The sequence below is a fragment of the Carassius gibelio genome, chromosome B17, assembly GCF_023724105.1.
Source record: "Carassius gibelio isolate Cgi1373 ecotype wild population from Czech Republic chromosome B17, carGib1.2-hapl.c, whole genome shotgun sequence".
Lineage (NCBI taxonomy): Eukaryota > Metazoa > Chordata > Actinopteri > Cypriniformes > Cyprinidae > Carassius > Carassius gibelio.
In genome coordinates, this window is record NC_068412.1 from 309,556 (window position 1) to 381,644 (window position 72,089).

Below are 72,089 nucleotides of genomic sequence, written 5' to 3' on the forward strand. Positions count from 1 at the left end.
CTATTGTAATTGTTAGGATTATTATTATTATTATTATTAGGGGTTCAAGCACGCAGTGCTGAAACCCTCTTGTAATTGTTAGGATTTTTATTAGGGGTTCAAGCACGCAGTGCTGAAACCCTATTGTATCTGTTAGGATTTTTAGGGGTTCAAGCACGAAGTGCTGAAACCCTATTGTTTTTGTTAGGATTTTTATTATTATTATTATTATTATTTTTAGGGGTTCAAGCACGCAGTGCTGAAACCCTATTGTAATTGTTAGGATTTTTATTAGGGGTTCAAGCACGCAGTGCTGAAACCCTATTGTAATTGTTAGGATTTTTAGGGGTTCAAGCATGCAGTGCTGAAACCCTATTGTATCTGTTAGGATTTTTATTATTATTAGGGGTTCAAGCACGCAGTGCTGAAACCCTATTGTATTTGTTAGGATTTTTAGGGGTTCAAGCACGCAGTGCTGAAACCCTATTGTAATTGTTAGGATTTTTATTATTATTATTAGGGGTTCAAGCACGCAGTGCTGAAACCCTATTGTATCTGTTAGGATTTTTTTTATTATTATTATTATTTTTCTCCGCTAAAACTGATCGTGCAGACCAAACCGTAAGGCCTAGAGAGCTGAAACTTGGCCAGAAGGTAGAGCTCCCCGAGGGGACATTCTGACAAAGTGTCAGCTTAATTGGCCTATGGGGGGCGCTACAGTGATCAAAAGTGCGTTTTTGCTAATAGCTCCTAAACCGCTTGTCATAGACCCAAAAATTTTACATTTCTGGAATCTGTGGGTCAACCGAAATTAAAAACGGTCACTCTGATTTTGGGTCTAGGAGGCCTCGTTTTTTCGCAAATTTGACGTATGTCCAAAACCTACTTTTGCGAACTAGTCCTAGGTTTTTCGCCCAATCTGAACCAAACCACTGCAGAAATGTTCTCTGGCCAGGGAATATCAATAATTATCAAAAAAAAGTTGAAATTTCGACTCGCTGTCGTAATGGGATGCCAAAACGTTCGAAAGTCGAGGAGCAATTTTACGCAACAGGCTATAACTCGTGAAAGAAATAAGATATCTTAACCAAACTTGCTACACATTTGTAAGACCTAAAACTTTGGTCAAATAAAAAAAAATTGCACACCTCTGCCACTTGGGGGCGCTATAAAAAGAAAAAACACATAAATGGCTATAACTAGGCTACCGTTGGCTCGATCGACCTAAAAATTGGTATGCAGTGTCTTTGTTTGAAGCGGCACAAGTACCTATGAGGACATTTGCATATCTCAAAAAACATGGCCGCCATTGGCCAAACAATTTTAAGCACCTATTTGAAAGGGTTAACGGATGTTGATCGGAACGAAACTCGCTGGGTGCGTTCGACTCATGAACCTTAAGGTCTGTAAGAATTTTGAAAGAAATCGGCCACTAGTTGGCGCTAACGAGTTTATTGGCTCTGTAATCACGTGGTGTTTCACTTATCAACACAATATGCATATCATTTGATAGATCTCCTCATAATGCACAACTTTGCCACAAGAACCATTGCTGTCAATCAAATCGTTCAAATGTTATTCACAAATATGTTAAAAACCTACTTTTACGAACTAGTCCTAGGTTTTTTGTCCGATCGGAACCAAACCACTGCAGTAATATTCTGTGGCCTCTCTAGATCAATAATTATCAAAAAAAATTTGAATTTTGTCCTTTGGTTAGCTGTAAAGGGGTAATTTAGTAAAAGGGGTGTGGCCAAACATACCCCAAAGCCTATAAAACCTAAACGAAAACTCAAAACTTTATGAAACTTCGTGGAATCATGTATCAGGTGACTCTTAACAAGCATGCAAAGTTTCATGGAGATCGGATCATAGGTGGCGCTATAACAGTTGAAAAAGCCTCAAAAACACACATTTTCAATAGAAAATGATCACAATTTGTAGGACATGTTCATACATTCACACAAACACTAGATCTTCATATCATATGATAGATCTCCTCTTTGTGAACAACTTTGCCTCAAGGAGCGAAGATGTCAATCAAATCGTTCAATTGTTATTCACAAATATGTTAAAAACTTACTTTTGCGAACTAGTCCCAGATTTTTTACCCGATCGAAACCAAACCACTGCAGTAATTTTCTCTGGACTCTCTAGATCAATAATTATCAAAAAAATGTTGAATTTTGTCCTTTGGTTAGCTTTAACTGGCTAAATTAGAAAAGGGTTAGTAATTTAGTAAAAGGGGTGTGGCCAAACATACCCAAAAGCATATAAAACCTAAACGAAAACTCAAAACTTTATGAAACTTCGTGGAATCATGTATCAGGTGACTCTTAACAAGCATGCAAATTTTCATGGAGATCGGACCACAGGTGGCGCTATGACAGTAGAAAAGGTCTCAAAACATAAGATTGATATGGTAAATGGCCTCAAATTGTCTGAAAATGCTTATATATTCACATAAACACTAGATCTTCATATCATATGATAGATCTCCTCATTCTGAACAACTTTTGGGACCAATGTTGTCAATAAAGCTGTTAATTAAATATTGAAGATTATTTAAAAAAGTTACTTTGGCAAAGTAGTCCAAGGCTTTAAGCTGAAAATCAATAAAACCACTGAAGTACAATTCTCTAGACTCTGAAGGTCAATAATAATCAAAAACATGTTGAAAAATTGCATTTGGACAACTATAAACCAGTGATTGTATAATATGTTCTTTTCACAGTGTACACAAAGGCCTATTTATACAAACAGAAAGCCCACAAACTATCAAAACTGTGTAAAATAAAGCCTAATTTCATTCTAAACAAGCATGCAAAATTTAAGAGAGATTGGGCAAAAAACTTTACACTATAACAGTTATGTTTAAAAACAGTGTTGTTTGAGTAAATGCAACCACTAGATGGCAGCGGAAGACCACTAATGGGCTCATTCAGCAAATTGAAACAGTACTTTTGAGAAGATTTATGAATTCATGCCTAAACAATAAAAAAAAACACTGTTACAACATTTTAAATCTCACTGAGTTAAAGTTTTCCATTTTGTTCATACAGACTTACCAGTTTTTAAAATTTTGCCAAATTATGATTACAGTGAAACCTGAAAATGACATCCAAACTCTTAAAACTAGTTTAATCATTTAATTTCAGTGCGTGTGTCTGTCTGTCAGCCTATTCTCCGTTTTGGATGTGTTTAACTGTCATCCGTACATCCAGGTTGGCTCAGACCACCTCAGAGGCCTTAATGTGCTTGAACCCCGTAAATGCTGCTTGCAGCATTGCAGCTCGCAGTGCTGAAACCCTATTGTATTTGTTAGGATTTTTATTATTATTATTATTATTATTATTAGGGGTTCAAGCACGCAGTGCTGAAACCCTCTTGTAATTGTTAGGATTTTTAGGGGTTCAAGCACGCAGTGCTGAAACCCTATTGTATTTGTTAGGATTTTTATTATTATTATTATTATTATTATTATTATTATTATTATTATTATTATTCTTCTGCCCTAAAACTGAACGTGCAGCCCAAACCGTAAGGCCTAGAGAGCTGAAATTTGGACAGATCGTAGAGCTCAATTTGGGGAGAACTTATCAAAGTCTCAGCCCAATCGGCCTAATGGGGGCGCTACAGCGCAAAAAGCAAAAATTTTGGACATTTTTGGCCGTAAATCGTATACCGTTAGCCATAGACTCAAAAACATGGCATTGTTGCAATCCTTGGGTTAGCCCGAACAAAAGTGTACGGCGCCTTTTTGGGGTCTACGACGCACCGTTTTCTCGCAAAATCGAGCTATATCCGAAACCTACTTTTGCGAACTAGTCCTAGGATTTTCAACCAATCAGAACCAAACCACTTCATAAATATTCCCTGGACACTCAATATCAATAATTATCAAAAAAAAGTTGAAATTTCAATTCTTACGCGAAACAGTACGCCAAAAAGCGTCTATGCTAACGTTAGCCAAATACTATTTTGACTATAACTCTTGAACGGAATGAGATATCTTCACCAAACTCGGTACACATATGTATGAGCTCAATCTTTGGTCAAATCAAAAAAATTGCGCATCTCTGCCACTTGGGGGCGCTATAAGATAGAAAAAACACATAAATTGCTATAACTAGGCAACCGTTGGCTCGATCAACTTGAAAATCGGTATGCAGTGTCTTGGTCTGAAGGGGCACTAGTACTTATGAGGACATTTGCATATCTCAAAAAACATGGCCGTCATTGGCCAAACAAATTTAAGCACCTATTTGAAAGGGTTAACGGATGTTGATCGGAACGAAACTCGCTGGGTACGTTCGACTCATGAACCTTAAGGTCTGTAAGAATTTTGAAAGAAATCGGCCACTAGTTGGCGCTAACGAGTTTTATGGCTCTGTAATCACGTGGTGTTTCACATATCAACACAATATGCATATCATTTGATAGATCTCCTCGTAATGCACAACTTTGCCTCAAGAACCATTGCTGTCAATCAAATCGTTCAATTGTTATTCACAAATATGTTAAAAACCTACTTTTGCGAACTAGTCCTAGGTTTTTTGCCCGATCGGAACCAAACCACTGCAGTAATATTCTGTGGACTCTCTAGATCAATAATTATTAAAAAAATGTTGAATTTTGTCCTTTGGTTAGCTGTAACCGGGTAATTTAGAAAAAGGGGTGTGGCCAAACATACCCCAAAGCCTATAAAACCTAAAGGAAAACTCAAAACTGTATGAAACTCAGTGAAATCATGTATCAGGTGACTCTTAACAAGCATGCAAAGTTTCATGGAGATCAGACCATAGGTGGCGCTATAACTGTAGAAAAGGTCTCAAAACACAAGATTTATATGGTAAATGGCCCCAAATTGTTTGAAAATGCTCATATATTCACTCAAAAACACTAAATCTTCATATCATATGATAGATCTCCTCATTCTGAACAACTTTGCCTCTGGGACCAATGTTGTCAATAAAGCTGTTAATTAAATATTCAAGATTATTTTAAAAAGTTACTTTGGCATACTTGTGATACGGTTTAAGATGAAAATCAATAAAACCACTGAAGTACAATTCTGTAGACTCTGAAGGTCAATAATTATCAAAAACATGTTGAACAATTGCATTTGGACAACTATAAACCAGTAATTTTATAATATGTTCTTTTCATAGTGTACACAAAGGCCTATTAATACAAACAGAAAGCCCACACATTATCAAAACTGTGTAAAACAATGCATAATTTCATTCTAAACAAGCATGCAAAATTTAAGAGAGATTGGGCAAAAAAAAAAAAAAAAAAACACTATAACAGTTATGTTTAAAAACAGTGTTGCTTGAGTAAATGCAATTTATAACCTCTAGATGGCGGTGGAAGACCACTAATGGGCTCATTCAGTTAAGTTGAACAGTACTGTTGAAAGGATTCATGAATTCATCCCAAAACATTAAAAATGTAACTGTTATAACATTTTAAATCTCATTGAGTCAATGTTTTCCATTTTGTTCTTACAGATATATCAGTTTTTACTATTTTGCCACATTGTGATTACAGTTTAACCTGAAAATGACATCTAAACTCTTAAAAAGAGAAGACTTGCAATAAGTTTATTGTCACCTATCACTTATTTCAAATACCTATATCTGCAACAAAATGTTTGTGCATGTATATGTGTGTCTTTCTGTGTGTGTATGTGTGCATATGCTTATAGATTATACATATATTAGTCTAATCATTTACTTTCAGTGTGTGTGTCTGTCTGTTAACCTGTTCTCCATTTTGGATGTGTTTAAATGTCATCCATGCATCCAGGTTGGCTCAGACCACCTCAGAGGCCTTAATGTGCTTGAACCCCGGTAAATGCTGCTTGCAGCTTTAATTATTATTATTATTATTCTTCCGCCCTAGAACTGAACGTGCAGCCCAAACCGTAAGGCCTAGAGAGCTGAAATTTGGACAGATTGTAGAGCTCAATTTGGGGAGAACTTATCAAATTCTCAGCCCAATCGGCCTAACGGGGGCGCTACAGCGCAAAAAACAAAAATTTTGGACATTTTTGGCTGCAGATCGTAAACCGTTAGCCGTAGACTCAAAAACAAGGCATCGTTGCAATCCTTGGGTTAGTCCGAACAAAAGTGTACAACTGCATTTTTTGCTCTACGACGCACCGTTTTCTCGTAAAATCGAGCTATGTCCGAAACCTACTTTTGCGAACTAGTCCTAGGATTTTCAACCAATCGGAACCAAACCACTTCAGAAATATTCCCTGGACACTCAATATCAATAATTATCAAAAAAAAGTTGAAATTTCGATTCTTACGCGAAACAGTACGCCAAGAAGCGTCTATGCTAACGTTAGCCAAATGCTATTTTGACTATAACTCTTGAACGGAATGATATATCTTCACCAAACTCGGTATACATATGTATTAGCTCAATCTTTGGTCAAATCAAAAAAATTGCGCATCTCTGCCACTTGGGGGCGCTATAAGATAGAAAAAACACATAAATTGCTATAACTAGGCAACCGTTGGCTCGATCGACTTGAAAATCGGTATGCAGTGTCTTGGTCTGAAGGGGCACAAGTACCTATGAGGACATTTGCATATCTCAAAAAACATGGCCGCCATTGGCCAAACAAATTTAAGCACCTATTTGAAAGGGTTAACGGATGTTGATCGGAACGAAACTCGCTGAATACGTTCGACTCATGAATCTTAAGGTCTGTAAGAATTTTGAAAGAAATCGGCCACTAGTTGGCGCTAACGAGTTTATTGGCTCTGTAATCACGTGGTGTTTCACTTATCAACACAAAACGCATATCATTTGATAGATCTCCTCATAATGCACAACTTTGCCTCAAGAACCATTGCTGTCAATCAAATCGTTCAATTGCAATTCACAAATATGTCAAAAAGCTACTTTTGCGAACTAGTCCTAGGTTTTATTCCCGATCGGAACCAAACCACTGCAGTAATATTCTGTGGACTCTCTAGATCAATAATTATCAAAAAAATGTTGAATTTTGTACTTTGGTTAGCTTTAAATGGGTAATTTAGAAAAGGGGTGTGGCCAAACATACCCCAAAGCCTATAAAACCTAAACGAAAACTCAAAACTTTATGAAACTCGGTGAAAACATTTAACACGTGACTCTTAACAAGCATGCAAACTTTCATGGAGATCGGACCATAGGTGGCGCTATAACAGTTGAAAAAGCCTCAAAAACACACATTTTCAATGGAAAATGATCACAATTTGTAGGACATGTTCATACATTCACACAAACACTAGATCTTCATATCATATGATAGATCTCCTCTTTGTGAACAACTTTGCCTCAAGGAGCGAAGATGTCAATCAAATCGTTCAATTGCAATTCACAAATATGTCAAAAAGCTACTTTTGCGAACTAGTCCCAGGTTTTTTACCCGATCGAAACCAAACCACTGCAGTAATTTTCTCTGGACTCTCTAGATCAATAATTATCAAAAAAAATTTGAATTTTGTCCTTTGGTTAGCTATAACTGGCTAAATTAGAAAAGGGGCGTGACCAAAATACCCAAAAGCATATAAAACCTAAACGGAAACTCAAAACTTTATGAAACTTGGTGAAAACATGTAACAGCTGACCCTTAACAACCATGCAAATTTTCATGGAGATCGGACCATAGGTGGCGCTATAACAGTAGAAAAGATCTCAAAACATAAGATTTACATGGTAAATGGCCTCAAATTGTTTGAAAATGCTCATATATATTCACATAAACACTAGATCTTCATATCATTTGATAGATCTCCTCATTCTGAACAACTTCTGGGACCAATGTTGTCAATAAAGCTGTTAATTAAATATTCAAGATTATTTAAAAAAGTTACTTTGGCAAAGTAGTCCAAGGCTTTAAGCTGAAAATTAAATCAATAAAACCACTGAAGTACAATTCTCTAGACTCTGAAGGTCAATAATTATCAAAAACATGTTGAACAATTTTATTTGGACAACTATAAACCAGTAATTTTATAATATGTTCTTTTCATAGTGTACACAAAGGCCTATTAATACAAACAGAAAGCCCACAAATTATCAAAACTGTGTAAAATAATGCCTAATTTCATTCTAAACAAGCATGCAAAATTTAAGAGAGATTGGGCAAAAAACACAACACTATAACAGTTATGTTTAAAAAAAGTGTTGTTTGAGTAAATGCAATTTATAACCACTAGATGGCAGCGGAAGACCACTAATGGGCTCATTCAGCAAATTGAAACAGTACTTTTGAGAAGATTTATGAATTCATGCCCAAACAATAATAAAAAAACACTGTTGCAACGTTTTAAATCTCACTGTTAAAGTTTTCAATTTTCTTCATACAGACTTATCAGTTTTTAAAATTTTGCCACATTATGATTACAGTGAAACCTGAAAATGACATCCAAACTCTTAAAAACTAGTTTAATCATTTAATTTCAGTGCGTGTGTCTGTCTGTCAGCCTATTCTCCAGTTTGGATGTGTTTAACTGTCATCCGTACATCCAGGTTGGCTCAGACCACCTCAGAAGCCTTAATGTGCTTGAACCCCGGTAAAATGCTGCTTGCAGCTTTAATTAGGGGTTCAAGCACGCAGTGCTGAAACCCTATTGTATTTGTTAGGATTTTTATTATTATTATTATTATTATTATTATTATTATTATTAGGGGTTCAAGCACGCAGTGCTGAAACCCTATTGTATCTGTTAGGATTTTTTTTATTATTATTATTATTTTTCTCCGCTAAAACTGATCGTGCAGACCAAACCGTAAGGCCTAGAGAACTGAAACTTGGCCAGAAGGTAGAGCTCCCCGAGGGGACATTCTGACAAAGTCTCAGCTTAATTGGCCTATGGGGGGCGCTACAGTGATCAAAAATGCGTTAGTGCTAATAACTCCTAAACCGCTTATCATAGAGCCAAAAATTTTACATTTCCGGAATCCGTGGGTCATGCGAAATTAAAAACGGTCACTCTGATTTTGGGTCTAGGAGGCCTCGTTTTTTCGCAAATTTGACGTATGTCCAAAACCTACTTTTGCGAACTAGTCCTAGGTTTTTCGCCCAATCTGAACCAAACCACTGCAGAAATGTTCTCTGGCCAGAGAATATCAATAATTATCAAAAAAAAGTTGAAATTTCGACTCGCTGTCGTAATGGGATAACAAAACGTTCGAAAGTCGAGGAGCAATTTTACACAACAGGCTATAACTCGTGAAAGAAATAAGATATCTTAACCAAACTTGCTACACATTTGTAAGACCTAAAACTTTGGTCAAATAAAAAAAATTGCACACCTCTGCCACTTGGGGGCGCTATAAAAAGAAAAAACACATAAATGGCTATAACTAGGCTACCGTTGGCTCGATCGACCTAAAAATTGGTATGCAGTGTCTTTGTTTGAAGGGGCACAAGTACCTATGAGGATATTTGCATATCTCAAAAAACATGGCCGCCATTGGCCAAACAATTTTAAGCACCTATTTGAAAGGGTTAACGGATGTTGATCGGAACGAAACTCGCTGGGTGCGTTCGACTCATGAACCTTAAGGTCTGTAAGAATTTTGAAAGAAATCGGCCACTAGTTGGCGCTAACGAGTTTATTGGCTCTGTAATCACGTGGTGTTTCACTTATCAACACAATATGCATATCATTTGATAGATCTCCTCATAATGCACAACTTTGCCTCAAGAACCATTGCTGTCAATCAAATCGTTCAAATGTTATTCACAAATATGTTAAAAACCTACTTTTACGAACTAGTCCTAGGTTTTTTGTCCAATCGGAACCAAACCACTGCAGTAATATTCTGTGGACTCTCTAGATCAATAATTATTAAAAAAATGTTGAATTTTGTCCTTTGGTTAGCTGTAACGGGGTAATTTAGAAAAAGGGGTGTGGCCAAACATACCCCAAAGCCTATAAAACCTAAAGGAAAACTCAAAACTTTATGAAACTCAGTGAAATCATGTAACCGGTGACTCTTAACAAGCATGCAAAGTTTCATGGAGATCAGACCATAGGTGGCGCTATAACAGTAGAAAATGTCTCAAAACACTAGATTTATATGGTAAATGGCCTCAAATTGTTTGAAAATGTTCATATATTCACTCAAAAACACTAAATCTTCATATCATATGATAAATCTCCTCATTCTGAACAACTTTGCCTCTGGGACCAATGTTGTCAATAAAGCTATTAATTAAATATTCAAGATTATTTTAAAAAGTTACTTTGGCATACTTGTGATACGGTTTAAGATGAAAATCAATAAAACCACTGAAGTACAATTCTCTAGACTCTGAAGGTCAATAATTATGAAAAACATGTTGAACAATTGCATTTGGGCAACTATAAACCAATAATTTTATAATATGTTATTTGCATAGTGTACACAAAGGCCTATTTATTCAAACAGAAAGCCCACAAATTATCAAAACTGTGTAAAATAATGCATGATTTCATTCTAAACAAGCATGCAAAATTTAAGAGAGATTGGGCAAAAAAAATTACAACACTACAACAGTTATGTTTTAAAACACAGTGTTGTTTGAGTAAATGCAATTCATAACCACTAGATGGCAGCGGAAGACCACTAATGGGCTCATTCAGTTAAGGTTAAACTACTGTTTTCATGAATTCATGCCAAAACATTAATAAATTAACTGTTATAACATTTTAAATCTCATTGAATTGATGTTTTCCATTTTGTTTATACAGATGTATCAGTTTTTACAATTTTGCCACATTATGATTACAGTTTAATCTGAAAATGACATCTAAACTCTGAAAAAGAGAAGACTTGCAATAATTTTATGTCACCTATCACTTATTTCAAATACCTATATCTGCAACAAAATGTTTGTGCATGTATATGTGTGTCTTTGTGTGTGTGTGTGTGTGCATATGCTTATAGAGTATACATATATTAGTCTAATCATTTACTTTCAGTGTGTGTGTCTGTCTGTTAACCTGTTCTCCATTTTGGATGTGTTTAAATGTCATCCAAACATCCAGGTTGGCTCTGACCACCTCAGATGCCTTAAATGCTTGAACCCCGGTAAAATGCTGCTTGCAGCTTTAATTATTATTATTATTCTTCCGCCTTAAAACTGAATGTGCAGCCCAAACCGTAAGGCCTAGAGAGCTGAAACTTGGTCAGATGGTAGTAGTCCTGCTCGCTACTCAGATACAAAAAACCGGCCCAATCGGCCTAACGGGGGCGCTACAGCGCAAAAAACTAAAATTTTGGACATTTTTGGCCGCAGGACATAAACCGTTAGCCGTAGACTCAAAAACATGGTATCATTGCAATCCTTGGGTTAGCCCGAACAAAAATGCACAGCTGCATTTTTTGCTCTACGACGCACCGTTTTCGTGCAAAATCGAGCTATATCCAAAACCTACTTTTGCGAACTAGTCCTAGGATTTTCAACCAATCGAAACCAAACCACTGCAGAAATATTCCTTGGACACTGAATATCAATAATTATCAAAAAAAGTTGAAATTTCGGTTCTTACGCGAAACAGTACACCAAAAAGCATCTATGCTAACGTTAGCCAAATGCTGTTTTGAATATAACTCTTGAACGGAATGAGATATCTTCACCAAACTCGGTACACATATGTATGAGCTCAATCTTTGGTCAAACAAAAAAAATTGCGCATCTCAGCCACTTGGGGGCGCTATAAGATAGAAAAAACACATAAATGGCTACAACTAGGCAACCGTTGGATCGATTGACTCGAAAATTGGTATGCAGTGTCTTGGTCTGAAGGGGCACAAGTACTTATGAGGACATTTGCATATCTCAAAAAACATGGCCGCCATTGACCAAACAATTTTAAGCACCTATTTGAAAGGGTTAACGGATGTTGATCGGAATGAAACTCGCTGGGTACGTTCGACTCATGAACCTTAAGGTCTGTAAGAATTTTGAAAGAAATCGGCCACTAGTTGGCGCTAACGAGTTTTATGGCTCTGTAATCACGTGGTGTTTCACATATCAACACACTATGCATATCCTTGGATAGATCTCCTCATAATGCACAACTTTGCCTCAAGAACCATTGCTGTCAATTAAATCGTTCAATTGTTATTCACAAATATGTTAAAAAGCTACTTTTGCGAACTAGTCCTAGGTTTTTTGCCCGATCTGAACCAAACCACTGCAGTAATATTCTGTGGACTCTCTAGATCAATAATTATCAAAAAAATGTTGAATTTTGTCCTTTGGTTAGCTTTAAAGGGTCAATTTAGAAAAGGGGTGTGGCCAAACATACCCCAAAGCCTATAAAACCTAAACGAAAACTCAAAACTTTATGAAACTCGGTGAAAACATGTAACAGGTGACTCTTAACAAGTATGCACAGTTTCATGGAGATCGGACCATAGGTGGCGCTATAACAGTTGAAAAAGCCTCAAAAACACAAATTTTCAACAGAAAATTATCACAATTTGTAGAACATGTTCATACATTCAAACAAACACTAGATCTTAATATCATATGATAGATCTCCTCTTTTTGAACAACTTTGCCCCAAGGAGCGAAGATGTCAATCAAATCGTTCATTAATTATTCAAGAATATGATAAAAACCTACTTTTGCGAACTAGTCCTAGGTTTTTTACCCGATTGGAACCAAACCACTGCAGTAATATTTTGTGGACTCTCTAGTTCAATAATTATCAAAAAAAATGTTGAATTTTGTACTTTGGCTAGCGTTAAAGGGGTAATTTAGAAAAGGGGTGTGGCCAAACATACCCCAAAGCCTATAAAACCTAAACGAAAACTCAAAACTTTATGAAACTCAGTGAAATCATGTAACAGGTGACTCTTAACAAGCATGCAAAGTTTCATGGAGATCAGACCATAGGTGGCGCTATAACAGTAGAAAAGGTCTCAAAACACAAGATTTATATGGTAAATGGCCACAAATTGTTTGAAAATGCTCATATATTCACTCAAAAACACTACATCTTCATATCATTTGATGAATCTCCTCATTCTGAACAACTTTGCCTCGGGGACCAATGTTGTCAATAAAGCTGTTAATTAAATATTCAAGATTATTTTAAAAAGTTACTTTGGCATACTACTGATAGGATTTAAGATGAAAATCAATAAAACCACTGAAGTACAATTCTCTAGACTCTGAAGGTCAATAATTATCAAAAACATGTTGAACAATTGCATTTGGACAACTATAAACCAGTAATTTTATAATATGTTATTTGCATATTGTACACAAAGGCCTATTAATACAAACAGAAAGCCCACAAATTATCAAAACTGTGTAAAATAATGCATAATTTCATTCTAAACGAGCATGCCATATTTAAGAGATATTGGGCAAAAAACACTAAGAGTTAAAAGGATTAACACATTGATGTATGAGAAATTGCCATTTATAACCACTAGATGGCAGCGGAAGACCACTAATGGGCTCATTCAGCTAACTTAAACTGTACAGTTGAAAGGATGTAATGCCTAAACAATACAAAAAACACTCTTACAACATTTCAAATCTCATTGAGTTAAAGTTTTCCATTTTGTTCATTCAGACATATCAGTTTTTAAAATTTTACCACATTATGATTACAGTGAAACCTGAAAATGACATCTAAAATCTTAAAAACGAGTTTAATCATTTAATTTCAGTGTGTGTGTCTGTCTGTTAGCCTATTCTCCATTTTGGATGTGTTTAACGGCCATCCATATATGTCCAGGTTGGCTCTGACCACCTAAGATCCCTTAAGTGCTTGAACCCCGTAAATGCTGCTTGCAGCTTTAATTATTATTAGGGGTTCAAGCACGCAGTGCTGAAACCCTATTGTAATTGTTAGGATTTTTATTATTATTATTATTCTTCCGCCCTAGAACTGAACGTGCAGCCCAAACCGTAAGGCCTAGAGAGCTGAAATTTGGACAGATCGTAGAGCTCATTTTGGGGAGAACTTATCAAAGTCTCAGCCCAATCGGCCATACGGGGGCGCTACAGCGCAAAAAACTAAAATTTTGGACATTTTTGGCCGTGAATCGTAAACCGTTAGCCGTAGACTCAAAAACAAGGCATCGTTGCAATCCTTGGGTTAGCCCGAACAAAAGTGCACAACTACATTTTTTGCTCTACGACGCACCGTTTTCTCGCAAAATCGAGCTATATCCGAAACCTACTTTTGCGAACTAGTCTTAGGATTTTTAACCAATCGGAATCAAACCACTTCAGAAATATTCCCTGGACACTCAATATCAATAATTATCAAAAAAAAGTTGAAATTTCAATTCTTACGCGAAACAGTACACCAAAAAGCGTCTATGCTAACGTTAGCCAAATGCTATTTTATCTATAACTCTTGAACGGAATGAGATATCTTCACCAAACTTGGTACACATATGTATGAGCTCAATCTTTGGTCAAACAAAAAAAATTGCGCATCTCTGCCACTTGGGGGCGCAATAAGATAGAAAAAACACATAAATGGCTATAACTAGGCAACCGTTGGCTCGATCGACTTGAAAATTGGTATGCAGTGTCTTGGTCTGAAGGGGCACAAGTACCTATGAGGACATTTGCATATCTCAAAAAAACATGTCCGCCATTGGCCAAACAATTTTAAGCACCCATTTGAAAGGGTTAACGGAGGTTGTTCGGAACGAAACTCGCTGGGTACGTTCGACTCATGAACCTTAAGGTCTGTAAGAATTTTGAAAGAAATCGGCCACTAGTTGGCGCTAACGAGTTTTATGGCTCTGTAATCACGTGGTGTTTCACATATCAACGCAATATGCATATCATTTGATAGATATCCTCATAATGCACAACTTTGCCTCAAGAACCATTGCTGTCAATCAAATCGTTCAATTGTTATTCACAAATATGTTAAAAACCTACTTTTGCGAACTAGTCCTAGGTTTTTTGCCCGATCGGAACCAAACCACTGCAGTAATATTCTGTGGACTCTCTAGATCAATAATTATTAAAAAAATGTTGAATTTTGTCCTTTGGTTAGCTGTAAAGGGATAATTTAGAAAAAGGGGTGTGGCCAAACATACCCCAAAGCCTATAAAACCTAAACGAAAACTCAAAACTTTATGAAACTAGGTGAGAACATGTAACAGGTGACTCTTAACAAGCATGCAACGTTTCATGGAGATCGGACCATAGGTGGCGCTATAACAGTAGAAAAGGTCTCAAAACACAAGATTTATATGGTAAATGGCCTCAAATTGTTTGAAAATGCTCATATATTCACTCAAAAACACTAGATCTTCATATCATATGACAGATCTCCTCATTCTGAACAACTTTGCCTCTGGGACCAATGTTGTCAATAAAGTTGTTAATTAAATATTCAAGATTATTTTAAAAAGATACTTTGGCAAACTAGTGATAGGGTATAAGATAAAAATCAATAAAACCATTGAAGTACAATTCTCTAGACTCTGAAGGTCAATAATTATCAAAAACATGTTGAACAATTGCATTTAGACAACTGTAAACCAGTCATTTTATAATATGTTATTTGCATAGTGTACACAAAGGCCTATTAATACAAACAGAAATCCCAGAAATGATCAAAACTGTGTAAAATAATGCATGATTTCATTCTAAACAAGCATGCAAAATTTAAGAGAGATTGGGCAAAAAAAAAAAAAATAACAACACTATAACAGTTATGTTTAGAAACATAGTGTTGTTTTAGTAAATGCAATTTATAACCACTAGATGGCAGCGGAAGACCACTAATGGGCTCATTCAGTTAAAATGAACAGTACTGTAGAAAGGATTCATGAATTCATGCCAAAACATTAATAAATTAACTGTTATAACATGTTAAATCTTATTGAATCAATGTTTTCCATTTTGTTCATACAGACACATCATTTTTTACAATTTTGCCACATTGTAATTACAGTGAAACCTGAATGACATCTAAACTCTTAAAAACTAGTTTAATCATTTAAACTAGTTTCAGTGTGTGTGTGTCTGTCTTTTGGATGTGTTTAAATGTCATCCATACATCCTGGTTGGCAGAGACCATCCCAGAGGCACAAAGGCCTATTAATACAAACAGAAATCCCACAAATTATCAAAACTGTGTAAAGTAATGCATAATTTCATTCTAAACAAGCATGCAAAATTTAAGAGAGATAGGGCAAAAAAAACCAACAACAACACTTTAACAGTTATGTTTAAAAACACAGTGTTGTTTGAGTAAATGCAATTTATAACCACTAGATGGCACTGGAAGACCACTAATGGGCTCATTCAGCTAGTACTGTTTTTATTTATTCATGCCAAAACATTAATAAATTAACTGTTATAACATTTTAAATCTCATTGAATTGATGTTTTCCATTTTGTTCATACAGATGTATCAGTTTTAACAATTTTGCCACATTATGATTACAGTTTAATCTGAAAATGACATTTAAACTCTAAAAAAGAGAAGACTTGCAATAAGTTTATTGTCACCTATCACTAATTTCAAATACCTATATATGCAACAAAATGTTTGTGCATGTATATGTGTATCTTTGTGTGTCTTTGTGTGTGTGTGTGTGTGTGTGTGTGTGTGTGTGCATATGCTTATAGAGTATACATATATTAGTCTAATCATTTGCTTTCAGTGTGTGTGTCTGTTAGCCTGTTCTCCATTTTGGATGTGTTTAACTGTCATCCAAACATCCAGGTTGGCTCTGACCACCTCAGAGGCCTTAATGTGCTTGAACCCCGGTAAAATGCTGCTTGCAGCTTTAATTAGGGGTTCAAGCACGCAGTGCTGAAACCCTATTGTAATTGTTAAGATTTTTATTAGGGGTTCAAGCACGCAGTGCTGAAACCCTATTGTATTTGTTAGGATTTTTATTATTATTAGGGGTTCAAGCACGCAGTGCTGAAACCCTCTTGTAATTGTTAGGATTTTTATTATTATTATTATTCTTCCGCCCTAGAACTGAACGTGCAGCCCAAACCGTAAGGCCTAGAGAGCTGAAATTTGGACAGATCGTAGAGCTCATTTTGGGGAGAACTTATCAAAGTCTTAGCCCAATCGGCCTAACGGGGGCGCTACAGCCCAAAAAACTAAAATTTTGGACATTTTTGGCCGCAGATCGTAAACCGTTTGCCGTAGACTCAAAAACAAGGCATCGTTGCAATCCTTGGGTTAGCCCGAACAAAAGTGTACAGCTGCATTTTTTGCTCTACGACGCACCGTTTTCTCGCAAAATCGAGCTATATCCGAAACCTACTTTTGCGAACTAGTCTTAGGATTTTTAACCAATTGGAATCAAACCACTTCAGAAATATTCCCTGGACACTCAATATCAATAATTATCAAAAAAAAAATGAAATTTCAATTCTTACGCGAAACAGTACACCAAAAAGCGTCTATGCTAAAGTTAGCCAAATGCTATTTTAGCTATAACTCTTGAACGGAATGAGATATCTTCACCAAACTTGATACACATATGTATGAGCTCAATCTTTGGTCATACAAAAAAAATTGCGCATCTCTGCCACTTGGGGGCGCTATAAGATCGAAAAAACACTTAAATGGCTATAACTAGGCAACCGTTGGCTCGATCGACTTGAAAATTGGTATGCAGTGTCTTGGTCTGAAGGGGCACAAGTACCTATGAGGACATTTGCATATCTCAAAAAAACATGGCCGCCATTGGCCAAACAATTTTAAGCACCTATTTGAAAGGGTTAACGGATGTTGATCGGAACAAAACTCGCTGGGTATGTTCAACTCATGAACCTTAAGGTCTGTAAGAATTTTGAAAGAAATCGGCCACTAGTTGGCGCTAACGAGTTTTATGGCTCTGTAATCACGTGGTGTTTCACATATCAACGAAATATGCATATCATTTGATAGATCTCCTCATAATGCACAACTTTGCCTCAAGAACCATTGCTGTCAATCAAATTGTTCAAATGTTATTCACAAATATGTTAAAAACCTACTTTTACGAACTAGTCCTAGGTTTTTTGTCCGATCGGAACCAAACCACTGCAGTAATATTCTGTGGACTCTCTAGATCAATAATTATCAAAAAAATGTTGAATTTTGTCCTTTGGTTAGCTGTAAAGGGGTAATTTAGTAAAAGGGGTGTGGCCAAACATACCCCAAAGCCTATAAAACCTAAACGAAAACTCAAAACTTTATGAAACTTCGTGGAATCATGTATCAGGTGACTCTTAACAAGCATGCAAAGTTTCATGGAGATCGGATCATAGGTGGCGCTATAACAGTTGAAAAAGCCTCAAAAACAAACATTTTCAATAGAAAATGATCACAATTTGTAGGACATGTTCATACATTCACACAAACACTAGATCTTCATATCATATGATAGATCTCCTCTTTGTGAACAACTTTGCCTCAAGGAGCGAAGATGTCAATCAAATCGTTCAATTGTTATTCACAAATATGTTAAAAACTTACTTTTGCGAACTAGTCCCAGATTTTTTACCCGATCGAAACCAAACCACTGCAGTAATTTTCTCTGGACTCTCTAGATCAATAATTATCAAAAAAATGTTGAATTTTGTCCTTTGGTTAGCTTTAACTGGCTAAATTAGAAAAGGGGCGTGACCAAAATACCCAAAAGCATATAAAACCTAAACGAAAACTCAAAACTTTATGAAACTTGGTGAAAACATGTAACAGGTGACTCTTAACAAGCATGCAAATTTTCATGGAGATCGGACCACAGGTGGCGCTATGACAGTAGAAAAGGTCTCAAAACATAAGATTGATATGGTAAATGGCCTCAAATTGTCTGAAAATGCTCATATATATCACATAAACACTAGATCTTCATATCATATGATAGATCTCCTCATTCTGAACAACTTTTGGGACCAATGTTGTCAATAAAGCTGTTAATTAAATATTGAAGATTATTTAAAAAAGTTACTTTGGCAAAGTAGTCCAAGGCTTTAAGCTGAAAATCAATAAAACCACTGAAGTACAATTCTCTAGACTCTGAAGGTCAATAATAATGAAAAACATGTTGAAAAATTGCATTTGGACAACTATAAACCAGTGATTGTATAATATGTTCTTTTCACAGTGTACACAAAGGCCTATTTATACAAACAGAAAGCCCACAAACTATCAAAACTGTGTAAAATAAAGCCTAATTTCATTCTAAACAAGCATGCAAAATTTAAGAGAGATTGGGCAAAAAACTTTACACTATAACAGTTATGTTTAAAAACAGTGTTGTTTGAGTAAATGCAACCACTAGATGGCAGCGGAAGACCACTAATGGGCTCATTCAGCAAATTGAAACAGTACTTTTGAGAAGATTTATGAATTCATGCCTAAACAATAATAAAAAAAAAACACTGTTACAACATTTTAAATCTCACTGAGTTAAAGTTTTCCATTTTGTTCATACAGACTTACCAGTTTTAAAAATTTTGCCACATTATGATTACAGTGAAACCTAAAAATGACATCCAAACTCTTAAAACTAGTTTAATCATTTAATTTCAGTGCGTGTGTCTGTCTGTCAGCCTATTCTCTGTTTTGGATGTGTTTAACTGTCATCCATACATCCAGGTTGGCTCAGACCACCTCAGAGGCCTTAATGTGCTTGAACCCCGTAAATGCTGCTTGCAGCTTTAATTATTATTATTATTATTATTCTTCCGCCTTAAAACTGAACGTGCAGCCCAAACCGTAAGGCCTAGAGAGCTGAAAATTGGTCAGATGGTAGTAGTCTTGCTCGCTACTCAGATACAAAGAACCGGCCCAATCGGCCTAACGGGGGCGCTACAGCGCAAAAAACAAAAATTTTGGACAATTTTGGCCGTAAAGTGTAAACCGTTAGCCATAGACTCAAAAACATGGCATTGTTGCAATCCTTGGGTTAGCCCGAACAAAAGTGTACGGCGCCTTTTTGGGGTCTACGACGCACCGTTTTCTCGCAAAATCGAGCTAAATCCGAAACCTACTTTTGCGAACTAGTCCTAGGATTTTCAACCAATCAGAACCAAACCACTTCATAAATATTCCCTGGACACTCAATATCAATAATTATCAAAAAAAAGTTGAAATTTCAATTCTTACGCGAAACAGTACACCAAAAAGCGTCTATGCTAACGTTAGGCAAATGCTATTTTAACTATAACTCTTGAACGGAATGAGATATCTTCACCAAACTCGGTATACATATGTATAAGCTCAATCTTTGGTCAAATCAAAAAAATTGCGCATCTCTGCCACTTGGGGGCGCTATAAGATAGAAAAAACACATAAATTGCTATAACTAGGCAACCGTTGGCTCGATCGACTTGAAAATCGGTATGCAGTGTCTTGGTCTGAAGGGGCACAAGTACCTATGAGGACATTTGCATATCTCAAAAAACATGGCCGCCATTGGCCAAACAAATTTAAGCACCTATTTGAAAGGGTTAACGGATGTTGATCGGAACGAAACTCGCTGAATACGTTCGACTCATGAATCTTAAGGTCTGTAAGAATTTTGAAAGAAATCGGCCACTAGTTGGCGCTAACGAGTTTATTGGCTCTGTAATCACGTGGTGTTTCACTTATCAACACAAAACGCATATCATTTGATAGATCTCCTCATAATGCACAACTTTGCCTCAAGAACCATTGCTGTCAATCAAATCGTTCAATTGCAATTCACAAATATGTCAAAAAGCTACTTTTGCGAACTAGTCCTAGGTTTTATTCCCGATCGGAACCAAACCACTGCAGTAATATTCTGTGGACTCTCTAGATCAATAATTATCAAAAAAATGTTGAATTTTGTACTTTGGTTAGCTTTAAATGGGTAATTTAGAAAAGGGGTGTGGCCAAACATACCCCAAAGCCTATAAAACCTAAACGAAAACTCAAAACTTTATGAAACTCGGTGAAAACATTTAACACGTGACTCTTAACAAGCATGCAAACTTTCATGGAGATCGGACCATAGGTGGCGCTATAACAGTTGAAAAAGCCTCAAAAACACACATTTTCAATGGAAAATGATCACAATTTGTAGGACATGTTCATACATTCACACAAACACTAGATCTTCATATCATATGATAGATCTCCTCTTTGTGAACAACTTTGCCTCAAGGAGCGAAGATGTCAATCAAATCGTTCAATTGCAATTCACAAATATGTCAAAAAGCTACTTTTGCGAACTAGTCCCAGGTTTTTTACCCGATCGAAACCAAACCACTGCAGTAATTTTCTCTGGACTCTCTAGATCAATAATTATCAAAAAAAATTTGAATTTTGTCCTTTGGTTAGCTATAACTGGCTAAATTAGAAAAGGGGCGTGACCAAAATACCCAAAAGCATATAAAACCTAAACGGAAACTCAAAACTTTATGAAACTTGGTGAAAACATGTAACAGCTGACCCTTAACAACCATGCAAATTTTCATGGAGATCGGACCATAGGTGGCGCTATAACAGTAGAAAAGATCTCAAAACATAAGATTTACATGGTAAATGGCCTCAAATTGTTTGAAAATGCTCATATATATTCACATAAACACTAGATCTTCATATCATTTGATAGATCTCCTCATTCTGAACAACTTCTGGGACCAATGTTGTCAATAAAGCTGTTAATTAAATATTCAAGATTATTTAAAAAAGTTACTTTGGCAAAGTAGTCCAAGGCTTTAAGCTGAAAATTAAATCAATAAAACCACTGAAGTACAATTCTCTAGACTCTGAAGGTCAATAATTATCAAAAACATGTTGAACAATTTTATTTGGACAACTATAAACCAGTAATTTTATAATATGTTCTTTTCATAGTGTACACAAAGGCCTATTAATACAAACAGAAAGCCCACAAATTATCAAAACTGTGTAAAATAATGCCTAATTTCATTCTAAACAAGCATGCAAAATTTAAGAGAGATTGGGCAAAAAACACAACACTATAACAGTTATGTTTAAAAAAAGTGTTGTTTGAGTAAATGCAATTTATAACCACTAGATGGCAGCGGAAGACCACTAATGGGCTCATTCAGCAAATTGAAACAGTACTTTTGAGAAGATTTATGAATTCATGCCCAAACAATAATAAAAAAACACTGTTGCAACGTTTTAAATCTCACTGTTAAAGTTTTCAATTTTCTTCATACAGACTTATCAGTTTTTAAAATTTTGCCACATTATGATTACAGTGAAACCTGAAAATGACATCCAAACTCTTAAAAACTAGTTTAATCATTTAATTTCAGTGCGTGTGTCTGTCTGTCAGCCTATTCTCCAGTTTGGATGTGTTTAACTGTCATCCGTACATCCAGGTTGGCTCAGACCACCTCAGAAGCCTTAATGTGCTTGAACCCCGGTAAAATGCTGCTTGCAGCTTTAATTAGGGGTTCAAGCACGCAGTGCTGAAACCCTATTGTATTTGTTAGGATTTTTATTATTATTATTATTATTATTATTATTATTATTATTATTAGGGGTTCAAGCACGCAGTGCTGAAACCCTATTGTATCTGTTAGGATTTTTTTTATTATTATTATTATTTTTCTCCGCTAAAACTGATCGTGCAGACCAAACCGTAAGGCCTAGAGAACTGAAACTTGGCCAGAAGGTAGAGCTCCCCGAGGGGACATTCTGACAAAGTCTCAGCTTAATTGGCCTATGGGGGGCGCTACAGTGATCAAAAATGCGTTAGTGCTAATAACTCCTAAACCGCTTATCATAGAGCCAAAAATTTTACATTTCCGGAATCCGTGGGTCATGCGAAATTAAAAACGGTCACTCTGATTTTGGGTCTAGGAGGCCTCGTTTTTTCGCAAATTTGACGTATGTCCAAAACCTACTTTTGCGAACTAGTCCTAGGTTTTTCGCCCAATCTGAACCAAACCACTGCAGAAATGTTCTCTGGCCAGAGAATATCAATAATTATCAAAAAAAAGTTGAAATTTCGACTCGCTGTCGTAATGGGATAACAAAACGTTCGAAAGTCGAGGAGCAATTTTACGCAACAGGCTATAACTCGTGAAAGAAATAAGATATCTTAACCAAACTTGCTACACATTTGTAAGACCTAAAACTTTGGTCAAATAAAAAAAATTGCACACCTCTGCCACTTGGGGGCGCTATAAAAAGAAAAAACACATAAATGGCTATAACTAGGCTACCGTTGGCTCGATCGACCTAAAAATTGGTATGCAGTGTCTTTGTTTGAAGGGGCACAAGTACCTATGAGGATATTTGCATATCTCAAAAAACATGGCCGCCATTGGCCAAACAATTTTAAGCACCTATTTGAAAGGGTTAACGGATGTTGATCGGAACGAAACTCGCTGGGTGCGTTCGACTCATGAACCTTAAGGTCTGTAAGAATTTTGAAAGAAATCGGCCACTAGTTGGCGCTAACGAGTTTATTGGCTCTGTAATCACGTGGTGTTTCACTTATCAACACAATATGCATATCATTTGATAGATCTCCTCATAATGCACAACTTTGCCTCAAGAACCATTGCTGTCAATCAAATCGTTCAAATGTTATTCACAAATATGTTAAAAACCTACTTTTACGAACTAGTCCTAGGTTTTTTGTCCAATCGGAACCAAACCACTGCAGTAATATTCTGTGGACTCTCTAGATCAATAATTATCAAAATAATGTTGAATTTTGTCCTTTGGTTAGCTGTAAAGGGGTAATTTAGTAAAAGGGCTGTGGCCAAACATACCCCAAAGCCTATAAAACCTAAACGAAAACTCAAAACTTTATGAAACTTTGTGGAATCATGTATCAGGTGACTCTTAACAAACATGCAAAGTTTCATGGAGATCAGACCATAGGTGGCGCTATAACAGTTGAAAAAGCCTCAAAAACACACATTTTCAATAGAAAATGATCACAATTTGTAGGACATGTTCATACATTAACACAAACACTAGATCTTCATATCATATGATAGATCTCCTCTTTGTGAACAACTTTGCCTCAAGGAGCGAAGATGTCAATCAAATCGTTCAATTGTTATTCACAAATATGTTAAAAACTTACTTTTATGAACTAGTCCCAGATTTTTTACCCGATCTAAACCAAACCACTGCAGTAATTTTCTCTGGACTCTCTAGATCAATAATTATCAAAAAAATGTTGAATTTTGTCCTTTGGTTAACTTTAACTGGCTAAATTAGAAAAGGGGCGTGACCAAAATACCCAAAAGCATATAAAACCTAAACGAACAACGTTTCCTCATTCTGAACAACTTTTGGGACCAATGTTGTCAATAAAGCTGTTCATTAAATATTCAAGATTATTTTAAAAAGTTACTTTGGCAAAGTAGTCCAAGGCTTTAAGCTGAAAATCAATAAAACCACTGAAGTACAATTCTCTAGACTCTGAAGGTCAATAATTATCCAAAACATGTTGAACAATTGCATTTGGACAACTATAAACCAGTGATTGTATAATATGTTCTTTTCACAGTGTACACAAAGGCCTATTAATACAAACAGAAAGCCCACAGATTATCAAAACTGTGTAAAATAATGCCTAATTTCATTCTAAACAAGCATACAAAATTTAAGAGAGATTGTGCAAAAAACATAACACTATAACAGTTATATTTAAAAACAGTGTTGTTTGAGTAAATGCAATTTATAACCACTAGATGGCAGCGGAAAACCACTAATGGGCTCATTCAGAAAATGTAAACAGTACTTTTGAAAAGATTTATGAATTCATGCCTAAACAATAAAAAAAACACTGTCACAACATTTTAAATCTCACTGAGTTAAAGTTTTCCATTTTGTTCATACAGACTTATCAGCTTTTAAAATTTTGCCACATTATGATTACAGTGAAACCTGAAAATGACATCCAAACTCTTAAAAACTAGTTTAATCATTTAATTTCAGTACGTGTGTCTGTCTGTCAGCCTATTCTCCGATTTGGATGTGTTTAACTGTCATCCATACATCCAGGTTGGCTCAGACCACCTCAGAGGCCTTAATGTGCTTGAACCCCGTAAATGCTGCTTGCAGCTTTAATTATTATTATTATTCTCCACTCAAACTGTTCGTGCAGCCCAAACCGTAAGGCCTAGAAAGCTGAAATTTGGTCAGAATGTAGTAGTCCGGCCTTCTTGTCAGATACCGAGTCTCGACCCAATCGGCCTAACGGGGGCGCTACAGCGCAAAAAACTAAAATTTTTGACATTTTTGGCCGTAAATCGTAAACCGTTAGCCGTAGTCTCAAAAACATGGCATTGTTGCAATCCTTGGGTTAGCCCGAACAAAAGTGTATGGCGCCTTTTTGGGGTCTACGACGCACCGTTTTCTCGCAAAATCGAGCTATATCCGAAACCTACTTTTGCGAACTAGTCCTAGGATTTTCAACCAATCAGAACCAAACCACTTCATAAATATTCCCTGGACACTCAATATCAATAATTATCAAAAAAAAGTTGAAATTTCAATTCTTACGCGAAACAGTACGCCAAAAAGCGTCTAAGCTAACGTTAGCCAAATGCTATTTTGACTATAACTCTTGAACGGAATGAGATATCTTCACCAAACTCGGTACACATATGTACGAGCTCAATCTTTGGTCAAATCAAAAAAATTGCGCATCTCTGCCACTTGGGGGCGCTATAAGATAGAAAAAACTCATAAATGGCTATAACTAGGCAACCGTTGGCTCGATCGACTTGAAAATCGGTATGCAGTGTCTTGGTCTGAAGGGGCACAAGTACCTATGAGGACATTTGCATATCTCAAAAAACATGGCCGCCATTGGCCAAACAATTTTAAGTCCCTATTTGAAAGGGTTAACGGATGTTGATCGGAACGAAACTCGCTGGGTACGTTCGACTCATGAACCTTAAGGTCTGTAAGAATTTTGAAAGAAATCGGCCACTAGTTGGCGCTAACGAGTTTTATGGCTCTGTAATCACGTGGTGTTTCACATATCAACACAATATGCATATCATTTGATAGATCTCCTCGTAATGCACAACTTTGCCTCAAGAACCATTGCTGTCAATCAAATCGTTCAATTGTTATTCACAAATATGTTAAAAACCTACTTTTGCGAACTAGTCCTAGGTTTTTTGCCCGATCGGAACCAAACCACTGCAGTAATATTCTGTGGACTCTCTAGATCAATAATTATTAAAAAAATGTTGAATTTTGTCCTTTGGTTAGCTGTAACGGGTTAATTTAGAAAAAGGGGTGTGGCCAAACATACCCCAAAGCCTATAAAACCTAAAGGAAAACTCAAAACTTTATGAAACTCGGTGAAATCATGTAACTGGTGACTCTTAACAAGCATGCAAAGTTTCATGGAGATCAGACCATAAGTGGCGCTATAACAGTAGAAAAGGTCTCAAAACACAAGATTTATATGGTAAATGGCCTCAAATTGTTTGAAAATGTTCATATATTCACTCAAAAACACTAAATCTTCATATCATATGATACATCTCCTCATTCTGAACAACTTTGCCTCTGGGACCAATGTTGTCAATAAAGCTGTTAATTAAATATTCAAGATTATTTAAAAAAGTTACTTTGGCATACTTGTGATAGGGTTTAAGATGAAAATCAATAAAACCACTGAAGTACAATTCTCTAGACTCTGAAGGTCAATAATTATCAAAAACATGTTGAACAATTGCATTTGGACAACTATAAACCAGTAATTTTATAATATGTTATTTGCATAGTGTACACAAAGGCCTATTAATACAAACAGAAAGCCCACAAATTATCAAAAGTGTGTAAAATAATGCATAATTTCATTCTAAACAAGCATGCAAAATTTAAGAGAGATAGGGCAAAAAAAAAATAACAACACTATAACAGTTATGTTTAAAAACACAGTGTTGTTTGAGTAAATGCAATTTATAACCACTAGATGGCAGCAGAAGACCACTAATGGGCTCATTCAGCTAAGTTGAACAGCACTGTTTTCATGAATTCTTGCCAAAACATTAATAAATTAACTCTTATAACATTTTAAATCTTACTGAATCAATGTTTTTCATTTTGTTCATAGAGACACATCATTGTTTTACAATTTTGCCACATTGTGATTACAATGAAACCTGAATGACAACTAAACTCTTAAAAACTAGTTTAATCATTTAATTTCAGTGTGTGTGTGTGTGTCTGTCTTTTGGATGTGTTTAGATGTCATCCATACATCCTGGTTGGCCTAGACCACCCCAGAGAAACAAAGGCCTATTAATACAAACAGAAATCCCACAAATTATCAAAACTGTGTAAAGTAATGCATAATATCATTCTAAACAAGCATGCAAAATTTAAGAGAGATAGGGCAAAAAAAACAAAAACAACACTTTAACAGTTCTGTTTAAAAACACAGTGTTGTTTGAGTAAATGCAATTTATAACCACTAGATGGAAGCGGAAGACCACTAATGGGCTCATTCAGCTAGTACTGTTTTTATGAATTCATGCCAAAACATTAATAAATTAACTGTTATAACATTTTAAATCTCATTGAATTGATGTTTTCCATTTTGTTCATACAGATGTATCAGATTTAACAATTTTGCCACATTATGATTACAGTTTAACCTGAAAATGACATCTAAACTCTAAAAAAGAGAAGACTTGCAATAAGTTTATTGTCACCTATAACTTATTTCAAATACCTATATCTGCAACAAAATGTTTGTGCATGTATATGTGTATCTTTGTGTGTCTTTGTGTGTGTGTGTGTGTGTGTGTGTGCATATGCTTATAGAGTATACATATATTAGTCTAATCATTTACTTTCAGTGTGTGTGTCTGTCTGTTAGCCTGTTCTCCATTTTGGATGTGTTTAACTGTCATCCATGCATCCAGGTTGGCTCTGACCACCTCAGAGGCCTTAATGTGCTTGAACCCCGGTAAAATGCTGCTTGCAGCTTTAATTATTAGGGGTTCAAGCACGCAGTGCTAAAACCCTATTGTATTTGTTAGGATTTTTATTATTAGGGGTTCAAGCACGCAGTGCTGAAACCCTATTGTAATTGTTAAGATTTTTAGGGGTTCAAGCACGCAGTGCTGAAACCCTATTGTATTTGTTAGGATTTTTAGGGGTTCAAGCACGCAGTGCTGAAACCCTATTGTAATTGTTAGGATTTTTAGGGGTTCAAGCACGCAGTGCTGAAACCCTATTGTATTTGTTAGGATTTTTAGGGGTTCAAGCACGCAGTGCTGAAACCCTATTGTATTTGTTAGGATTTTTATTATTATTATTATTATTAGGGGTTCAAGCACGCAGTGCTGAAACCCTATTGTATTTGTTAGGATTTTTATTATTATTATTATTATTATTATTATTATTCTCCACTCAAACTGTTCGTGCAGCCCAAACCGTAAGGCCTAGAAAGCTGAAATTTGGTCAGATTGTAGTAGTCCGGCCTTCTTGTCAGATACCGAGTCTCGACCCAATCGGCCTAACGGGGGCGCTACAGCGCAAAAAACTAAATTTTTTGACTTTTTTGGCCGTAAATCGTAAACCCTTAGCCGTAGACTCAAAAACATGGCATTGTTGCAATCCTTGGGTTAGCCCGAACAAAAGTGCACGGCGCCTTTTTGGGGTCTACGACGCACCGTTTTCTCGCAAAATCGAGCTATATCCGAAACCTACTTTTGCGAACTAGTCCTAGGATTTTCAACCAATCAGAACCAAACCACTTCATAAATATTCCCTGGACACTCAATATCAATAATTATCAAAAAAAAGTTGAAATTTCAATTCATACGCGAAACAGTACACCAAAAAGCGTCTATGCTAACGTTAGCCAAATGCTATTTTGACTATAACTCTTGAACGGAATGAAATATCTTCACCAAACTCGGTATACATATGTATGAGCTCAATCTTTGGTCAAATGAAAAAAATTGCGCATCTCTGCCACTTGGGGGCGCAATAAGATTTAAAAAACACATAAATGGCTATAACTAGGCACCCGTTGGCTCGATCGACTTGAAAATTGGTATGCAGTGTCTTGGTCTGAAGGGGCACAAGTACCTATGAGGACATTTGCATATCTCAAAAAACATGGCCGCCATTGGCCAAACAAATTTAAGCACCTATTTGAAAGGGTTAACGGATGTTGATCGGAACGAAACTCGCTGGGTACGTTCGACTCATGAACCTCAAGGTCTGTAAGAATTTTGAAAGAAAACGGCCACTAGTTGGCGCTAACAAGTTTTATGGCTCTGTAATCACGTGGTGTTTCACATATCAACACAATATGCATATCATTTGATAGATCTCCTCATAATGCACAACTTTGCCTCAAGAACCATTGCTGTCAATCAAATCGTTCAATTGTTATTCACAAATATGTTAAAAACCTACTTTTGCGAACTAGTCCTAGGTTTTTTGTCCGATCGGAACCAAACCACTGCAGTAATATTCTGTGGACTCTGTAGATCAATAATTATTAAAAAAATGTTGAATTTTGTCCTTTGGTTAGCTGTAAGGGGGTAATATAGAAAAAGGGGTGTGGCCAAACATACCCCAAAGCCTATAAAACCTAAACGAAAACTCAAAACTTTATGAAACTCAGTGAAATCATGTAACAGGTGACTCTTAACAAGCATGCAAAGTTTCATGGAGATCAGACCATAGGTGGCGCTATAACAGTAGAAAAGGTCTCAAAACACAAGATTTATATGGTAAATGGCCTCAAATTGTTTGAAAATGCTCATATATTCACTCAAAAGCACTAGATCTTCATATCATATGATAGATCTCCTCATTCTGAAAAACTTTGCCTCTGGGACCAATGTTGTCAATAAAGCTGTTAATTAAATATTCAACATTATTTTAAAAAGTTACTTTGGCATACTTGTGATAGGATTTAAGATGAAAATCAATAAAACCACTGAAGTACAATTCTCTAGAATCTGAAGGTCAATAATTATCAAAAACATGTTGAACAATTGCATTTGGACAACTATAAACCAGTGATTGTATAATATGTTATTTGCATAGTGTACACAAAGGCCTATTTATACAAACAGAAAGCCCACAAATTATCAAAACTGTGTAAAATAATGCATGATTTCATTCTAAACAAGCATGCAAAATTTAAGAGAGATTGGGCAAAAAAAAATTACAACACTATAACAGTTATGTTTTAAAACACAGTGTTGTTTGAGTAAATGCAATTTATAACCACTAGATGGCAGCGGAAGACCACTAATGGGCTCATTCAGCTAGTTAAACAGTACTGTTTTCATGAATTCATGCCAAAACATTAATACATTAACTGTTATAACATTTTAAATCTCATTGAATTGATGTTTTCCATTTTGTTTATACAGATGTATCCGTTTTTACAATTTTGCCACATTATGATTACAGTTTAACCTGAAAATGACATCTAAACTCTGAAAAAGAGAAGACTTCCAATAATTTTATGTCACCTATCACTTATTTCAAATACCTATATCTGCAACAAAATGTTTGTGCATGTATATGTGTGTCTTTGTGTGTGTGTGTGTGTGTGCATATGCTTATAGAGTATACATATATTAGTCTAATCATTTACTTTCAGTGTGTGTGTCTGTCTGTTAACCTGTTCTCCATTTTGGATGTGTTTAAATGTCATCCAAACATCCAGGTTGGCTCTGACCACCTCAGATGCCTTAAATGCTTGAACCCCGGTAAAATGCTGCTTGCAGCTTTAATTATTATTATTATTATTATTCTTCTGCCCTAAAACTGAACGTGCAGCCCAAACCGTAAGGCCTAGAGAGCTGAAATTTGGACAGATCGTAGAGCTCAATTTGGGGAGAACTTATCAAAGTCTCAGCCCAATCGGCCTAACGGGGGCGCTACAGCGCAAAAAGCAAAAATTTTGGACATTTTTGGCCGTAAATCGTATACCGTTAGCCGTAGACTCAAAAACATGGCATTGTTGCAATCCTTGGGTTAGCCCGAACAAAAGTGCACGGCGCCTTTTTGGGGTCTACGACGCACCGTTTTCTCGCAAAATCGAGCTATATCCGAAACCTACTTTTGCGAACTAGTCCTAGGATTTTCAACCAATCAGAACCAAACCACTTCATAAATATTCCCTGGACACTCAATATCAATAATTATCAAAAAAAAGTTGAAATTTCAATTCTTACGCGAAACAGTATGCCAAAAAGCGTCTATGCTAACGTTAGCCAAATGCTATTTTGACTATAACTCATGAACGAAATGAGATATCTTCACCAAACTCGGTATACATATGTATAAGCTCAATCTTTGGTCAAATCAAAAAAATTGCGCATCTCTGCCACTTGGGGGCGCTATAAGATAGAAAAAACACATAAATTGCTATAACTAGGCAACCGTTGGCTCGATCGACTTGAAAACCGGTATGCAGTGTCTTGGTCTGAAGGGGCACAAGTACCTATGAGGACATTTGCATATCTCAAAAAACATGGCCGCCATTGGCCAAACAAATTTAAGCACCTATTTGAAAGGGTTAACGGATGTTGATCAGAACGAAACTCGCTGGGTACGTTCGACTCATGAACCTTAAGGTCTGTAAGAATTTTGAAAGAAATCGGCCACTAGTTGGCGCTAACGAGTTTTATGGCTCTGTAATCACGTGGTGTTTCACATATCAACACAATATGCATACCATTTGATAGATCTCCTCGTAATGCACAACTTTGCCTCAAGAACCATTGCTGTCAATCAAATCGTTCAATTGTTATTCACAAATATGTTAAAAACCTACTTTTGCGAACTAGTCCTAGGTTTTTTTGCCCGATCGGAACCAAACCACTGCAGTAATATTCTGTGGACTCTCTAGATCAATAATTATTAAAAAAAATGTTGAATTTTGTCCTTTGGTTAGCTGTAACGGGGTAATTTAGAAAAAGGGGTGTGGCCAAACATACCCCAAAGCCTATAAAACCTAAAGGAAAACTCAAAACTTTATGAAACTCAGTGAAATCATGTAACAGGTGACTCTTAACAAGCATGCAAAGTTTTATGGAGATCAGACCATAGGTGGCGCTATAACAGTAGAAAAGGTCTCAAAACAAAAGATTTATATGGTAAATGGCCTCAAATTGTTTGAAAATGTTCATATATTCACTCAAAAACACTAAATCTTCATATCATATGATAAATCTCCTCATTCTGAACAACTTTGCCTCTGGGACCAACGTTGTCTATAAAGCTGTTAATTAAATATTCAAGATTATTTTAAAAAGTTACTTTGGCATACTAGTGATAGGGTTTCAGATGAAAATCAATAAAACCACTGAAGTGCAATTCTCTAGACTCTGAAGGTCAATAATTATCAAAAACATGATGAACAATTGCATTTGGACAACTGTAAACCAGTGATTTTATAATATGTTATTTGCATAGTGTACACAAAGGCCTATTAATACAAACAGAAAGCCAACAAATTATCAAAACTGTGTAAAATAATGCATGATTTCTTTCTAAACAGGCATGCAAAATTTAAGAGAGATTGGGCAAAACAATAACACTATAACATTTATGTTTAAAAACACAGTGTTGTTGTACTAAATGCAATTTATAACCACTAGATGGCAGAGGAATTTTGCCACATTGTGATTACAGTGAAACCTGAATGACATCTAAACGCTTAAAAACTAGTTTAATCATTTAATTCATGTCAAAACATTAATAAATTAACTGTTATAACATTTTAAATCTCATTGATTTGATGTTTTCAATTTTGTTCATACAGATGTATCAGTTTTTCCAATTTTGCCACATTATGATTACAGTTTAACCTGAAAATGACATCTAAACTCCAAAAAAAGAGAAGACTTGCAATAACTTTATTGTCACCTATCACTTATGTCAAATACCTATATCTGCAACAAAATGTGTGTGCATGTAAATGTGTGTCTTTGTCTTTGTGTGTGTGTGTGTGTGTGTGTGTGCACGTTTATATAGAATTAATATATTAGTCTAATCATTTGCTTTCAGTGTGTGTGTCTGTCTGTTAGCCTTTTGTCCATTTTGGATGTGTTTAAATGTAATCCAAACATCCAGGTTGGCTCTGACCACCTCAGAGGCCTTAATGTGCTTGAACCCCGGTAAAATGCTGCTTGCAGCTTTAATTAGGGGTTCAAGCACGCAGTGCTGAAACCCTATTGTAATTGTTAGGATTTTTATTATTATTATTATTATTATTATTATTCTTCTGCCCTAGAACTGAACGTGCAGCCCAAACCGTAAGGCCTAGAGAGCTGAAATTTGGACAGATCGTAGAGCTCAATTTGGGGAGAACTTATCAAAGTCTCAGCCCAATCGGCCTAACGGGGGCGCTACAGCGCAAAAAGCAAAAATTTTGGACATTTTTGGCCGTAAATCGTATACCGTTAGCCGTAGACTCAAAAACATGGCATTTTTGCAATCCTTGGGTTAGCCCGAACAAAAGTGTACGGCGCCTTTTTGGGGTCTACGACGCACCGTTTTCTCGCAAAATCGAGCTATATCCGAAACCTACTTTTGCGAACTAGTCCTAGGATTTTCAACCAATCAGAACCAAACCACTTCATAAATATTCCCTGGACACTCAATATCAATAATTATCAAAAAAAAGTTGAAATTTCAATTCTTACGCGAAACAGTACGCCAAAAAACGTCTATGCTAACGTTAGCCAAATGCTCTTTTGACTATAACTCTTGTACGGAATGAGATATCTTCACCAAACTCGGTATACATATGTATGAGCTCAATCTTTGGTCAAATCAAAAAAATTGCGCATCTCTGCCACTTGGGGGCGCTGTAAGATAGAAAAAACACATAAATGGCTATAACTAGGCAACCGTTGGCTCGATCGACTTGAAAATTGGTATGCAGTGTCTTGGTCTGAAGGGGCACATGTACCTATGAGGACATTTGCATATCTCAAAAAACATGGCCGCCATTTGCCAAACAAATTTAATCACCTATTTGAAAGGGTTAACGGATGTTGATCGGAATGAAACTCACTGGGTACGTTCGACTCATGAACCTTAAGGTCTGTAAGAATTTTGAAAGAAATCGGCCACTAGTTGGCGCTAACGAGTTTTATGGCTCTGTAATCACGTGGTGTTTCACATATCAACACAATATGCATATCATTTGATAGATCTCCTCATAATGCACAACTTTGCCTCAAGAACCATTGCTGTCAATCAAATCGTTCAATTGTTATTCACAAATATGTTAAAAACCTACTTTTGCGAACTAGTCCTAGGTTTTTTGTCCAATCGGAACCAAACCACTGCAGAAATATTCTGAGGACTCTCTAGATCAATAATTATTAAAAAAATGTTGAATTTTGTCCTTTGGTTAGCTGTAACAGGGTAATTTAGAAAAAGGGGTGTGGCCAAACATACCCCAAAGCCTATAAAACCTAAAGGAAAACTCAAAACTTTATGAGCCTTGGTGAAATCATGTAACAGGTGACTCTTAACAAGCATGCAAAGTTTCATGGAGATCAGACCATAGGTGGCGCTATAACAGTAGAAAATGTCTCAAAACACAAGATTTATATGGTAAATGGCCTCAAATTGTTTGAAAATGTTCATATTTTCACTCAAAAACACTAAATCTTCATATCATATGATACATCTCCTCATTCTGAACAACTTTGCCTCTGGGACCAATGTTGTCAATAAAGCTGTTAATTAAATATTCAAGATTATTTTAAAAAGTTACTTTGGCATACTTGTGATACGGTTTAAGATGAAAATCAATAAAACCACTGAAGTATAATTCTCTAGACTCTGAAGGTCAATAATTATCAAAAACATGTTGAACAATTGCATTTGGGCAACTATAAACCAATAATTTTATAATATGTTATTTGCATAGTGTACACAAAGGCCTATTTATACAAACAGAAAGCCCACAAATTATCAAAACTGTGTAAAATAATGCATGATTTCATTCTAAACAAGCATGCAAAATTTAAGAGAGATTGGGCAAAAAAAAATTACAACACTATAACAGTTATGTTTTAAAACACAGTGTTCTTGGAGTAAATGCAATTTATAACCACTAGATGGCAGCGGAAGACCACTAATGGGCTCATTCAGTAAAGTTGAACAGTACTGTTGAAAGGATTTATGAATTCATGCCAAAACATTAAAAATGAACTGTTATAACATTTTAAATCTCATTGAGTCAATGTTTTCCATTTTGTTCATACAGATATATCAGTTTTTAAAATTTTGCCACATTATGATTACAGTTTAACCTCAAAATGACATCTAAACTCTTAAAAAGAGAAGACTTGCAATAAGTTTATTATCACCTATCACTTATTTCAAATACCTATATCTGCAACAAAATGTTTGTGTATGTATATGTGTGTTTTTGTGTGTGTGTGTGTGTGTGTGTGTGTGTGTGCATATGCTTATAGAGTATTAATATATTAGTCTAATTATTTACTTTCAGTGTGTGTGTCTGTCTGTTAGCCTGTTCTCCATTTTGGATGTGTTTAACTGTCATCCATGCATCCAGGTTGGCTCTGACCACCTCAGAGGCCTTAATGTGCTTGAACCCCGGTAAAATGCTGCTTGCAGCTTTAATTATTATTATTATTATTATTATTATTATTCTCCACTCAAACTGTTCGTGCAGCCCAAACCGTAAGGCCTAGAAAGCTGAAATTTGGTCAGAATGTAGTAGTCCGGCCTTCTTGTCAGATACCGAGTCTCGACCCAATCGGCCTAACGGGGGCGCTACAGCGCAAAAAACTAAAATTTTGGACATTTTTGGCCGTAAATCGTAAACCGTTAGCCGTAGACTCAAAAACATGGCATTGTTGCAATCCTTGGGTTAGCCCGAACAAAAGTGCACGGCGCCTTTTTGGGGTCTACGACGCACCGTTTTCTCGCAAAATCGAGCTATATCCGAAACCTACTTTTGCGAACTAGTCCTAGGATTTTCAACCAATCAGAACCAAACCAATTCATAAATATTCCCTGGACACTCAATATCAATAATTATCAAAAAAAAGTTGAAATTTCAATTCTTACGCGAAACAGTACACCAAAAAGCGTCTATGCTAACGTTAGCCAAATGCTATTTTGACTATAACTCTTGAACGGAATGAGATATCTTCACCAAACTCAGTACACATATGTAAGAGCTCAATCTTTGGTCAAATAAAAAAAATTGCACATCTCTGCCACTTGGGGGCGCTATAAGATAGAAAAAACACATAAATTGCTATAACTAGGCAACCGTTGGCTCGATCGACTTGAAAATCGGTATGCAGTGTCTTGGTCTGAAGGGGCACAAGTACCTATGAGGACATTTGCATATCTCAAAAAACATGGCCGCCATTGGCCAAACAAATTTAAGCACCTATTTGAAAGGGTTAACGGATGTTGATCGGAACAAAACTCGCTGGGTACGTTCGACTCATGAACCTTAAGGTCTGTAAGAATTTTGAAAGAAATCGGCCACTAGTTGGCGCTAACGAGTTTTATGGCTCTGTAATCACGTGGTGTTTCACATATCAACACAATATGCATATCATTTGATAGATCTCCTCGTAATGCACAACTTTGCCTCAAGAACCATTGCTGTCAATCAAATCGTTCAATTGTTATTCACAAATATGTTAAAAACCTACTTTTGCGAACTAGTCCTAGGTTTTTTGCCCGATCGGAACCAAACCACTGCAGTAATATTCTGTGGACTCTCTAGATCAATAATTATTAAAAAAATGTTGAATTTTGTCCTTTGGTTAGCTGTAACGGGTTAATTTAGAAAAAGGGGTGTGGCCAAACATACCCCAAAGCCTATAAAACCTAAAGGAAAACTCAAAACTTTATGAAACTCAGTGAAATCATGTAACAGGTGACTCTTAACAAGCATGCAAAGTTTCATGGAGATCAGACCATAGGTGGCGCTATAACAGTAGAAAATGTCTCAAAACACAAGATGTATATGGTAAATGGCCTCAAATTGTTTGAAAATGTTCATATATTCACTCAAAAACACTAAATCTTCATATCATATGATAAATCTCCTCATTCTGAACAACTTTGCCTCTGGGACCAATGTTGTCAATAAAGCTGTTAATTAAATATTCAAGATTATTTAAAAAAGTTACTTTGGCATACTTGTGATAGGGTTTAAGATGAAAATCAATAAAACCACTGAAGTACAATTCTCTAGACTCTGAAGGTCAATAATTATCAAAAACATGTTGAACAATTGCATTTGGGCAACTATAAACCAATAATTTTATAATATGTTATTTGCATAGTGTACACAAAGGCCTATTTATAAAAACAGAAAGCCCACAAATTATCAAAACTGTGTAAAATAATGCATGATTTCATTCTAAACAAGCATGCAAAATTTAAGAGAGATTGGGCAAAAAAAATTACAACACTATAACAGTTATGTTTTAAAACACAGTGTTGTTTGAGTAAATGCAATTTATAACCACTAGATGGCAGCGGAAGACCACTAATGGGCTCATTCAGCTACTTAAACAGTACTGTTTTCATGAATTCAAGCCAAAACATTAATAAATTAACTGTTATAACATTTTAAATCTCATTGAATTGATGTTTTCCATTTTGTTTATACAGATCTATCAGTTTTTACAATTTTGCCATATTATGATTACAGTTTAACCTGAAAATGACATCTAAACTCTGAAAAAGAGAAGACTTGCAATAATTTTATGTCACCTATCACTTATTTCAAATACCTATATCTGCAACAAAATGTGTGTCCATGTATATGTGTGTCTTTGTGTGTGTGTGTGTGTGTGCATATGCTTATAGAGTATACATATATTAGTCTAATCATTTACTTTCAGTGTGTGTGTCTGTCTGTTAGCCTGTTCTCCATTTTGGATGTGTTTAACTGTCATCCATGCATCCAGGTTGGCTCAGACCACCTCAGAGGCCTTAATGTGCTTGAACCCCGGTAAATGCTGCTTGCAGCTTTAATTATTATTATTATTATTATTATTATTATTCTTCCGCCTTAAAACTAAACGTGCAGCCCAAACCGTAAGGCCTAGAGAGCTGAAAATTGGTCAGATGGTAGTAGTCTTGCTCGCTACTCAGATACAAAGAACCGGCCCAATCGGCCTAACGGGGGCGCTACAGCGCAAAAAACAAAAATTTTGGACAATTTTGGCCGTAAAGTGTAAACCGTTAGCCATAGACTCAAAAACATGGCATTGTTGCAATCCTTGGGTTAGCCCGAACAAAAGTGCACGGCGCCTTTTTGGGGTCTACGACGCACCGTTTTCTCGCAAAATCGAGCTAAATCCGAAACCTACTTTTGCGAACTAGTCCTAGGATTTTCAACCAATCAGAACCAAACCACTTCATAAATATTCCCTGGACACTCAATATCAATAATTATCAAAAAAAAGTTGAAATTTCAATTCTTACGCGAAACAGTACACCAAAAAGCGTCTATGCTAACGTTAGCCAAATGCTATTTTAACTATAACTCTTGAACGGAATGAGATATCTTCACCAAACTCGGTATACATATGTATAAGCTCAATCTTTGGTCAAATCAAAAATATTGCGCATCTCTGCCACTTGGGGGCGCTATAAGATAGAAAAAACACATAAATGGCTATAACTAGGCAACTGTTGCCTCGATCGACTTGAAAATTGGTATGCAATGTCTCGGTCTGAAGGGGCACAAGTACATATGAGGACATTTGCATATCTAAAAAAAACATGGCCGCCATTGGCCAAACAATTTTAAGCACCTATTTGAAAGGGTTAACGGATGTTGATCGGAACGAAACTCGCTGGGTACGTTCGACTCATGAACCTTAAGGTCTGTAAGAATTTTGAAAGAAATCGGCCACTAGTTGGCGCTAACGAGTTTTATGGCTCTGTAATCACGTGGTGTTTCACATATCAACACAGTATGCATATCATTTGATAGATCTCCTCATAATGCACAACTTTGCCTCAAGAACCATTGCTGTCAATCAAATCGTTCAATTGTTATTCACAAATATGTTAAAAACCTACTTTTGCGAACTAGTCCTAGGTTTTTTGTCCGATCGGAACCAAACCACTGCAGTAATATTCTGTGGACTCTCTAGATCAATAATTATTAAAAAAATGTTGAATTTTGTCCTTTGGTCAGCTGTAAAGGGGTAATTTAGAAAAAGGGGTGTGGCCAAACATACCCCAAAGCCTATAAAACCTTAACGAAAACTCAAAACTTTATGAAACTCGGTGAAATCATCTAACTTGTGACTCTTAACAAGCATGCAAAGTTTCATGGAGATCAGACCATAGGTGGCGCTATAACAGTAGAAAAGGTCTCAAAACACAAGATTTATATGGTAAATGGCCTCAAATTGTTTGTAAATGCTCATATATTCACTCAAAAACACTAAATCTTTATATCATTTGATAAATATCCTCATTCTGAACAACTTTGCCTCTGGGACCAACGTTGTCAATAAAGCTGTTAATTAAACATTCAAGATTATTTTAAAAAGGTACTTTGGCAAACTAGTGATCGGGTATAAGATGAAAATCAATAAAACCACTGAAGTACAATTCTCTAGACTCTGAAGGTCAATAATTATCAAAAACATGTTGAACAATTGCATTTAGACAACTATAAACCAGTAATTTTATATTATGTTATTTGCATAGTGTACACAAAGGCCTATTAATACAAACAGAAATCCCACAAATGATCAAAACTGTGTAAAATAATGCATGATTTCATTCTAAACAAGCATGCAAAATTTAAGAGAGATTGGGCAAAAATAAAAAAAATAACAACACTATAACAGTTATGTTTAGAAACACAGTGTTGTTTCAGTAAATGCAATTTATAACCACTAGATGGCAGCGGAAGACCACTAATGGGCTCATTCAGTTAAAATGAACAGTACTGTAGAAAGGATTCATGAATTCATGCCAAAACATTAATAAATTAACTGTTATAACATGTTACATCTTATTGAATCAATGTTTTCCATTTTGTTCATACAGACACATCATTTTTTACAATTTTGCCACATTGTGATTACAGTGAAACCTGAATGACATCTAAACTCTTAAAAACTAGTTTAATCATTTAATTTCAGTGTGTGTGTGTCTGTCTTTTGGATGTATTTAAATGTCATCCATACATCCTGGTTGGCCGAGACCACCCCAGAGGCACAAAGACCTATTAATACAAACAGAAATCCCACAAATTATCAAAACTGTGTAAAGTAATGCATAATTTCATTCTAAACAAGCATGCAACATTTAAGAGAGATAGGGCAAAAAAACCCAACAACAACACTTTAACAGTTATGTTTAAAAACACAGTGTTGTTTGAGTAAATGCAATTTATAACCACTAGATGGCAGCGGAAGACCACTAATGGGCTCTTTCAGCTAGTACTGTTTTTATGAATTCATGCCAAAACATTAATAAATTAACTGTTATAACATTTTAAATCTCATTGAATTGATGTTTTCCATTTTGTTCATACAGATGTATCAGTTTTAACAATTTTGCCACATTATGATTACAGTTTAATCTGAAAATGACATCTAAACTCTAAAAAAAGAGAAGACTTGCAATAAGCTTATTGTCACCTATCACTTTTTATCAAATACCTATATCTGCCACAAAATGTTTGTGCATGTATATGTGTATCTTTGTGTGTCTTTGTGTGTGTGTGTGTGTGTGTGTGCATATGCTTATAGAGTATACATATATTAGTCTAATCATTTACTTTCAGTGTGCGTGTCTGTCTGTTAGCCTGTTCTCCATTTTGGATGTGTTTAACTGTCATCCATACATCCAGGTTGGCTCTGACCACCTCAGAGGCCTTAATGTGCTTGAACCCCGGTAAAATGCTGCTTGCAGCTTTAATTAGGGGTTCAAGCACGCAGTGCTGAAACCCTATTGTAATTGTTAGGATTTTTATTATTATTAGGGGTTCAAGCACGCAGTGCTGAAACCCTCTTGTAATTGTTAGGATTTTTATTATTATTATTATTCTTCTGCCCTAGAACTGAACGTGCAGCCCAAACCGTAAGGCCTAGAGAGCTGAAATTTGGACAGATCGTAGAGCTCATTTTGGGGAGAACTTATCAAAGTCTCAGCCCAATCGGCCTAACGGGGGCGCTACAGCGCAAAAAACAAAAATTTTGGACATTTTTGGCCGCACATCGTAAACCGTTAGCCGTAGACTCAAAAACAAGGCATCGTTGCAATCCTTGGGTTAGCCCGAACAAAAGTGTACACCTGCTTTTTTTGCTCTACGACGCACCGTTTTCTCGCAAAATCGAGCTATATCCGAAACCTACTTTTGCGAACTAGTCCTAGGATTTTCAACCAATCAGAACCAAACCACTTCATAAATATTCCCTGGACACTCAATATCAATAATTATCAAAAAAAAGTTGAAATTTCAATTCATGCGCGAAACAGTACACCAAAAAGCGTCTATGCTAACGTTAGCCAAATGCTATTTTGACTATAATTCTTGAACGGAATGAGATATCTTCACCAAACTCGGTATACATATGTATGAGCTCAATCTTTGGTCAAATGAAAAAAATTGCGCATCTCTGCCACTTGGGGGCGCAATAAGAATTAAAAAACACATAAATGGCTATAACTAGGCAACCGTTGGCTCGATCAACTTGAAAATCGGTATGCAGTGTCTTGGTCTGAAGGGGCACAAGTACCTATTAGGACATTTGCATATCTCAAAAAACATGGCCGCCATTGGCCAAACAATTTTAAGCACCTATTTGAAAGGGTTAACGGATGTTGATCGGAACGAAACTCACTGGGTACGTTCGACTCATGAACCTCAAGGTCTGTAAGAATTTTGAAAGAAATCGGCCACTAGTTGGCGCTAACGAGTTTTATGGCTCTGTAATGACGTGGTGTTTCACATATCAACACAATATGCATATCATTTGATAGATCTCCTCATAATGCACAACTTTGCCTCAAGAACCATTGCTGTCAATCAAATCGTTCAATTGTTATTCACAAATATGTTAAAAACCTACTTTTGCGAACTAGTCCTAGGTTTTTTGTCCGATCGGAACCAAACCACTGCAGTAATATTCTGTGGACTCTGTAGATCAATAATTATTAAAAAAATGTTGAATTTTGTCCTTTGGTTAGCTGTAAGGGGGTAATATAGAAAAAGGGGTGTGGCCAAACATACCCCAAAGCCTATAAAACCTAAACGAAAACTCAAAACTTTATGAAACTCACTGAAATCATGTAACAGGTGACTCTTAACAAGCATGCAAAGTTTCATGGAGATCAAACCATAGGTGGCGCTATAACAGTAGAAAAGGTCTCAAAACACAAGATTTATATGGTAAATGGCCTCAAATTGTTTGAAAATGTTCATATATTCACTCAAAAACACTAAATCTTCATATCATATGATAAATCTCCTCATTCTGAACAACTTTGCCTCTGGGACCAATGTTGTCAATAAAGCTGTTAATTAAATATTCAAGATTATTTAAAAAAGTTACTTTGGCATACTTGTGATACGGTTTAAGATGAAAATCAATAAAACCACTGAAGTACAATTCTCTAGACTCTGAAGGTCAATAATTATCAAAAACATGTTGAACAATTGCATTTGGGCAACTATAAACCAGTCATTTCATAATATGTTCTTTTCATAGTGCACACAAAGGCCTATTAATACAATCAGAAAGCCCACAAATAATCAAAACTGTGTAAAATAATGCATAATTTCATTCTAAACAAGCATGCAAAATTTAAGAGAGATTGGGCAAAAAAAAATAACACTATAACAGTTATGTTTAAAAACACAGTGTTCTTGGAGTAAATGCAATTTATAACCACTAGATGGCAGCGGAAGACCACTAATGGGCTCATTCAGTAAAGTTGAACAGTACTGTTGAAAGGATTCATGAATTCATGCCAAAACATTAAAAAATGAACTGTTATAACATTTTAAATCTCATTGAGTCAATGTTTTCCATTTTGTTCATACAGATCTATCAGTTTTTAAAATTTTGCCACATTATGATTACAGTTTAACCTCAAAATGACATCTAAACTCTTAAAAAGAGAAGACTTGCAATAACTTTATTATCACCTATCACTTATTTCAAATACCTATATCTGCAACAAAATGTTTGTGCATGTATATGTGTGTCTTTGTGTGTGTGTGTGTGTGTGTGCATATGCTTATAGAGTATACATATATTAGTCTAATCATTTACTTTCAGTGTGTGTGTCTGTCTGTTAGCCTGTTCTCCATTTTGGATGTGTTTAACTGTCATCCATGCATCCAGGTTGGCTCAGACCACCTCAGAGGCCTTAATGTGCTTGAACCCCGGTAAATGCTGCTTGCAGCTTTAATTATTATTATTATTCTTCTGCCCTAGAACTGAACGTGCAGCCCAAACCGTAAGGCCTAGAGAGCTGAAATTTGGACAGATCGTAGAGCTCAATTTGGGGAGAACTTATCAAAGTCTCAGCCCAATCGGCCTAACGGGGGCGCTACAGCGCAAAAAACTAAAATTTTGGACATTTTTGGCCGTAAATCGTATACCGTTAGCCGTAGACTCAAAAACATGGGATTGTTGCAATCCTTGGGTTAGCCCGAACAAAAGTGCACGGCGCCTTTTTGGGGTCTACGACGCACCGTTTTCTCGCAAAATCGAGCTATATCCGAAACCTACTTTTGCGAACTAGTCCTAGGATTTTCAACCAATCAGAACCAAACCACTTCAGAAATATTCCCTGGACACTCAATATCAATAATTATCAAAAAAAAGTTGAAATTTCAATTCATACGCGAAACAGTACACCAAAAAGCGTCTATGCTAACGTTAGCCAAATGCTATATTGACTATAACTCCTGAACGGAATGAGATATCTTCACCAAACTCGGTAAACATATGTATGAGCTCAATCTTTGGTCAAATAAAAAAAAATGCGCATCTCTGCCACTTGGGGGCGCTATAAGATATAAAAAACACATAAATTGCTATAACTAGGCAACCGTTGGCTCGATTGACTTGAAAATTGGTATGCAATGTCTTGGTCGGAAGGGGCACAAGTACCTATGAGGACATTTGCATATCTCAAAAAAACATGGCCGCCATTGGCCAAACAATTTTAAGCACCTATTTGAAAGGGTTAACGGATGTTGATCGGAACGAAACTCGCTGGGTACGTTCGACTCATGAACCTTAAGGTCTGTAAGAATTTTGCAAGAAATCGGCCACTAGTTGGCGCTAACGAGTTTTATGGCTCTGTAATCACGTGGTGTTTCACATATCAACACAATATGCATATCATTTGATAGATCTCCTCGTAATGCACAACTTTGCCTCAAGAACCATTGCTGTCAATCAAATCGTTCAAGTGTTATTCACAAATATGTTAAAAACCTACTTTTGCGAACTAGTCCTAGGTTTTTTGTCCGATCGGAACCAAACCACTGCAGTAATATTCTGTGGACTCTGTAGATCAATAATTATTAAAAAAATGTTGAATTTTGTCCTTTGGTTAGCTGTAAAGCGGTAATATAGAAAAAGGGGTGTGGCCAAACATACCCCAAAGCCTATAAAACCTAAACGAAAACTCAAAACTTTATGAAACTCATTGAAATCATGTAACACGTTACTCTTAACAAGCATGCAAAGTTTCATGGAGATCAGACCATAGGTGGCGCTATAACAGTAGAAAAGGTCTCAAAACACAAGATTTCTATGGTAAATGGCCTCAAATTGTTTGAAAATGCTCATATATTCACTCAAAAACACCAAATCTTCATATCATATGATATATCTCCTCATTCTGAACAACTTTGCCTCTGGGACCAATGTTGTCAATAAAGCTGTTAATTAAATATTCAAGATTATTTAAAAAAGTTACTTTGGCATACTTGTGATACAGTTTAAGATGAAAATCAATAAAACCACTGAAGTACAATTCTCTAGACTCTGAAGGTCAATAATTATCAAAAACATGTTGAACAATTGCATTTGGGCAACTATAAACCAGTCATTTCATAATATGTTCTTTTCATAGTGCACACAAAGGCCTATTAATACAATCAGAAAGCCCACAAATTATCAAAACTGTGTAAAATAATGCATGATTTCATTCTAAACAAGCATGCAAAATTTAAGAGAGATTGGGCAAAAAAAAATTACAACACTTATAACAGTTATGTTTAAAACCAGGGTTGTTTGAGTAAATGCAATTTATAACCTCTAGATGGCAGTGGAAGACCACTAATGGGCTCATTCAGTAAAGTTGAACAGTACTGTTGAAAGGATTCATGAATTCATGCCACAACATTAAAAAATGAACTGTTATAACATTTTAAATCTCATTGAGTCAATGTTTTCCATTTTGTTCATACAGATATATCAGTTTTTAAAATTTTGCCACATTATGATTACAGTTTAACCTGAAAATGACATCTAAACTCTTAAAAAGAAAAGACTTGCAATAAGTTTATTATCACCTATCACTTATTTCAAATACCTATATCTGCAACAAAATGTTTGTGCATGTATATGTGTGTCTTTGTTTGTGTGTGTGTGTGTGTGTGTGTGAGCATATGCTTATAGAGTATACATATATTAGTCTAATCATTTACTTTCAGTGTGTGTGTCTGTCTGTTAGCCTGTTCTCCATTTTGGATGTGTTTAACTGTCATCCATGCATCCAGGTTGGCTCAGACCACCTCAGAGGCCTTAATGTGCTTGAACCCCGGTAAATGCTGCTTGCAGCTTTAATTATTATTATTCTTCTGCCCTAGAACTGAACGTGCAGCCCAAACCGTAAGGCCTAGAGAGCTGAAATTTGGACAGATCGTAGAGCTCAATTTGGGGAGAACTTATCAAAGTCTCAGCCCAATCGGCCTAACGGGGGCGCTACAGCGCAAAAAGCAAAAATTTTGGACATTTTTGGCCGTAAATCGTATACCGTTAGCCATAAACTCAAAAACATGGCATCGTAGCAATCCTTGGGTTAGCCCGAACAAAAGTGTACAGCGCCTTTTTGGGGTCTACGACGCACCGTTTTCTCGCAAAATCGAGCTATATCCGAAACCTACTTTTGCGAACTAGTCCTAGGTTTTTCAACCAATCAGAACCAAACCACTTCATAAATATTCCCTGGACACTCAATATCAATAATTATCAAAAAAAAGTTGAAATTTCAATTCTTACACGAAACAGTACACCAAAAAGCGTCTATGCTAACGTTAGCCAAATGCTATTTTGACTATAACTCTTGAACAGAATGAGATATCTTCACCAAACTCAGTACACATATGTATGAGCTCAATCTTTGGTCAAATAAAAAAAAATTGCGCATGTCTGCCACTTGGGGGCGCTATAAGATAGAAAAAACACATAAATTGCTATAACTAGGCAACCGTTGGCTCGATCGACTTGAAAATCGGTATGCAGTGCCTTGGTCTGAATGGGCACAAGCACCTATGAGGACATTTGCATATCTCAAAAAACATGGCCGCCATTGGCCAAACAAATTTAAGCACCTATTTGAAAGGGTTAACGGATGTTGATCAGAACGAAACTCGCTGGGTACGTTCGACTCATGAACCTTAAGGTATGTAAGAATTTTGAAAGAAATCGGCCACTAGTTGGCGCTAACGAGTTTTATGGCTCTGTAATCACGTGGTGTTTCACATATCAACACAATATGCATATCATTTGATAGATCTCCTCGTAATGCACAACTTTGCCTCAAGAACCATTGCTGTCAATCAAATCGTTCAATTGTTATTTACAAATATGTTAAAAACCTACTTTTGCGAACTAGTCCTAGGTTTTTTGTCCGATCGGAACCAAACCACTGCAGTAATATTCTGTGGACTCTCTAGATCAATAATTATTTAAAAAATGTTGAATTTTGTCCTTTGGTTAGCTGTAACCGGGTAATTTAGAAAAAGACGTGTGGCCAAACATACTCCAAAGCCTATAAAACCTAAAGGAAAACTCAAAACTGTATGAAACTCAGTGAAATCATGTATCAGGTGACTCTTAACAAGCATGCAAAGTTTCATGGAGATCAGACCATAGGTGGCGCTATAACAGTAGAAAAGGTCTCAAAACACAAGATTTATATGGTAAATGGCTTCAAATTGTTTGAAAATGTTCATATATTCACTCAAAAACACTAGATCTTCATATCATATGATAGATCTCCTCATTCTGAACAACTTTGCCTCTGGGACCAATGTTGTCAATAAAGCTGTTAATTAAATATTCAAGATTATTTAAAAAAGTTACTTTGGCATACTTGTGATACGGTTTAAGATGAAAATCAATAAAACCACTGAAGTACAATTCTCTAGACTCTGAAGGTCAATAATTATCAAAAACATGTTGAACAATTGCATTTGGGCAACTATAAACCAATAATTTTATAATATGTTATTTGCATAGTGTACACAAAGGCCTATTAATACAAACAGAAAGCCCACAAATTATCAAAACTGTGTAAAATAATGTATAATTTCATTCTAAACAAGCATGCAAAATTTAAGAGGGATTGGGCAAAAAAAAAATAACAACACTATAACAGTTATGTTTAAAACCAGGGTTGTTTGAGTAAATGCAATTTATAACCACTAGATGGCAGCGGAAGACCACTAATGGGCTCATTCAACTAAGTTGAACAGCACTGTTTTCATGAATTCTTGCCAAAACATTAATAAATTAACTGTTATAACATTTTAAATCTTACTGAATCAATGTTTTCCATTTTGTTCATACAGATGTATCAGTTTTTACAATTTTGCCACATTATGATTACAGTTTAACCTGAAAATGACATCTAAACTCTAAAAAAGAGAAGACTTGCAATAAGTTTATTGTCACCTATCACTTATTTCAAATACCTATATCTGCAACAAAATGTGTGTCCATGTATATGTGTGTCTTTGTGTGTGTGTGTGTGTGTGTGTGTGCATATGCTTATAGAGTATACATATATTAGTCTAATCATTTGCTGTCAGTGTGTGTGTCTGTCTGTTACCCTGTTCTCCATTTTGAATGTGTTTAAATGTCATCCAAACATCCAGGTTGGCTCTGACCACCTCAGAGGCCTTAATGTGCTTGAACCCCGGTAAAATGCTGCTTGCAGCTTTAATTATTATTATTATTCTTCCGCCTTAAAACTGAACGGGCAGCCCAAACCGTAAGGCCTAGAGAGCTGAAACTTGGTCAAACGGTAGTAGTCTTGCTCGCTACTCAGATACAAAGATCCAGCCCATTCGGCCAGTGGGGGGCGCTACAGCGATCAAATATGCGTTTTTGCTAATAGCTCCTAAACCGCTTATCGTAGACTCAAAAATTTAACATTTCTGGAATCCTTGGGTCAAGCGAAATTAAAAACGGTCACTCTGATTTTGGGTCTAGGAGGCCTCGTTTTTTCGCAAACTTGACGTATGTCCAAAACCTACTTTTGCGAACTAGTCCTAGGTTTTTCACCCAATCAGAACCAAACTACTGCAGAAGTTTTCTCTGGACAGTGAATATCAATAATTATCAAAAAAAAAGTTGAAATTTCGACTCACTGTTGTAATGGGCTGCCAAAACGTTTGAAAGTCGAGGACCAATTTTAAGCAACAGGCTATAACTTGTGAATGAAATGAGATATCTTAACCAAACTTGCTGGACATTTGTAAGAGCAAAAACTTTGGTCAAATAAAAAAAATTGCACACCTCTGCCACTTGGGGGCGCTATAAGACAGAAAAAACACATAAATGGCTATAACTAAGCAACCGTTGGTCCGATCGACTTGAAAATTGGCATGTCATGTCTTTGTCAGAAGTGGCACAAGTATCTATGAGGACATTCGCGTATCTCAAAAAACATGGCCGCCATTGGCCAAAGAAGTTTGAGCATCTATTTAACAAGGTTAACGGATGTCAATCGGAACGAAACTCGGTGGGCATGTTTGACTCATAGCCCTAAAGGACTGCAAGAATTTTGAAAGAAATCGGCCACTAGTTGGCGCTAACGAGTTTTATGGCTCTGTAATCACGTGGTGTTTCACATATCAACACAATATGCATATCATTTGATAGATCTCCTCATAATGCACAACTTTGCCTCAAGAACCATTGCTGTCAATCAAATCGTTCAATTGTTATTCACAAATATGTTAAAAACCTACTTTTGCGAACAAGTCCTAGGTTTTTTGCCCGATCGGAACCAAACCACTGCAGTAATATTCTGTGGACTGTGTAGATCAATAATTATTAAAAAAATGTTGAATTTTGTCTTTTGGTTAGCTGTAACGGGGTAATTTAGAAAAAGGGGTGTGGCCAAACATACCCCAAAGCCTATAAAACCTAAAGGAAAACTCCAAACTTTATGAAACTCAGTGAAATCATGTAACAGGTGACTCTTAACAAGCATGCAAAGTTTCATGTAGATCAGACCATAGGTGGCGCTATAACAGTAGAAAAGGTCTCAAAACACAAGATTTATAGGGTAAATGGCCTCAAATTGTTTGAAAATGTCCATATATTCACTCAAAAACACTAAATCTTCATATCATATGATAAATCTCCTCATTCTGAACAACTTTGCCTCTGGGACCTATGTTGTCAATAAAGCTGTTAATTAAATATTCAAGATTATTTAAAAAAGTTACTTTGGCATACTTGTGATACGGTTTAAGATGAAAATCAATAAAACCACTGAAGTACAATTCTCTAGACTCTGAAGGTCAATAATTATCAAAAACATGTTGAACAATTGCATTTGGGCAACTATAAACCAATAATTTTATAATATGTTATTTGCATAGTGTACACAAAGGCCTATTTATACAAACAGAAAGCCCACAAATTATCAAAACTGTGTAAAATAATGCATGATTTCATTCTAAACAAGCATGCAAAATTTAAGAGAGATTGGGCAAAAAAAAATTACAACACTATAACAGTTATGTTTTAAAACACAGTGTTGTTTGAGTAAATGCAATTTATAACCACTAGATGGCAGCGGAAGACCACTAATGGGCTCATTCAGTAAAGTTGAACAGTACTGTTGAAAGGATTCATGAATTCATGCCAACACATTAAAAAATGAACTGTTATAACATTTTAAATCTCATTGAGTCAATGTTTTACATTTTGTTCATACAGATATATCAGTTTTTACAATTTTGCCACATTATGATTACAGTTTAACCTGAAAATGACATTAAAACTCTAAAAAAAGAGAAGACTTGCAATAAGTTTGTCACCTATCACTTATGTCAAATACATATATCTGCAACAAAATGTGTGTGCATGTAAATGTGTGTCTTTGTCTTTGTGTTTGTGTGTGTGCACATGTTTATATAGAATTAATATATAAGTCTAATCATTTAATTTCAGTGTTTGTGTCTGTCTGCCAGCCTGTACTACATTTTGGATGTGTTTAAATGTCATCCAAACATCCAGGTTGGCTTTGACCACCTCAGAGGCCTTAATGTGCTTGAACCCCGGTAAAATGCTGCTTGCAGCTTTAATTAGGGGTTCAAGCACGCAGTGCTGAAACCCTATTGTATTTGTTAGGATTTCTATTAGGGGTTCAAGCACGCAGTGCTGAAACCCTCTTGTAATTGTTAGGATTTTTATTATTAGGGGTTCAAGCACGCAGTGCTGAAACCCTATTGTAATTGTTAAGATTTTTATTATTATTATTATTTTTCCGCCTTAAAACTGAACGTGCAGCCCAAACCGTAAGGCCTAGAGAGCTGAAACTTGGTCAGATGGTAGTAGTCTTGCTCGCTACTCAGATACAAAGAACCGGCCCAATCGGCCTAACGGGGGCGCTACAGCGCAAAAAACTAAAATTTTTGACATTTTTGGCCGCAGGTCGTAAACCGTTAGCCGTAGACTCAAAAACAAGGCATCGTTGCAATCCTTGGGTTAGCCCGAACAAAAGTGTACAACTGCATTTTTTGCTCTACGACGCACCGTTTTCTCGCAAAATCGAGCTATATCCGAAACCTACTTTTGCGAACTAGTCCTAGGATTTTCAACCAATCGGAACGAAACCACTGCAGAAATATTCCCTGGACACTCAATATAAATAATTATCAAAAAAAAGTTGAAATTTCGATTCTTACGCGAAACAGTACGCCAAAAAGCGTCTATGCTAACGTTAGCCAAATGTTATTTTGACTATAACTCTTGAACGGAATGAGATATCTTGACCAAACTTGGTACACATATGTATGAGCTCAATCTTTGGTCAAATAAAAAAAATTGCGCATCTCTGCCACTTGGGGGCGCAATAAGATTTAAAAAACACATAAATGGCTATAACTAGGCAACCGTTGGCTCGATCGACTTGAAAATTGGTATGCAGTGTCTTGGTCTGAAGGGGCACAAGTACCTATGAGGACATTTGCATATCTCAAAAAACATGGCTGCCATTGGCCAAACAATTTTAAGCACCTATTTGAAAGGGTTAACGGATGTTGTTCGGAACGAAACTCGCTGGGTACGTTCGACTCATGAACCTTAAGGTCTGTAAGAATTTTGAAAGAAATCGGCCACTAGTTGGCGCTAACGAGTTTTATGGCTCTGTAATCACGTGGTGTTTCACATATCAACACAATATGCATATCATTTGATAGATCTCCTCATAATGCACAACTTTGCCTCAAGAACCATTGCTGTCAATCAAATCGTTCAATTGTTATTCACAAATATGTTAAAAAACTACTTTTGCGAACTAGTCCTAGGTTTTTTGTCCGATCGGAACCAAACCACGGCAGTAATATTCTGTGGACTGTCTAGATCAATAATTATCAAAAAAATGTTCAATTTTGTACTTTGGTTAGCGTTAAATGGGTAATTAAGAAAAGGGGTGTGGCCAAACATACCCCAAAGCCTATAAAACCTAAACGAAAACTCAAAACTTTATGAAACGTGGTGAGAACATGTAACAGGTAACTCTTAACAAGCATGCAAAGTTTCATGGAGATCGCACCATAGGTGGCGCTATAACAGTAGAAAAGGTCTCAAAACACAAGATTTATATGGTAATTGGCCTCAAATTGTTTGAAAATGCTCATATATTCACTCAAAAACACTAGATCTTCATATCATATGATAGATCTCCTCATTCTGAACAACTTTGCCTCTGGGACCAATGTTGTCAATAAAGCTGTTAATTAAATATTCAAGATTATTTCAAAAAGTTACTTTGGCAAACTAGTGATAGGGTATAAGCTGAAAATCAATAAAACCACTGAAGTACAATTCTCTAGACTCTGAAGGTCAATAATTATCAAAAACATGTTGAACAGTTGCATTTGGACAACTATAAACCAGTAATTTTATAATATGTTATTTGCATAGTGTACACTAAGGCCTATTAATACAAACAGAAAGCCCACAAATTATCAAAACTGTGTAAAATAATGCATAATTTCATTCTAAACAAGCATGCAAAATTTAAGAGAGATTGGTCAAAAAAAATAACAACACTATAACAGTTATATTTAAAAACACAGTGTTGCTTGAGTAAATGCAATTTAGAACCACTAGATGGCAGCGGGAGACCACTAATGGGCTCATTCAGCAAAGTTGAACAGTACTGTTGAAAGGATTCATTAATTCATGCCAAAACATAAAAAAATTAACTGTTATAACATTTTAAATCTCATTGAGTCAATGTTTTCCATTTTGTTCATACAGATATATCAGTTTTTACAATTTTGCCACATTGTGATTACAGTTTAACCTGAAAATGACATCTAAACTGTTAAAAACTAGTTTAATCATTTAATTTCAGTGTTTGTGTCTGTCTGCCAGCCTATTCTTCATTTTGGATGTCTTTAACTGTCATCCATGCATCCAGGTTAGCCAAGACCACCTCAGAGGCCTTAAATGCTTGAACCCCGTAAAATGCTGCTTGCAGCTTTAATTATTATTATTCTTCCGCCCTAGAACTGAACGTGCAGCCCAAACCGTAAGGCCTAGAGAGCTGAAATTTGGACAGATCGTAGAGCTCAATTTGGGGAGAACTTATCAAAGTCTCAGCCCAATCGGCCTAACGGGGGCGCTACAGCGCAAAAAGCAAAAATTTTGGACATTTTTGGCCGTAAATCGTATACCGTTAGCCGTAGACTCAAAAACATGGCATTGTTGCAATCCTTGGGTTAGCCCGAACAAAAGTGTACAGCGCCTTTTTGGGGTCTACGACGCACCGTTTTCTCCCAAAATCGAGCTATATCCGAAACCTACTTTTGCGAACTAGTCCTAGGATTTTCAACCAATCGGAACCAAACCACTTCATAAATATTCCCTGGACACTCAATATCAATAATTATCAAAAAAAAGTTGAAATTTCAATTCTTACGCGAAACAGTACGCCAAAAAGCGTCTATGCTAACGTTAGCCAAATGCTATTTTAACTATAACTCTTGAACGGAATGAGATATCTTCACCAAACCTGGTACACATATGTATGAGCTCAATCTTTGGTCAAATTAAAAAAATTGCGCATCTCTGCCACTTGGGGGCGCTATAAGATAGAAAAAACACATAAATGGCTATAACTAGGCAACCGTTGGCTCGATCGACTTGAAAATCGGTATGCAGTGTCTTGGTCTGAAGGGGCACAAGTACCTATGAGGACATTTGCATATCTCAAAAAACATGGCCGCCATTGGCCAAACAATTTTAAGCACCTATTTGAAAGGGTTAACGGATGTTGATCGGAACGAAACTCGCTGGGTACGTTCGACTCATGAACCTTAAGGTCTGTAAGAATTTTGAAAGAAATCGGCCACTAGTTGGCGCTAACGAGTTTTATGGCTCTGTAATCACGTGGTGTTTCACATATCAACACAATATGCATATCATTTGATAGATCTCCTCGTAATGCACAACTTTGCCTCAAGAACCATTGCTGTCAATCAAATCGTTCAATTGTTATTTACAAATATGTTAAAAACCTACTTTTGCGAACTAGTCCTAGGTTTTTTGCCCGATCGGAACCAAACCACTGCAGTAATATTCTGTGGACTCTCTAGATCAAAAATTATTAAATAAATGTTGAATTTTGTCCTTTGGTTAGCTGTAACAGGGTAATTTAGAAAAAGGGGTGTGGCCAAACATACCCCAATGCCTATAAAACCTAAAGGAAAACTCAAAACTTTATGAAACTCAGTGACATCATGTATCAGGTGACTCTTAACAAGCATGCAAAGTTTCATGGAGATCAGACCATAGGTGGCGCTATAACAGTAAAAAAGGTCTCAAAACACAAGATTTATATGGTAAATGGACTCAAATTGTTTGAAAATGTTCATATATTCACTCAAAAACACTAAATCTTCATATCATATGATAAATCTCCTCATTCTGAACAACTTTGCCTCTGGGACCAATGTTGTCAATAAAGCTGTTAATTAAATATTCAAGATTATCTTAAAAAGTTACTTTGGTAAACTAGTGATAGGGTTTAAGCTGAAAATCAATAAAACCACTGAAGTACAATTCTCTAGACTCCGAAGGTCAATAATTATCAAAAAACATGTTGAACAATTGCATTTGGACAACTATAAACCAGTAATTTTATATTGTTTTCTTTTCATAGTGTACACAAATGCCTATTAATACAAACAGAAAGCCCTTAGATTATCAAAACTGTGTAAAATAATGCATAATTTCATTCTAAACAAGCATGTAAAAATTTAAGACAGATTGGGCCAAAAAAATAATAACACTATAACAGTTATGTTCAAAAACAGAGTGTTGTTTGAGTAAATGCAATTTATAACCACTAGATGGCAGCGGAAGACCACTAATGGGCTCATTCAGCTAAATTAAACACTACTGTTCAAAGGTTATTTTGACAGATACTTACACAGTTTGACACTGCAAGCTCAGTGAAAGACCAAAGGGGGAGGTGTTTAAGATGTGATTGGACCAGCCCAGTGTCAATCAAGAGAATAAGCAATGGGCCGCTGATCTATGCGTTTCATGGGCAGGTCTGTCAGTGGGGAAAAAAACTAACGCTTATTTTCGTTTGACCAATGCATTACTGGCACTAACCCAGCGCTGTCAATTAAACAAAACAAAACAAAATGAATGGGCCGCATGGGCATTTGCCCGGTATGATAGATTACCAGTCCAGCCCTGCACACAGACATATATAGCCTTTAGTGCTTTGTAAAGTTTTTTCATGGACATAAAAAATTTAACACTATAATGCAAAATGGTAAATAAAATATTTGTCTTTTAGTCAAATTTGTGAGCTGATTTTATTCACTAAATGTAGTAAACAGTTGTGCAGACAACATGTAGGATTGATCTAAGATTAAATAATTAGGCCTACATTGAATATTGTTGTTGAAACCTGTGTTCTTCAGAAAAAGACCCTTTTTGAACCTTGAAGAACACATGTATGATTGTAAGGAGTTTTACACAGTTTTAGAAATTTAATTAAATATTGTTTTATTGCAGGGTAAAATTGGAAATGGAAAAAATCTTTAAATAAGTTACAACAATATACTATAAATCACTGAACAAGTTTGTATATGAACATGAAATGAAAGTGTAACAATTACATTGACTGAACAAAAGTTTGTATATGAACATGAAAGTGTAACAATTATAGTGACTGAACAAAAGTTTGTAAATGAACATGAAATGAAAGTGTAACAATTACATTGATTGAACAAAAGCTTGTATATGAATATGAAAAATATGATTTTTTTTACAGTAGCAATAAATGTGAAGTTTAACAATTCCAAAAAAAGCTTTTAGAGTTTTCAATAACATAAGAAACCTATTCTAATTGTACTTATGAAAGAAAAATAAAAAAATGATCATGAATTAGACTTTTTGTTTTTGTCTATGTTGTGTTTTATGTATGTCTTATGTCATGGTATGATATGTCATGGTTAGTCAAGGGGTCGTGTTTGTTTTGGATCTATGGTTTCAGGTGCAGCAGGCCTTTTTTCACCTGGGTTTATTTTTATGGATGTCGAAGGAAATGAGACTGCTTCTGTTATTGAGCAAAGTTCTTGTTCAAGCTCAGGTGTCTCTTCTGAGGTGAGTTCAGTTTCACAAATTGCTTTCTTGATTTCCACTATCTGGTTATCATTTATGTAATTAACACTCACAGGCCCACAAGTGAGAAGATACTCGTCTATGTCCTGTGCATCAAGAAAGGTAATGTCTTTTTCTTTGTGAATAAACTTTGTCAGGATAGAATTTGGGATGGCTAGTGACAGCTCATCCTCTCCCATTTTAAAGATCAGTGCTCCATTACACTTTGTAATGTAGCTGGACTGTTTGCGAAGAATTTTGCAGGTGGTGCAACTGTGGAAATTCTCTTTAATGTTGATTGACTGCTGTGTATTGTGACACTTGGGACACAGTTTTTTAATTGTGATTGTGCTGCCTTCAACTGTTTGTGTTAGTGTGTTTGTTAGAGTTTCAAAATCGTTTGTGTTTGATGTGTTGGGCAATGTGATCGTTGTGCTGCTGTGCATTATGGTGGTGTTCCGGGTGGTTGTCAATGTGGTTTTGCCATTAAATGATCTGGTTGACAAATTTGTGAACATGTACGTTTTACCCAATTGTACAAGGTCAATTTGACCATCCCACAAGGACAGTTGAATTGTCCCCGTTTGGTCTCCTACTTGGCAGGACTTGACTTCACTTTCGGAGTCCCGAAAGGTGACCATGGTGCTTGCCCCATCAATGTTGCAAACTGTTGCTAGGAGTTTCAAGATCTGTAAAGAAGATTAAATGGTTAATAAAATATATTTATTATTTTACATAAAATGATTTACATAACATGATTTAAGCAAAGCTAATGTTTTAACTTTTTATTTATTGTTTACATTTTTTATTTAAATGTTTTTAACTTTTGACTTGGGGAAAAAAGTTTTAAAATATTTGTAAAATATTTTAACATTTGGCAAAGCTAATAGCTTACTTTTACTTGTTTATGTGTTCTGTTGGTATTTCTTTTACTGTAGTTTTGTAAAGCACTTTGGTCAGTCTAGTCAATATACACAATGTCAATTTACTTACCGATTGGTGATTTGTCATGTTTATTATTTCAGCTACGTTTAGCTGTGTGTCCTGAGGTGGTCTGTATGTGAAGTCGACTCCAGTTGTGACATCTATAGATGTTTCTCTCGTGCACTGTATGTCATAATCGTCTTTGAAACCTGACATGCAGAATATGTAGATAGTTCAGTTCATATGGAAACAATAAGAAAACAGGTAGCCTAGTCCACTTTGTATATTAATCTGTGGTTTAATAGCAGTGTGAAATATAGGCTATATTTGAAGTATAGCCTAATCCTAAATAAATAATTGGCTATAGGCAATATTTGTTGAAAAAAAAAATTAAAAGAGGACTAAGTCTAGGCAAAATACTAAGTCTCGAAGTCAATACCAATCTTTAGGAATTCATTCTTTAGGATTTTATTTCTTTTTCACTTAAGACCGAATGATGCATCCGATTTCTTTTTCAACTCTCCACGTTAATTTAAAACATAACCGACTATCCCAAGACAAGTAGACGGATGCGCGAAAGATATCGGAGTTCGCGCTCTATCTGCCCACTCTGTGCCGACGCGCCTTTTTTATGTGCGGCTGTGAGCCTGCTATTAGGCCCATAGTGTACTCTTGTGCCTCTACATTTGTTTAAAATCTATTTAATGTTTAACCAGCAAGACAAAAAAGTGGGAATGATAACTTTTCATTATTTTGACGAGTGCTGAACAAGTTGTTTTAAGGAAATTTTTATAGCTTTAAAAATACATATTTCTTATAACTTGTGTATGACTATATTTAGTTAAATAATTACATTTGTACTGTTTTGTATAAATGTGTAATAGTTTATAGAATACAATATTACACTGATAAAAACAATATATAAATAAAGCAGCCCTATAGGCCTATAATATTTATTTTTCAATTAAGTTGTACTCACCAATTGTTTTTCTTGCATTGTTCAGTTTGACGGGAGTCTTGTTCTTTTGAGCTGTAACAATGCTGTTGTATTTTTCCGGAGTGAAAAATACGGCTTGGTGGTATTCCTGTCTTGCTGTTTGGACTTTAGCATTGAAATAACGCATATTTTTTTCTGGAGGTTTTTATCGGAGAGACTCCATGAAAGTACCCCACTATTGGGTCATTCTCGTTGACGTCTGTCTTCTTTTCCATTTCCAAGTATTTATTTTACTTCTGCTAACTTCTATCCGCGGGATGTCTTGAGCGCAACTGTAGCTATATTTGAAAATAGCGGGTTTTATATTCGTATTTTTTAAATTGAGATGGGCGTATTCAACTGCTTGTTTCTGATTGGTTGATTTTGTACACAAAATGTAGCCTATCACATTAAGACTACGTTAGTTTTAATTTGTTTTGCATCATTTTAGAATCGAAGTTTAAATAAACATTAAATTGTTTCACAGGTTATGTAGGCTATTTAAGAATAAATTATTTTCACTAATTTTTTTTTTTTTTTTTTTTTTTTCAATGTAAATTCAAAAAAGGTATCCTACTATACATTTGATTTAGGGCTATTTGTTTAGCCATCAAAGATATTAAGCATTCTGAAGTTTTAGGGTGATTGGTGATGTTTGTTGTAAGATTTGTGTCATAATATTTGTATCAACAGATTTGTATCATAATATAATCTGATTCCTTATTATTCGAATGTTTATAAATCGATGTGTATACAGGGCCGGATTGGCTAATCGGGAGCACCGGGAAAATTGCCGGTGGGCCGATATGTTTTTTTTTTTTTTGGCAGCTAGGGCCGTTGTTGTCATGGCACTGGGTTGAAATATTATTTTATTATTATTATTTTACCGCAGTCCCACTGTTTTTATTTATTATTTTACCGCAGTCCCACTGTTTTTATTTATTATTACTGCAGTCCAACTCTTTTTATTTAATATTTTGGCGCAGACTGCACCCTGCAAGATAATGATGACTTGATTATTTTTGACTCCCTGGCTCCGCCCCCGACACGGCACCTTACAAGTTGCTCAAAATAAAAAAAAGTCAGATAAAAATAGATTACAGAAAGCGCAAAGGCGGCGCTGAAAAGGCCAGAATAAAAAAGAAGAAAGCTTTGGAAACGGACGCGGCCAAATGTTCTAAGCTGAGCACATTTTTCCTCAAAAAAAAAAAAGAAAAAAAAAAAAGAAAAAAGATGAGGCCAGTAAGTAAGCTAACCTTAAGTTAGTTAGTAGCAGTGCAACTCCAGTCATGAGCCCAACACACCAGAATGGGCAGGTAGGTTTGTCATTCAGAAGAACTAATAGTTATAGATTTTTTTTATTTTTTTTTATATTGTGCTGAATAATTTTTGGTCCCAATTTTATTATTATTATCATTATCAATATTATAATAATACAATCTATTTTACAATCTAATTATTATAATAATTCAATCACTTTGTATGAAGAATTTTTGGGTATAATATGTCACAGTTCACTTTATTGTGTTATACTCACCTGCATAAATGTATTATAGTGTCCTGCACCTAGTAAAAAAAATATAAAAATATATATATCTGGTGTCTAAATAATTGCGGGTTTGACTGTGCATTAATTATTGTTAAAACTACAACGTAATTCAATCAAGAGCAGTGTGTGATTTTGTTTCTTTCCTTTTCATGTACACTCATTATGACGACATTTCATAGGTGTAATGGGTTTTAATCTAAGCTAATGGCATTTTCTTGCCCCTTAAAACTGTACATCCCAGAAAACTTGAGCATTTTGACTTTTTTGCCATCCACTAGAGGGCGCGTGCTGTATTGTTCCGTTTTTTTTTACCGGAAAGGAAGACATTTTCTCTACTTTCTGGTAAGGTAAGACCAAGGGGCAAGGAACTCGACCGGAAGTTGAAGTCGGGTGGGGGCTGCCATCTTTTAGCAGAACTTCACTTGCGTTAGCATTCCCATTGACTCCCATTCATTTTGGCGTCACTTTGACAGCGAATAACTTTACATCTGAGGCGTTTAAAGACTCTGTTTGTCCATTATTTATTTCTAAAGATACACGAAAATGTATAAAGGGCTCCATTACCTTCTATGTTACATTATGGCCCCATATAAACAGTTTTTGTAAAAAATAGGCTAACGATTGCGTCATAACCACTCGGCTCTCTGTCGCATTACCGTACAGACAGGTGGAGAAGCTCGCAGGCAATTACCTTAATATGGCGTACTGGCGTTACATTTTAAAATACTATACAAAATAATTAATCAGAATACTTACTCCTGCTCACTCACGACAAAGATGTCCCCGCTCAAGCTCGCCGTCTCTGCAAGATTAACGATGGCAGTTTGCACGCACAGCCACTTAGAAGATTTACATCTGTCAGACAGGTTGCTGACGTCGTCAAGCTTCGTTTGAGTCTGCGCGTCAGAAACGGAAGTGCTAAAAAACGCTAAAACTGGGCTTCATTTGTCTCAATTGAGTTCCAATGGGGTCGCTGTGTCCATTTCTTTTACTGTCTATGGGTAAGACATGCGGTGTGGTTGTTCTTTGTGCAATCTTCATAATCTGTATCATATTTAACACTTTTAGGCCAGTGTAAGTTGGTTTTTGTCTGTTTGAATATTTTGTGGTTGTATTTTGTGATTAATTGTATAAAGACAGCGTTTTGTTATAGTGATAAATTAATCTTATTCATCTGGCCAGCATTTTGATTAGAACAAGAAATAAGTTATTGTTTGAAACATGTTTGGTGTTGTGGTTGTTCTTATTAGTTTAAAAGTTAAGTTAAATTAATTAATTTTTATTAGTTAAAATTTCGATTCCTCTTATCGTTTTCTTTGTGAGTATTTCAATATGAGTTTATACAATTCAAGTGCAAGACGACGTTTTTTGTGCTGACGAAAGGAACGAAAGCGTTTTTTGTGCTGTCTGCTGTGCACACATCCACAGCTCACTCACAGAAAAAGATATGTTAAATCTTTCAACTCGTGCGCTGTTTTCTATGCACATTGAAGTGCAGTCACAGAAAATTTGATTTGTAAAATTGATATTAAACTCAAACTAGCGCTGTTTTCTATGATGTAGTCTATGTACATGTGAAGTACGTGAGCGTGAGACTGCTCGCGCGCTGTCTTCAGTGCTACAGGCGTATTGGCCAAGTCTTAAAGTGACAGGAGCGGCTGTCTCTATAATAACAGTATTCAAAGGACAAAGAGAAAAATTCACTCGTTCTTGACTAAACTTTTGTAACTGTTTTTTGTACCTTATTTATTAAAAGTGTACTGTTATTTTACACCTGAATTACAGCTTTTTGTACCTGAATACCTGAAAATCTTAAAACACTGTTTTTCAATCATATATTTGTTCAGTTGTATCTATATTTGCAATTGGTAATTTTTTATTTGTTCTCTTTTAATTATTGAGTGTTTACTTATCTTTATTAATGCTTGAATGTATATTATATTTACTTGAATGTATATTTATATTTAGTTGTTTTACTATGGTATTTTTAAACCACAGGCAGAATTTTCCAGTGCAATTGCTCTTTACCTTGTTGATTTTTGTTGTGATATTCAGGTTTAATTAAATGTTTTGTAGTAAGACTAAATGGGAGATTTTTTTTGGTAAGCACATAAAATTGGCATCGTTATCATTTAAATGATGGTATAATATACACTGCGGTATATGCTTGGTGTTAAAATGTTGGTGCTCGTAATGATCATAATCAGCTCATGATTCCGAATTAGATCTGTGCATGAGGTTTTAAAAGTGTCAGTTCCTTAATACTCTTTCTGTAGTTTATGTCCTTGAGATAAAGTAAAAAATTTGCTGCTCTTGGCACTTAAGTAGTTGAAATAAAAATCAATGTATATTTAATTAATGCATGCACAGATTACAATTCTATTAAGACTTTCATTCTATTGTTATATTAACTGATACTGAAAGTAGGGTAATTTTTGTTGTATTTTTTTGTAATTTGCTTGTATTGTGAAAAAAATCTAAAATCTAGTAGTCAGTTCAAGACCACAGAGAAAAAAAATGTCTGAAATACACTGTTCTCTTTGGTTGAGTGGTCATTGACTGAAGACTGTCTCTGAGAACTTGCGAGTACATTATAGTTTAAAATCACTTAAATGTATAAATTGGTATGATGTAAAACGATGTGCCATAGAGTCATGTGGATACTATGAAACCAGTTGTGCATTCTGAGAGTACAATATATAAAATATATAATATTTTTGTAAAATGTAATATTTTTGTTTTAATCAAATTGTTGTTGTTTTTTTGTTTTTTGCAGAAGACTGAAACCTGATTTTGAGGTAAGATGTTACTTTTTTGATAAAATATAGTGATAACAGTCAATAGTGTATAGTATAAGCAAACATTTGGATAAAGTTGTGAATGTTTTACAATATTATTTGTATGGCTCCAATTATCAACAATGAATGTCATTATTGATTAGTAGGGCTGGATATCGATTCAGATTTTACAATTTGATTCGCAATCTCAATTTGATTTGATTCCACTCAATGAATAGCCTATATATTTAATACAAATCCTATATTTATAAAAAAAAAATAAGACCCTATTCCTAAGCTAGGATCGTGCGGAGCCATTTATTGACACGTTTATATTCTAGCATAAACAAACTTATATATTTTTTTTTAAAATGCCATGTGCAATGTATATCTATTTCATAGCACAATAATGTTATATGGTAATTTTATTTGATGAATACATACTCTGAACACTGAATAAACCACTTCATACATCACCCAGTCTTTGAATGAAGTAGGCTATTGTCATGTGATGTTTGGAGGAGCAGCATATATTTTAACGAGAAAATAACATATCTGGCAATCCTGTTGTTTCATTTGTCCTGTCACAGATACTGTCCGGACAGTAAGGTTCAGTTTTTCCATGTTTCAGAACTGATTCTACGTAGGCTATACTGGGTTAACACAACGCTTTTCCAGTCAGGGGAAAAGGATTGTTTTCCCCCATGTCAACTCCACCCAGCTATAACATGACACACCGACCAAGTCTATTACAGACAAAGAGTTAAAATTCAGAGCAAAAATATACATTTTGCTGAAATATCTGTTTGTTCGATGTTAAATTTAGGTTTAAAAGTCACCATGTAATTAAATTCTTTTTATGAGAGTAGCAACTATAAAATAATATATAGCATGCAATTGAATGTAAATGTAAATTAGGAAAACTAATGTTTGTCTTTGCAGAACATTTGTCTTATCTGTTAAGAAAAACATCTGTTCTTTATTGTTATATTAATTTTTAATTTAGAGAGAGAAACTTTTGCTTTCTAACTCATATAATGTATATCATAGATGTATTCACTATATATGTTTCCGGGCAGGATGTGGCATTGTGTGTTTTGTCAATAAAAGAAAATTGGGGAAATGTATTTAAAATCTAATAAGAGGATAAAGGTCTTAACTGTTATAAAGATGTAAATAAAATGAAAAAACTTGGTTATACTGAAATCTAGTGGTAAAACAGGGTCATGCAATCTGGTTGCTTTTAGAAGTGTTTCAGATATACGTTTATTTCTGGGGATTCAGAGCATTGCTGATTATGGTATTAGTGCACTCACATTATGCTCTCTAAAACACAAAGTTTATTTACTAGCACATTTACTATGTAGATTAATGATATTATCTTTGTTACATATGTGTAAAATTAATTTAGTTCTGTGTTGGTATTATAAGCTGATGTGTCATCTAAATAGTTGCCAGTTATTGTTCAGTTATGTAGTTTTAAACTCAAAACATTTTACAATCCAATAAAGTTAATGCTTATATATTTTTAAAATCTTTGCATATAAAAACATTGTATCTGATAAATACCAAATTAAACATTGAAATGCAAAATTATCATCATTAATAGAAGATCTTGTTTTACTGTTTGTGAATTGTAATGTAGTAATGTGTAATTTAATTTGTTTTTATGTTTTTGTGTGTACAGATGCCTCGCACAAAGCAAGCCCGGCGCTCCCAGGCCGCAAAGAAGAGGATGGCAGACCGGATGGCTGCTGATCCTGAAGAGGCTCTGCCACCTCTTAAAAAATTGGCAGAAGTAACAGAACGTTGTGTACATCACAACGGGGCTATAAAACTGGGTCATAACAGTGGTCATAACCGTGGTCATAACCTTGGGCAAACAAGTGGTCTAACAAGTGGTCTAACAAGTGGTCAAACAAGTGGTCAAACAAGTGGTCAAACAAGTGGTCAAACAAGTGGTCTAAACAATGATGCTAAAAACACGGATCATAATAGTACTGTTAACATGACCATGAAAGCTGTTTCTGATTTGTGTCCACAGAAATCGTACATCAGTGGCTCTTTCCATCAAGGAGATTACCGTTTTGGCCGGAATAGGAGAAGTCAATGTGGTGCAAACTGTTTAACTGCAATTATGATGAGTAAGATGAAAAGTGTGTTGCAGTGGACGAGAAGTGACCTGAATGCTGTTCTGATCCATGGAGATGACCTGTACAGTGCCATGAGAGACGCAGGGAAAATCAACGATCCTGAATCCGTCTTCATAGCTGTTCATGAGCTACCAGACACACACACACTCTGAAAGATTGTCAGTTTTCAATAAACTATGGTGAAGCATTGACTGGCTTGTTTGGTATCAATAAATATGATGGGGAACTACAAGGGTATGCTATGTCTTTTGATGAAGCAGTAAATCGAGCATTCCAGAGGTTTGATGCTGTTTTAGTGAATATTAAGCTAACCATATGTGCAGCTGTCAGAGAAGGTTCCTGGTATGCAGTGATTGATCCACATTCAAGACGAGGTGATGGCAGATGTGTAGCTGACGGTAAGAGTGTAGTGGTTTACCATCGTAACTTGCACTCGCTGATTGTTCATTTCCGGAAACTTGCCATGTCTATAAATGCACGTTACCATGAGTTTGAGGTAACTGGGGTCAACGCGGTTATGACTGGAGAAAAACAGCCATTCTGGCAAGTGATAGAGAACGCTGGTCCAGCAGTAAGTGAGAGTGAAGGTGAGAAGTCGGACGTGGAAGTTGATGTTGGCTGCAGTAAATTTCTGAATGATTTCATGGACAAAACATCTGTGAAAGAAACGTGTGCACAACAGAACAAAAACGCCATACCCAACTAATGAAAATGCAGGTGATGTTACATTCCTTTCACAAACTGCTAGTGTTTCTTTAAGGTTTAGTCCATTAACATTTGAGCAACAAAAGGGTGTTTGCTTAAAGTTAAACATTGCAAACATTGTAAAACAAGGAAACAATCCACCTGAGACTGTTGAAGTGGTTGAGCCTTGTGAAACGAACAAGACTGTTGCAGATGGAAACTCTTTTTTTAGAGCTTTAGCCTTTGCTGTAAGTGGAACGGAACGAGAACACCGAAAAGTGAGACGGGCTGTCGTTACACACATACTGCAGAATGAAGAAAAGTACCTACAGTATCTCAGACAAGGATACAGCTCCGTACCAGACTACATTGCCAAAACAAGAATGAAATTCGTTGGAAATCGGGCAACAGAGATGGAAATTCAAGCAGCCAGTGATTTAATTGGCACAAACATATTTGCATACAGTCGAGAGAAATGGTTTAAATTTTCATCTTCAAATGCTTCCTTTAATGCACATGGTTGCCAAGACAGTGGCATATATTTGAAATATGAAAACGGCTGCCATTATGAAGTTGTTGTATGTGGAAAGAGCAAGGATGGTAACTGTGTATTATTTTGTAAATCACCATCTCAACATTCACTGCCTGATCTAGCATCAAATGTGTCTTTAAAGTCATGTGAGGATTCTAGTGAGAAACTTGACTGTACAGAGTTCAAAGAAGAAAAACAAATGAAGGCAAAGAAAAGATTGCATAAGGATGAAGAAAAACAAATGAAAGCAAAGAAAAGATTACATGAGGGTGAAACTTACATTTCAATTATGAAATCCATCAATAAAAAACACAAGAAAAATGAACAGCATAAAGGAAAAGTGAAGAAAAGTGTGAACAAATACAACTCAAATGATTTACACTGCAAAGCTGTGTCAGAAATGGAAGCTGATGTTGGCTGCAGTCAATCTTTGACTTCTGTCACAAACACAGATAAGATATCTGGGAATGAAACGTGTGTAGAACAGAAAACAGAAACGCCTTCTTTATACCCAACAAAAGAAAATTCAAGTGATGTTGAATTTGTTTCAGAAACTGTCAATGTTTCTTTAAAGTTTAGTCCATTGACATTACAGCAACAAAAGAGTGTTTGCTTGAAGCTAAACATCGTAAACATCATAAAAGAAGACAATAATCCAAACGAGATTGTTGACATGGCTGAACCTTGTGAAACAAAAAGTATTTTGGCCGATGGTAATTGCTTTTTTAGAGCAGTAGCTTTCGCTGTAAGTGGAAGTGAAGAAGAACACAGAAAAGTGAGACGGGCTGTAGTTACTCACATACTGGAGAATGAAGAAAAGTATGTACAGAATCTCAGACAAGGATACAGCTCTGTACCCGAGTACATTGCCACATCAAGAATGAAATATGTTGGAACTTGGGCGACAGAGATGGAAATACAAGCAGCCAGTGATTTAATTGGTGTAGACATTTTTACATATACTCGAGAGAAATGGCTTAAATATAAATCTTCAAACATCTCCTCTAGACAGAGCTGTCAACACCATGGGATTTATTTGAAGCATGTGAATAGCTGTCATTATGAAGTGGTTGTATGTGTAAAAACCAACAACAATACCTGTGCTTGCTTTTGTAAAGCATCTTCTGAAAGTTCAACGTATAATATACATTTAAAAGCTAGCTCAGACCCACGTAAGCTTTATAAGGAGAGACTGCGATATAGTCGTGATCATGATTTTAAAGAAAAGAAAAAAATGGAAACTAAGGAAAGATATGATGAGAATGAAACTTATAAAGAGAAAAAAATAAAATGTAGTACTAAAAAGTATGAAGAAAACAAATGGCATCAAGAAAAAATACGCAAATACAGCACAGATAAATACAAATTGAATGATTTGCATTGTGAGGCTGTAAAACAATATAGCATCCAAAAGTACCATACTGACAAAGCACATAAAGACACTGTCAAACAGTTGAGTATTCAAAAGTATAATCAAAATACAGCACACAGAGAATCTGTAAAAAGGATGAGCATTCAAAAATATAATGAAAACACAGAACACAGAGAGTCGGTCAAAATGATGAGTATTCAAAAATATAATGAAGACACAGAACACAGAGAGTCTGTCAAAAAGATGAGCATTTTAAAATATGATTCAAATAAAACACACAAAGAGATGGTTATAAATTACAATGTTCAGAAATATAAAACTGATTTTACTTTTGTCAATAATATAAAAATGAGAAATGCTGAAAGACAATATAAATCACAGCTAAAAATGAAAGAGATAGACTATGTAATTGAACAGTTTAAACAAAAAATATCTACAGATCCTGAATATGTTTGTTCAGTATGTCATCGTTGCTGCTTTAAAATGCAGGTAAAAAAATGCAACAAAAATAAATATCTTCAAAAATCAATCCAAGCTGGATGTATGGCAGAAAAATGTATTACACTGAAATATCTGCATGAGTGTAATAAAGATTGTAGTGAAAACTGTGTCTATAAGAACAGTCCTGCTGCATCTTTATGGATTTGTCACACATGTGATACAAAAATCTATGAAGGTAAAATGCCAGCTGAAAGTGTAGCAAATAATCTAAGTTTGGATCCTATTCCCACTGAACTGAGTTCTTTAAACTCTCTTGAGCAACATCTAATAGGAATGAATATTCCATTCATGAAAATGCTGGCTTTGCCACGAGGAGGACAGAATGGAATTTGTGGCCCTGTCGTGTGCATTCCATCTAATGTTTCAGAAGTAGTGAATGTTTTACCAAGATCAGAAAATGATTTTATGATACCAATAAAGCTTAAGAGAAAACTGACATATAAAGGGCATTATGAGTATAAATTTGTTAATAGTGATAAAATTAAAACAGCATTGACATATTTAAAGGAGAATAACAAATGGTATACAGATGTTGAGTTTAACAAGACTTGGATTAATCCTCTGGGTAAAACAGAAGAGGAAATGACTGATAAAACTGAAAACAATGATATGGATTTAGACAATTGTGAGGATATGCGTATTAATGAAGAGCAAAACATTGACAATGATGATAATGAGATGAGTGATGAAACACTTCATGATCGACAGCAGCATGGTTTGTTTATGGATTCATGTTTGCAGCCAGTGGACATTGCTCAAGAGGTTTTAGATCAACACTTTGGCATTATGTCACTTGCACCAGCAGAAGGAAATAATCCAGTGAGATTGTTAATGGATGAAACTAATGAAGCCAAATGTTTTCCAGCTCTGTTCCCAAAAGGAAAAGGTACATTTCATGATTCACGACCTGAGAAATTAACACTGTCTAGGTATTTAAACAACAGAATTTTAAATGCAGATGGACGTTTTGCCCAAAACCTCGATTACATCTTTTATATATTTGTCTGAGCTCAATCAAATTATGTCAAATGTATCGATTGCTTTGAGGAAAGGCTATGATTCAAGCAACAAAAGAAAAATTACCTCAGAAATGCTGACAAACAAAGATTCACTTCAAATGATTTTAAATTATGATGAGGGTTACAAGTTTTTAAGGCCAGTGAGAGGAAGTCCTGTTTTTTGGCAAGCTGTTCAGAAGGATTTGTTTGCAATGGTAAGGCAACTTGGGATCCCAACATGGTTTTGCTCATTTTCCTCAGCTGACTTGCGATGGCCAGAGTTATTGCAGTGTATTGTGAAACAAGAGGGTTGTCAAACTCCTATTGATGAACTGGACTGGTCTGACAGATGTGGGATGCTGAAACGAAACCCAGTAACTGCTGCCAGAATGTTTGATCATCGATTCCACTGTTTTCTGAAAGATGTGATTATGTCACCAGCTCAACCCATTGGAAAAATAATAGATTATTTCTATCGAATTGAATTTCAACAACGTGGATCACCTTACACACACTGTCTGTTTTGGGTTGAAAATGCACCTCAAGTGGACAGAGAGGACGATGACGAAGTTGTAGCATTTGTTGATCGTTATGTCACTTGTGAAATGCCACCTGAAGATGAAACAGAAATGCATGAAATTGTGAGCACTGTCCAACAGCACAGCAAAAGACATGCAAAAACGTGTAGAAAGAAAGGCACTACACGTAGATTTAACTTTCCACGTCCACCTAGCCAAAATACTTTCATTACAAGAAGCAGACAAACAGATAAGAATGAAAAAACAACAGACAATGTGAAAGTAAAGACAAAAGAGTAAACTATTCTAAAGAGATATCAAAAGAATTAGCTGAATCTATAATGAAAAGAGTAAGAGAATGTTTGCTGAACAGTGATGCTGTCTTTGACTCAGTTGACTCTATGTTTACATCTATTGGTATAAATCAAGAGATATTTGAATGTGCTTATAACAAAATGACAAAGAAAACAAATGTTGTGTTGAAGAGAAAGCCAAGTGATGTGTGGGTAAATCAGTATAATGAAGATCTTTTGCGATGCTGGAATGCAAACATGGACATACAGTTTGTTGTTGATGCTTATTCTTGCATAGTGTATATAGTTTCCTACATTTCCAAAGCAGAGAGAGAAATGGGATTGCTGCTGGCTAATACGCAGAAAGAAGCACACAAGGATGGCAATATGGATGCAAAACAAGCTTTAAGAAAACTTGGAAGTGTTTTCCTCCACAATAGAGAAGTGTCCGCCCAAGAGAGCGTTTACCGTTTGACTAATATGAGATTAAAAGAAGGATCGAGGAAAGTGGTTTTTATTCCAACTGGTATAAATACAGTTAAAATTAGTTTACCTTTAAATATCATAAATAAAAAGGCAATGATGAAATATGGATGAAAAGCATCACAGACAGATACAGAGCTCGTCCAAAAACTCAAGACTTTACAGGAATGTGTTTAGCGTCCTTTGCATCAGAATACAGAGTTCTGTCCAAATCTGAAAAGTCATGCTCAGTCCGAGTAAAACTGGAAAATGACATGGGGTTTGTGAGAAAAAGAACTCGTACAGATTTTTTTACAGTCGTACGATATGCTCGTTTTTCACCAACTAAAAATCCTGAAAATTATTATCAAAGTATTTTGGAATTATTTTTGCCTCATATTTTGCAAAGTCAACTGAAACCACCAAATTTCACTACATATCAGGAGTTTTATGAGACTGGATTTGTCACATTGTATAATGATGAACTTGAGTCAGTGAAAATCATAGTGGACCCAAACAGGTCAAAATTTGAAAAAGAAGCAGACAGTATACAAAAATCTCAAGATGACTTAGAACAACATGGACCGATGGAAGACGCTTGGGCCCAAATCTGTCCAGAAGCAGAACTTGAGCGTTTAGAATGTCTTGATACTAGAAAAGAATAACCAATAGAAACAGAGGAAGGTGATGATGTCATTCCCGATCTATTACCAAATGTTCATGGGTTCACATTAGAAAAGAATCCTTGTGCTATGACAAAGAAAGATGCAATGTGTTTGCTGCGTTCTTTGAATGAGAAACAGTCACAAATCTTTTATAAAGTGCGGCAGTGGTGTCTAGCAAAAGTACAAGGTGAAAACCCAGATCCATTTCATGTGTTCATATCTGGGCCTGGAGGAGTTGGAAAGTCAGTGTTGATTAAAGCGATGTATTATGAAACCTCTCGCATTCTATCAAAGTTATCAGAAAACCCAGATGAGACACATGTGCTCTTAACAGCTCCGACCGGTGTCAGTGCCTTTAACATTAGTGCAAAAACTATACATTCAACTTTCTCTATTGGAACGAATGCTACATTGCCATATCAGCCACTTGGAGACGAAAAAATTAATTCCTTGAGAGCAAAATTTGGAAAACTGCAAATATTAATAATTGATGAAATTTCAATGGTTGATCATAAACTTTTGGCATATATTCATGGCAGATTGAGACAAATCAAACAAACAGGAGATTATTCAGCATTTGGAAAAATCTCAGTAATAGCAGTCGGAGATTTTTATCAACTTTCTCCTGTCAAAGGAAAACCTCTTTATACTGAACCAGTGAACAGTGTGAATCTTTGGGAAACTCACTTTAGTTTAATTGAACTTACAGAGATTATGAGCCAGAAGAACAAAGAATTTGCTGAATTACTAAGTCGTTTAAGACTACGTAAAAAGGATGAACCAATGTGTGAAGCTGATGTTGCTATGCTTAGAAAATGTGAAACAGGTGATGGTGATGATAGTACAGATATCCACATTTATGCAACAAACAGTGAAGTTGATGTACACAACATACATATGCTGCATAAATTATGCTCAGACACAGTTACTGTGAAAGCACAAGACTTTGAGAGAAATGCTAAAACTGGCCGAATGGAAGAAAAAGATGGGCATCATTTCAGAGTTCATAACAGCTGTTTAGAAAAATCCCTTGAATTAGCTATTGATGCTCGAATAATGCTTATAAAAAATATTAATGTTTCAGATGGTCTTGTGAATGGAGTTTTTGACACAATTAAAGAATTCTGTTATGATGATAATGAAACATTTCCCTCGAAAATATATATTGAATTTGACAATGACCAAGTTGGTAAAGAAGCAAGAGCCAAACATGCGTGTTTAAAACCTGGACTGGAAAAAGCAACACCAATTGAACCTGAAGAAGAGAGAGTAACCAATGATGGTGGTGTCAGAAGGCAGTATCCTATCAGATTAGCTTGGGCTTGCACAGTTCATAAAGTACAAGGCCTAACAGTGGACAAAGCTGTTGTTTCAATGAAAAAGATATTTGCTGCAGGACAAGCGTATGTAGCATTAAGTCGAGTGACCTCTCTTGATGGGCTCATCATTGAAGATTTCAAAGAAAACGTTATTTTTGCAAAGGATAACATTGAGCAAGCACTACAAAACATGCTTCCATTCATTCTTCCCTGTGAAACAACAGAAACTTTCACATACAAAATGATGTTACATAATGTTGAAGGATTAATCCCACATATATTAGATATTCGC

General features: G+C 35.7%; 4 long non-coding RNA genes across 4 annotated transcripts; 3 read left to right on the forward strand and 1 right to left on the reverse strand.

Moving 5' to 3' along the window:
* The first annotated feature begins 12,740 nt into the window (after positions 1-12,740).
* On the forward strand, positions 12,741-31,213 carry LOC127976060 (uncharacterized). The gene is made up of 3 exons (XR_008157724.1): positions 12,741-12,903; positions 26,359-26,619; positions 29,912-31,213. It is a non-coding gene; the product is annotated as an uncharacterized LOC127976060 (long non-coding RNA).
* A 4,989-nt stretch (positions 31,214-36,202) lies between these two features.
* LOC127976058 (uncharacterized) lies at positions 36,203-52,610 on the reverse strand. Its single transcript, XR_008157722.1, has 3 exons — positions 51,529-52,610; positions 44,144-44,208; positions 36,203-36,351 (listed from the first exon to the last, which is right to left on the reverse strand). It is a non-coding gene; the product is annotated as an uncharacterized LOC127976058 (long non-coding RNA).
* LOC127976052 (uncharacterized) lies at positions 36,712-50,065 on the forward strand. The gene is made up of 3 exons (XR_008157716.1): positions 36,712-36,895; positions 42,302-42,585; positions 49,740-50,065. It is a non-coding gene; the product is annotated as an uncharacterized LOC127976052 (long non-coding RNA).
* A 9,569-nt stretch (positions 52,611-62,179) lies between the features above and the next one.
* Positions 62,180-64,644, forward strand: LOC127976063 (uncharacterized). Its single transcript, XR_008157727.1, has 2 exons — positions 62,180-62,321; positions 63,988-64,644. It is a non-coding gene; the product is annotated as an uncharacterized LOC127976063 (long non-coding RNA).
* Positions 64,645-72,089: the final 7,445 nt, after the last annotated feature.